Source organism: Phacochoerus africanus, chromosome 4 (assembly GCF_016906955.1).
Source record: "Phacochoerus africanus isolate WHEZ1 chromosome 4, ROS_Pafr_v1, whole genome shotgun sequence".
NCBI classification, from domain to species: Eukaryota; Metazoa; Chordata; class Mammalia; order Artiodactyla; family Suidae; genus Phacochoerus; species Phacochoerus africanus.
The window spans coordinates 32064712-32136800 of NC_062547.1; the positions used below are offsets into that span (position 1 = coordinate 32064712).

At 37.9% G+C, this 72089-nt stretch overlaps 1 protein-coding gene across 1 annotated transcript; it reads left to right on the forward strand.

The window, feature by feature from the left end:
- Nucleotides 1-26635: 26635 nt before the first annotated feature.
- KCNA4 (potassium voltage-gated channel subfamily A member 4) lies at nucleotides 26636-34169 on the forward strand. The gene is made up of 2 exons (XM_047774271.1): nucleotides 26636-27063; nucleotides 30155-34169. The coding sequence occupies exon 2, from the start codon at nucleotides 30939-30941 to the stop codon at nucleotides 32904-32906; it is 1968 nt and encodes a 655-aa protein (XP_047630227.1). The 5' UTR covers nucleotides 26636-27063; nucleotides 30155-30938; the 3' UTR covers nucleotides 32907-34169.
- Nucleotides 34170-72089: the final 37920 nt, after the last annotated feature.

Consider the following 72089-nt stretch of genomic DNA (forward strand, 5'->3'; position numbering starts at 1 on the left):
TGTTGAACATCTTTTCATGTAACTGTTGACCCTCTATAATGTATTCTTTGAAAAAATGTCTATTCATTTCCTCTGCTATTTAAAATCAGGGTTTTTTTGTTTGTTTGTTTTTGTCTTGTTTTTTGTTAATGAGTTGTGTGAGTTCTTTATATATTTTGGATATTAACGTCTTGTCAGTTATATGATTCACAAGTATTTTCTACCATTCTGTATGTTGCCTTTTTATTTTGTTGATAGTTTCCTTTGCTGTGCAGAGCTTTTTAGTTGGATGTAGTTCTACTTTTTTATTTTTGTTTTTGTAACATTTGCTTTTGGTGTCAAATCCAAGGAAAGTATTGCAAGACTAAAGTCAAGGAGTTTACCTTCTATGCCTTCTTCCAGAAATTTCATGGTTTCAGGTCTCATATTCAAATCTTTAGTCCAATTTGAATTGATTTTTCTGTATGGTGTGAGATAAGGGATCCAGTTTTATTCTTTTGTAAATAGCTAACCTGTTTTCCCAACAAAAGTAAGTTTTTAAAAACAAAATTCTTTATTTCTTTCTACTTTTTTTCCCATTTATGGTATGTATTATCTATTTGAGTCAATTCTCTTCCTTTTATTTTGTTTTAAAAGTATTCATATAATTCACAGAATTGTGCAAAATAGTTTTTTTATGCAGCTATTTAAATTTATTTGGTATCTACATTTTTTGTCTTTTACTAGTTCTAACTTTGTGTATTATTTGTTTCTACATTTTAAAATTAGAGGAAGTAGTTATTTAGCTATTTCTTTGTCCTTCTATTCCCCTGACTTTTTCCCCACCACCCTGCCCCCCAGCCCCATCCCCATTTGCCCACTTCTGCCAAAGAAGCTGTTCTTGGAATTGCTTATAAATTAAGATTTTTTTTTCCCCTAATTCATTCTAAATTATATCTGCTTTTATCTTCATTCCCTATTTTGATTTTATTTGAATTTATATTTTCTAAATTCTAAAATTTAATTTTAAAATCATTTTTAATTAAAGAAGTTAGTAATTCTTTTTTGTTTGTTTGTTATGAAGTGTTCACAGAGTATATCCCTGGTTAGAGTTCATGACTCTGAAATGTACAGTTATTGTTATATTTTCTATTTCTTCTGTCTTGCCTTAATTTGTATTTGACAGAATTTAGTTAGTAGGCAATTAAAATTTTCACTTTCTTTCAAATCTTTTATTGTTTGTGATCAGAGAATCTAATTTGTACTGTTGCTTCTTTGGGAAAATATATTTTCTTTATGGCATTTGAGAAAAAAGTGGATATTTTCTTCTAAGTTCTACTGAGTTACTCTTACCGATTTTATTAATAATTCTATCAAGTATTCTATTATGTATCCTTTTACATATTTGCTTATTTTTAATCTACTGAATTGTCTTCTAGACTGAGAAAATGTCTATTGGCATAGCTTGTTAATTTTAGAAATTTTTTAATTTGTTCTTTTTCCACTAAACTATAAGCAAATGATACCTATAGTTTACTGGCATCTGTAGCTCATGGATTGGAACTTTCATCATTATAAATTCTGTGTCTTATTTGAGTTTGTTCTACATCCATCTGTAAGACAAGATGCTATTCAGTTTCAGTTTATGACATGAGCTTTTGGTGTTGTGTCTTTCCTTTTTTTGTTTGTTTTTTTTTGCGGGGGGGTTATTTTGGTTTTATCTGATAAAGGGAATTTCCGCTAAATTTAAACCTATAAGAATCTTTCACAGAAGTTCCTATATTACAATTTTAAATTGAAAAAAAGAAGAACATAAAATCACTTGCTCACATGATATGTAAGAAAATGTGTACATATGGCTAAAACATGGATGAGTATAGGGAAAATTAAAGTGGTGATATTAAGGCATAAAATGTAGAAGGGTTAGGCATATTTCCTTGGATACGGTTAGGATATTATCAATAATAATTTTTTAAAATCCCTGGAGTTGAGGAATTAGAGAAATCTCACAAGATCTATCAGGTTCATTTTGCCATATATAAGTTCATTTGATGCATACATAATGAATCAGTTAATTGACTGAAACAATGTCCATTAATGGTAACGGAACTACATTTGGTGTCAGCTTCTCCTCTTGTCACTCTCCCAATGCACCTGCCCCCAGAAGGGTTTGCATTGCCTAACCTACCTGTCATTCCTCCAGATAACCATTTTTTACTCCCCCTTACCTCTTAATGGGGCATCTTGCAAGAGTCCACGTGAAAGAATCATGGTATTGCATGTCTTAGTGATGCCAAGAAACAGGGGAAGATGGAAAAGTGTGGTATTCATGAACTTACATACTCTCTTTTCTCTATGGATTGAAACTAGTGCCTCACTTCTAAGAAATAAATATGGCAAAAGTGATGGGACGTCATTCCCTATGACTTCCATATTGCTAGTACTCTCATTTGTCCTCTCTTTTGCTCTGATGAAGCCAGCTTCATGTTATGAGCTGCCTAAGGAGAGACCCAGGTAGCAGCAATCCAGGGGGCCTGTGGCCATTAAGTCCTAAAGAATTGAAGCCTTTAGTCCAAACCTGTGTGAGAAAATGAATCCTGCCAACAACTGTTGGAATAAGTTTGGAAACAGATTCATCCCCAGTTGGGCCTTAAGTTGACTGCTGCTTTGTCAAACAAAGCTGCACTACATTCTAGGCCTAGAAAAACTGTGAGATAATAAATGTGTGTCATTATAAGCCACTAACAAATACTTAAGATGTTTCCTTGTAGAAAGATACCACTGCTAGTGATCTACTACTATTCACCATTAAAGGATTAAAGGGGATTTTTTTCTTTGGATTTCAGGCTTCAGACTGTAGTGTAAATTTATGTACACTTTTGTTTAAATCATCCTACTTTTGGAGAAGAAAAAATTGATATTATCCAATTTATACACAGAGAATAAATCCAGTACAGGCTAAAGTTATTCATTCATAACCACATGAAACCACAATTAGTTGCTTGCTTCTATGAATTCTGAGCCTAAAATCCCTGACTCTTTCTCAGCTAGGTTTCCACAAGCAGCTTATTTATTGATTTACCAATTGTGTATTACATGGAAGAACTTGGGCCAGGGATTATAAAGATTAAAATTTAAGTAAGTATACAGATAAATAAGAACAGTCATGTTATGAGGAATTGATAAATATTGTTGGGAGTAGGACAGACAGTCATTGTGACTAAATAGGAATGTGGAGACTTCTTGAAGGAGGCAGCACGTGAGCTGAATCCTGAGTTTCAACTAGGATTTAATGGCTGGTGATTAGGGTAGGAAAATAAGAGAGATAAGTGAATTTCCAGATAGAAAACCTTGAGCCAAATAAAATTTATTCTAGGGGTCAGGGAAGAGTATGAGTTTGCAAAATAGGGTATGAGTCAAAGCTTGTAAGTGTAAGAAATGTTAACTTTAGGGGAAACTAAATCATTTGAATATTACCTCATTGGCCAAGATCTAAAACGGAAATGCTTGTAGGCACTAGGTAAGTCTTGGAGTAAGTAAGGGGTCCATGTATAAGCACACCAGCCCCCACTGGAAGGAGGGAGGGCTGTGAAAAACCAATCCTTGCTAATGGCTATATCCCACTCTAACTGATTATGACCATGCTTGAAAGTAAGCCCAGGAAGAGTTGCCAGTTTTTGTGGTTGTTCAAGAAAAAAATAATCTAGATTTATGTAAAAACTACTGCTTTTTAATTATTAGCTTAAATTTTTAAAAAGTGTTATGCAAATCAAGTAAAATACATTTGTTTTATTTATAGCCCAGGGGCCATCAGTGGTAGAAGAGAAGGCTGTGAATTGAATGGTGTCTTAGGAATATTCAATGTTGTTTACAGACTGGAGAGGGTAAAGGAGTCAAGAAAAATTGCTCCAGATCAGTCAGGTAGGCAAGGGAGACTTTATTCAAGCCTAACGCAGTAGGAAGGACAGACTCTTGCAACAGGGGGAACTCAACTCCACTGAAACAAAAAGCAAGAGAGTTTTAAAGTGTGAATGTGCTAACAGAAAAGTACTGAAGGAAATTAATAAGGGGAGGTCGATCAGTATGATTAAGCCATCTGTATTTGCACAGCAGCTCTTATCAAAGTTAGCCTCCCACCCTTTCATATGGAAGTGCTATATTTTTGATAATTATATTTCAAAGGGATGGCTCATGAGTCTTTAAGAAATACTTTCCTCTATTGTAGAAGATTTCCATCTGAAAAGGCAGAGAAAGAATTTTTAATTGCAAATTTTCTAAAGTAGGCCTCTCTAAGAAAAAGGAAGGTCAGGGACCCATAGTCAAGAAGAAGCTTGTTGGAATTCCCTCATGGCACAATGGGTTGAGGATCCAGAGCTGTCACTGAAACAGCTTGAGTCACTGCTATGACTCAAGGTTCAATCCCTGCCCCAGGAACTTCCACATGCCATGGGTGTGACCAAAAAAAAAAAAAAAAGAAACTTACCTAAAGTTTAGTCAAGCTGAGGGAAATATTAAAGCTGTCTGACAGGATAAATGCCAGGAAATGAGTTAGAAGCTATGATAATTGTGCATATTAAGTTCTAAAATCTTAAGTGAAAGATCAATGCCTGAGTTGGCAAGATTTGTAAAAAAATTTGAAATGGGCAGAAAAGATTATTAGGAACTTTCAGTAGAAAAGCAGGTGTTTTCTATGGTGCACCCAGCCTGGTTATCTGATTCTATGGGGTTTGTGCCTTTCATTGTCTGCGAGATACTTTACAAGATTTTATAATAGAAATTGCAGTTAACTGATAGCAAATCAAAAGCATTTTTTTCATAGACATACAAATGAGATCTGTCTGCTGTGGAGACAATTCATTTTCCTTCCCACCTCCACTCATTTAGTAAGCCACTTTTATATCTGTGTATAAATTATTTACACCTCTTTATAAATTTCTTTCAAGTTTCTTATTGCTTATATGTGTGGAGTTCTTTGAATAATTGGAGCATCTTACTGGTTCCCTAGTAATTAATGAGTTGATACAATATTTGACACATGTTCATTTTATATTTATACAATAATCTTGATTTTACCTTAAAAATTGTTCTTTAATACTTGTAATGGATAAGAAGGTATAAGTATAAGAAGTTAAAAGAATGGAATCCATGACCTGGTGACAATTGTGGGAGTCAAAGGAGAGGAAAAAGATGAAGATGCTGTTCAATTCTAAATCAAGGTGTCTGGATGGCTAATTTATCATAACCAGAAATACAGGAAGCAAGATGAAGAAAAGTTCTGTTGTTATAGGGGAGAGAGGCTTTCTTTTCCTTCTCTCTTTCTTTCTTTCCCTCCCTTCCTTCTTATTTTTTTTAATGGCCACACCACAGCATATGGAAGTTCCCAGGGGCCATGGATTGAATCTGAGCTGCAGCTGTGACTACGCCACAGCTGTGGCAATGCCAGATCCTTTAACCCACTGTGCTGGGCCAGGAATCAGACCTATGCCCCATAGCAACCCTGAGCTTCCGAGGTTGGATTCTTAATCCACAGTGCCACAGTGAAAACTCCCTCTTTCTTTCTTTCAATCTTTCTTCCTTTCTGTCTTTCTTTCAAATATTCAGCTTGAGAGGAAGTTATAATATCCTGGTGACAATGTCCAGGCCTTTGGAAAGGTGTGACTCGGGGCTAGAGGCATTAATCTGACAATTCTCTGTATAGAGGTGGCCTATGGAGTGGATGATTTCCCTGAGAAAGGAAGAAAGGAGCTGAGGGATCACACAGATTTAGGGGCAGGATGAAAAGGTGAGACAGCAGAGCAAGATGGATCAAAAAGGATAACATGCTCACTGTTTTTTTGTTTGTTTGTGTATTTCAGGAGTAGGAACTCTTTTAATCCCTACTCTGTGGGGTTTTTTTTTGTTGTTGTTGTTTGTTTGTTTTGTCCTGAGAATTCTGTTTTAAACCTCATGGCTTTATTTCCATCTGTAGCCTTTTTTTTCTACATTCACACATTCTGACCTCCAGCTCTCCAATATTTGTTTCTCTCCCATGATAGTTCTGAGTCTTTCTGTCAAATCACTTGGAATCTAAGAACTGAAGTATGTCTCAGAGCTGCCATCTTAAGCTGTGCAACTAAGCACAAGTGAATTCACTTCTCTGAGAATTAGTTTTCTCATATGACAAAAGCAGACAATTATGCTTTCTCCATACAGTAATTGTGAGAAATGCAGTGACATGAGACAGCATCTAGCATAGCACTTGGCTTATAGTAAATGTTTTTTGAGTCTGAGGCTCAATTGCTGAATAGGCCTCCCCATGACGGCCTGATTCATCTGTACCTTTTGCCTAGAGCTGAAAGATTTATAATTATATCACATTTATTGGGGAAAAGCTATTTATCAAAATGAAAAATTATGCTTGTTGTATCCCAAGAGAATTAGCTTTCCTCTAAATTTCATTTTTCTTTTTTTTCTTTTCTTGGCTTTAGAGTATCATGGGAAACATTTTTTTCCTTGCTTATGCCTCACCTCATGATAGGCTGTCATGAGCTTATAAACAGAGACTACGACAATAGAAGGAAATTATGGAATTGTAAAACTAGTGTTCAGTTAAATTCAGAACTTTGGTTTTATGTGAACCTTTATATTTTTTTCCCCATGGAAATTCCATATTGTGGGGAGCACATAGGTGGCTTGCTTTAGGAATTCAGGAGTAATTAGGTAATTCATTCTCTGCCTCTACCAGCATCTACTTTTTTTGTTGTTAAATTTTATTCATATGATTTTTTAAACACATATTTATTATTGAAAAGTTTGGGGACCCATTATATCCTTAGCCCCACCCCGGTCTTTTAAGGGCTGCACCTGCAGCATATGGAAGTTCCCAGGCCGGGATCGATTCAGAGCTGTAACAGCCAACCTACACCACAGCTCACAGCAATGCCAGACCCTTAACCCACTGAGTAAGGCCAGGGATCGAACCCACGTCCTTGTGGATACCAGTTGGGTTTGTTACTGCTCAGCCACTATGGGAACTCCATATGCTTTTTTTGACTGTTGAGTTCACATGAAACTTTCTCTAGGTATCAACCTGAAAATAATTCTTTTTTATTTTTATCTTCACGATACCCAACTCTTTTTTTTGGAGGGGAAAAAGAAGAAAGTCTGTAGGATCCTGTTAAATTTCCATCCCTTCTCTTATAATTTCATCCAGATCAAACAGATTCCACATATTGGCACCTACAAAGAGCAGAGACCAAATCAGATGCATATGTGAAGCTGTGATAAAAGAGAGTTTTATAGAAAGGAAATAAAGGCTAAGCAGGCCTGCCTGGCTGTCACCTGAAGAATGTGCTACTGTCATTATTAAAGGAAAGTGAATATACTGCGAAGGCTCAGAAAACATAGAATCAAGTATTACCTATGGACCCAATGCTGAATGACTCATTTATTTGCTCTTTCTGTGAATAGGAGAGCCAAGTGCCTATTTAGAGAGTCTACTGATAACCAAGAATAATGTAAAACACTTTAATAATTGTTGTCAGATCCTTAGTTCATGCAAGAAATGTGCAAAGCAACCTGGCATCCATTTGTCTAATCCTAGCGATATCTCTCTGAAGGAGGAAGTAGCATTAGTCTCATTTTATAGGTGAAAAAACTGAGCCCAGAAAGATTAGGTAAACTTCCCAAAGTTTATACCCAGTAAATACCAAAGCCACAATTTTTTTTTGGGGGGGGGGTTGGGGGGATGCTGCACAAGTGGCATATGAAATTTCCCAGGCTAGGGGTCAAATCAGAGCTACACCTGCCAGCCTACACTACAGCCAAAGCAATGCAAGATCCGAGCCCTGTCTGTGACCACATCACAGCTCACTGCAACACTGGATCTCTGACCAACTGAGCAAGGCCAGGGATTAAACCCACATCCTCATGGATACCAGTCAGATTCGTTTCCCCTTCACCACAATGGGAACTCCCTACCAGAACCACAATTTGAAACTAGGCTTTTTGGCGCCAAAGACTATCCCCAGTCATTCTGCCAAATAGCTCATGCTACTTTTCAAGTATCCAGTTGCTTAAGGACAATTCCATCCAGGGGTGCAGTGTTGGAGGAAGCCAGTGCAACCATTAGAAAGAGTAATGTCATCAGTGAGTTTATTAAATCATATATTTAAAAATTATTTCATGTTTTCCCTGGTTAAGGATCCAGCATTGTCACTGCTATGTCTCAGGTTGCTGCTGTGGCATGGGTTTGATCCCTGGCCTGGGAACTTTCACATGCCGCAGGTGTGGCCAAAAATAATTTTTTTAATGAAAATAAAAATTTTAAAAATTTCATGTGTTTACTTCATTATATTTTTAAGGCAATAATCTAGTTCCATTTTCCTCAGCTAGTGGGTATGGTAAGTCTAAGAATGTGTTCTGATTGCTTACGATAATCAATTAGTAAGTGCAATTAGCACTTCCTACTGTACTTACCAGTCAAGTACAGTAAGAAATACTAACTAGGTACTTTTCTTATTCTTCCCTTTCCTCCCATCTCCCTCCCTCTCTCCCTCCCTTCCCTCCTTCCTTTGTTTTATTTAACAAAGGTTTATAAAACACTTACTAAATTCTGGGGAGTAGAGCAATGAAAAGCTTCCTATATTTACCGAGCTTTAATTCTAGAAAATTAAACAAATAATAAGTATATATGAGCATTTCTGATAATGATTAGGGACATAGAGAACATAAAAAAGGAGTGTGTGATGATGGGTAGGGGGTTCCTTTAAGTTAGGTGGGCAGAAAAGCCCTGTGACATCTGGCTGGTCACCTGAATGATAAGAAATCAACTACCCAAAGAACCTAAGTCAGGCCTTATAGGCAGAAAAAACAGCACTAACTGAAGCCCTGAGAATGGAAAGGTCTTGAGGTATTTAAAGAACCAAAGGTCAATGTGACTGGTCCATGATAAGGGCGACAGGAACCGAGGCCAGTGATGGAGGGGTAGCCTGGTCCCTTAGGACCTTGTGGGTCCTTGTAAGGAGATTGGATATTGTTTTCAATAAATAAGTCATTTAAATTGCACTTGTCATAATCTGATTTAAGTTTTAAAAGGTAATTCTACTATTAGGAGAAAGAACTGAAGAGGGTCAAGTGTTCCCTGGTGACTCAGTGGGTTAAGGATCTCGTATTGTCACTGCTGTGGCTCTGGTTACTGCTGTGGTAAGGATTTGATCCCTGGCCTGGGAACTTCCGCATGCTACGGGTGCAGCAAAAAAAAAGAAAAAAAAAAGAAAACAAAAGTAGAAGCAGGGAAGCACACACTAGGAGACTTTTAGAGTGGTGTAGAATAAGGATGACAGTGGCCAGGTACAAGACCACTCAACCTAGGATGCCGTTTCTAAGAGGGAAAGGGGTAAAGGATGATAGGTGAGCAACTAACAAGGTTTACTTTAAATACAATAATAGAAGTTGAGATGAATAGAAGAATCAAATTTAAGAAGTGAGTTCCCTGGTGGATCAGTGGGTTAAGGATCTTGGTGGTGTCACTGCTGTGGCTCAGATATCTGCTGTGGCTCAGGCTCAGTCCCTGGCCCAGAAACTTCTGCATGCTGATGGAGGGGCCAGGAAAAAAAAAAAAAAAAAAACCTCACTACTATCTCAATAAACATTTTTTAAGTGGAAAAGTAGAGTAGCTGGTTCATCCTATATAATTTATGGAGTTTAGGGTTTCTTATGACAAAAAGGAGATTTTCCCTTCAAGGCCCTCACAGATTCACAGCTGAGGCTAATGACATTGTCCTTCTCCTCCTGCCCTCTCCCTTAGCCCTTTTGTAGGCTCAGCACCACCTCAGGGTCTAGAGCAACTTAGGAGTTACATGGACTCAGTAAGATCTAGATGTGAGACTCAACACAAAACATGCTTTGAATAAGTGAGGCTTGTATTTCCTTTAGACACTGGAAAAGATTGAATGTTTAAAAGTGAACCATCAGGAGTTCCCATCATGGCGCAGTGGTTAACGAATCCGAGGAAACTTGAGGTTGCGGGTTCGGTCCCTGCCCTTGCTCAGTGGGTTAACGATCCAGCGTTGCCGTGAACTGTGGTGTAGGTTGCAGGCACAGCTCGGATCCCGCGTTGCTGTGGCTGTGGCGTAGGCCGGTGGCTACATCTCCGATTTGACCCCTAGTCTGGGAACCTCCATATGCCGTGGGAGCAGCCCAAGAAATAGCAAAAAGACAAAAAAAAAAAAAAGTGAACCATCATCCAGGCAATGGAATATTATTCAGCATTAAAAAGAAATAAGCTATCAAGCCATGAAAAGACTTGGCGGAAATTTAAATGTATATTACTAAGTGAAAGAAGCTAATCTGAAAAGGCTACCTACTTTTTGGTTCCAACTATATGGCATTCTGGAAAACACAAAACTATAGAGATGATAAAAAGACCAGTAATTGCTAGGGATGGAAGGAGGGAAAGAGATCAATAGGCAGAGCACAGAAGATTTTTAGGGTAGCAAAAATCCTCTGTATGATATTATATATGTCGCTATATGTTTGTCCAAACCCATAGAATGTTCAACACCAAGACTGAGCCATAAGGCAAACTATGGACTTTGGCCAATTATGATCTGCCAATGTAGTAAATGTGGTTACAAAAAAAAATAATACTATTCTGGTGAGTAATGTTGATAATGAGGGAGGCTCTGCATGTGTGGGGACATGGGTATATGGGAAATCTCTGTACATTTCTCCCAATTTTATTATAAACCTAACACTATTCTTAAAATGCCTTTAAAAATGAACTGTGACAGTTTTTATATACTGAAATGATAAAAGTACTTCATATTTTTAGTATTTGAGGTTTGATACTGAAATGAAAATACTAAAATGTACTCATTCTACTAAAGAATGGGTATTAGGAAGAATTTTATCTGCTATTAGGTACAAAGTCATGTATAAATTACTGGTGGCAGGAGTTCCCATTGTGGGTCACCGGGTTAAGAACCCGACATAATGTCCACGAGGATGAGGGTTTGATCCCTGGCCTCGCTCAGTGAGTTAAGGATCCAGTGTTGCCGCAAGTTGCAGCATAGGTCAAAGATGCAGCTCAGATCCTGTGTTGCTGAAGGGCTGTGGTGTAGGCCTGCAGCTTCAGGTCGGATTCAACCCCTACCCTGGTAGTGTCTATATGTCATAGGTGTGGCCTTAAAAAGAAAACAAAATTACTTGTGGCAGATAATTTCAAGAACGTTTTTAACTATGTGCCTACATGCATGGTATAATATTTATGTTTCAGGAAGGCACAGAAGTAAAGTGAGATTTTTTTTTTCCTTTTATCGATGTTAACCTTGCTAGCATAGTGCCTTAAAATTGACTAAATTCACTACTTTGGCAAATAGGTTCCACTTGACAGGCCAATCAAACTTTTTTCTACACCTTCCACATATTCTGCTTATACTGAAGCTAATATTACTTCCAGATTTCAGTATTATTGTGCCTGCAGGAGTATGGCTGAGTTTATTTTGCAATCCTTTCCAAATTCAGTTAATTAAATGGAAAAATGTTAGTAAAATCAAACATTTGTTACTACAGTAAAAAGTTTATTTGAACTGAATTTTTCTCTTTTTTGGATGGGTGGTTTTGGCATTGTAAATCTGCCTTCCAAATTCACCCACAAACTTGTTTCTGTGGAAACAGAGCTACAAATAGAAGCAGTGGTTATTGATTTTCTTTTGGTGCTACCACCTGGTTTCTTCAAAACCCTGGAGAGCATATGCCAATTTCCATGTGTATTTTATCTCCTTTTTCTCCCCCTCCCCCTCCCCTCCTCTCACAGTTTAAAATAATCCAGTCCTATCAATTATTTATCAAAAGAGTAGTAAAGTGGCCGATAAAACAAAGAGAATCTGACCTCTGCTTGTTATTAGAGTCTCCTAGGCGTGGCCTGTCCTAAGCCTGCCTCTTGCTGTTTTTAGGGAACCCACCCAGGCCCAGGCAGATCCTCTTCCCTTGGTCAGGCCCTAGCTCTGCATCCAAGATGCTCCTCCTTCTGCTCCCCAGTGCTCCCCAGCCTCTCCAGACTTTGTTTACTTCCTTATCCTTTCATCTATGCCCTCTAGCTACTTAACACCCCCCTCAGCTCTGTCTCAGCTAACTCCTACCCATCCAACTGTTTGCACTTAGATACTTCTTCAAGAAGTCTCTTCTTGGAGTTTCTATCGTGGCTTAGCGGTTAACGTACCTGACTAGCATCCATGAGGACATGGGTTTGATCCCTGGCCTCGCTCAGTGGGTTAAGGATCCGGTGGTGCTGGTGAGCTCTGAGGTAGGTTGCAGATGCAGCTCTGATCTAGCATTGCTGTGGCTCTGGCCTAGGCCGTCAGCTACAGCTCTGATTTGACCCCTAGCCTGGGAACCTCCATATGCCTTGGGTGTGGCCCTAAAAAGACCAAAAAAAAAAAAAAAAAGTCTCTTCTGACCCTCCCTTTAGACTAGGTTTGACCTTCCTGTTAAACATTGCTGTGGCTCATGTAAATGGTGAGCCTAACCTCTATATTGTTAGAAATGATTGTAGAAGATTGTAGAAGGCTTTTAAGTTCAATAAAGAAAACGTTTGGCATAGTTTGTTAGTTTTCTGCAGCAGCTGTAAGAAAATATCACAAATTTGGTGCATAAGCCAATAAACGGAAATATATTCTAGAGGCCAGGAGTTTAAAATCAACACGACAGCTGTGCCTTGCCTCTAGGGGATATTTTGTTCCTTGCCTCTCCCAACTTTTGTGAGAACTGTTGGCTGTTGGGAGTTCTTGGCTTGTGGCTGCCGTCTTTCTGCCTCTGCGACCATGTTTCCATAAACCTCTTTCCTGTGTATCTCTCCGGTGTTTCTTCTCTCTCTCTCTCATTTTTTCTTTCTTTCTGGCTGTGCTAGTGGCCTGTAGAAACTCCTGGGCCAGGGATCAAACCTGTGCCACGGCAGTAACTAGAGCCACAGTAGTGAAAACACCAGATCCTTAATCCACTGAGCCGCCAGGGTACTCTCTCCTGTGTTTGTTTTATAAAGACATTTATCACCAGATTTGGGGCCCACCTGGATAAACCAGGATGATCCCCTCATCTCAAGATCTTAATTATATCTGCAAATAATTAAGACCATTTTTTTTCCAATAAGGTAATATTTATAGATTTTGGGGATTTGAACGTGGAGGACATAACTCTTTGGTGTTCATCATTCAGTTCACTACATATAGTAACTGGCACCAAATACTATAAGGAAGAACAGCTCTTGAAAAGAAAAGTAATGATAATGACTGCTTGATAGAGAAATCAGAGCACCTTCCACTGGTTCTCTTTAGTGTCTTTACCTTGGCGGGCTCTGTCATGCTCATACCCACATCAGTGACTTGACTCCTGCTATTGTCTCCATGTGAGAGATGCTTTGCTATCCTTATCTTACCCATGTTTAAGTTCAGCTCAAGTTTAACCTCCTCTACAAAGCCTCCTACATCAATAGCAGTGGTAATAAAAGCACCTAAGTCCTTACCACTTGCCAGGCATGGTACAAAGAACATTAATTTTCTTTTTGATACCCCCACTGTTCTTCCTTCCTCTGACTTGCTATAACATTTATGTCTGTACCACCAGAAATACTATTTAATTATATACTGTCAGATAAACTAATTGTAGGCTATGCATGTAGCCTACATATAAATTCTTTATAATATACACTACTTATATACTATTTTACTACACTAGCCACTACTACTATGGCTAACATTCATTAGAATACTCATCATGGGCCAAGAACTGAATACTTAAATTTTCTCTTTTAATCCTCAAAGCAATGTGTGTACTTCCTTTAGTTTCACTCTTCAGATAAAGAAAACAAATTTCACAGTTAATTTCCCATGACCAAGTGATGGTCCACAATTGATGGAAGCAGAATTTGAGCCAAAGCTAACTTCAGAGACCACAAAACTTTGTATGTTATCTATTTGCCACTATATCATGTAAGGCTTGGTCTTGACTTTCCAAACATTTAGGTGGATTTGGAGCTTCATGAGGCCATACTTTTGCTTTCTATAACTGGTCTATTCTGATGCTGAGTCCTTGAGATAAAAGTATTTTTTGGGTTTTTTTTTGGGGGGGGTCTCATAATAGCTATAATTTTGGTCCCATCAGCAAACAGGTAATATCTCTAAAATCTTTAGCAGTGCAGATTGTTAACCTGTTGAGAGACTCAGCTCAGTGTAACAAAAACTACTCCTTTTAAGCTTGCCTTCATCATAAGTGGAGAGTCAAGAAAATCAGCATAAATTGTTTTCCTTCTTGCATTTTAAAGTTCATTAAACTAGGTAGCATTAATAGCATCAGTAGGAGGCCAAGAACTGTTAGAGATTGATTCTGAACCCTGTGACCAAGATCTCTACACTCTAGAGGGAGAGACTTACATAGTCGTCCAAGAATTTCTAGGACTGCTTAATTCCCTATTCCTAAACAGCAGAAATTTTTATCCTCCCAGAACCATGTCCACATAAACAGTGATCTGATAAGATCTTTATATGATTAATTTCACTCATTAAAAGGAAAATAAGATGACAAGATTAAAAATATTTTTTTTCTCAAACCATCCTCAATCAGTTTTCTAGTTTACATCAGCTTAGCTGCAAAACAGTAAAATTATGGGTTGTAACACAACACAGACACATGCTGTTTAGTTTTCTCCAACTCTGATTTTGATTTAATTTGTTTATATTCAGTTAATTATTTAAAGACAATTTATTTCCTGTTTCTTTCACAATAGCAGAATTTTTTAAAGAGAAAGACTTTCTATCTCAATGAAATGATAATTTCAAATATTATGTTAAAAAGGCTTAAAAGTTTCTCTTAAAATTGCCAAACTGATCTGGCAAATAAAAAGTGAATCCCTGTGCTCTAGAAATCCTTGGCTTTCCCAGGTAGGTTTTAGAAGTAAAACAATGAACTATTTTCTAGTGGCATTCATTCAGTTTTAACTAGTGAGGATAATAGTTAACCACTGTTTATGAGAGCTTACCAGGTGAGAACCTGATCTCAAAATCTTTCATCTTTAACATATTTGATCTTTACAACAGCTTTATAAAGAAACCACTATTTTTATGCCCATTGAACTGATGAAAAATAAAAATCAGAGAAATTATATAATTTCCCCAAAGTCATAAGCTAGTAAGGGATAGTCAGTACTTAACTCTACACAGCATATAAAATCTACTGCTAAATGCATTGCCCTCTCCAACAATAATTGCCAACACTTTGTCTTTTATGAGTAAACATTTTACAAAACTGACCCATGTGACAATGCTGAACTTTATCTGAGCCTTTTGCTCCTGGAAAGCAATAATGGTGAAGAAATCGTCCCACCCTTTGTGCTGCTGTATTTTGAGCCTCCAAAAAATAAATTCCAGCCTCCCTCCTGTTCTTTGAGACATTCCTTATTTATGAATATTCTTCCTATTGCAATAGTTTGTATGAAATAATCTCCTTTTCTGCATTTGTCTTTCACAGTTAGATACTGTAACTCTGATATGACGACGTCATTTTTGGGACCCTGTTTACTCCACCTGTTAGAGGACTTTCGAGAGCTTGTGCTTTGCTCCCAGCTAGTGATTGTTGACCCAATGGTAAGTCCAACTTCTGGTCCTGTGCTGTGTCTCATGTCCACAGTAAGGAGGTAAGGATTTGATTTTGATTCTTTTTGAACACATGTCTGATTTCTGGTGCCAGCTTCTTTTGGTTTTGTGGTCTGACCATTTGGTGGTGTCTGTAAAGAAATTAATGATTTATAGAGATCTTGTCTCTGTCAAATGAAAGACAACAGAAAATCTGGTTGATTAGTCTTGTCTGTCTATTTGAGTGCAATTCAGTTGAGAACTTGTACCCAAGGGGAAGAGAACAGCTCTTTGATATGAATCAGTGGGTTTTGTATTTCTGAGTTTATGTTTGACCCTTTAAGGAGTTCTATTCTAATTAGCTTAGATGTAAATTCTTGCATACATAATTTAAATATTCCTAAAGTTCTCAGAAATTAAGGAAATTGAACTACTAGGATTTTCAATGTGCCAAATTTTAAAAGTATCCTTACAGAAATCAAATCAGAAATGTTTTATGATTTTGAGATCATATAATTTAGGTAAATCTTTGGCAAATGAGAGTTGTTTAATTTTTTCATTTGTTTAATAAAAACAGCTATGCTTTCTCTAATTTATCAGCATTGAGTATAATATACACATAGATTTTTATTCTATTTGCTTATTTCAGAGTAAGACTTACCTCCACCTTTCCTCATGACTCCTATAGGTCTCTAGAATGAGCCCTTTGCCTCAATAAAACCTCCAGCTCCCTTCCTTTTATTTAAAATTTTCCTCATTAATGTATCATCTCCACTTTGCAATGGCTCAAGTAAAATCATCTCCTCAATTGCCTTGTACATTTTGTCTTTCACATAATTTATCTCCTCCAATTCTCACAGCAGCCTTATAAAGCAGGCATTGTTGTTCCCACTTTGCAGATGAAAACATTACATCTAGAAAACTTAAGAAATCTAATCAAGGTCATAGGTGATGGATATCTGCTGATTTTAGAGCCTGTGTTCTTAACCTATAATCTATATCTCACCATAAACAAGTCAGATTTTTCTTCGCATACATTACATTCAACTTAGGAATGAAATATTCAACTTCTTCTGGGTTAAAGAGGAGAACATAGCATATTTTTGTTTAAGCTTTAAACCAGGGCCAGAGTTCATCCCTTGATGGAGATGCTGTCTTGATCAGGAAAATTAATTGTGTTATTAAACATGCAGCTAGTACAGGGACTCTATTGAGCTAAGTTTGAGGCACATGACTTGACCACTAACTACGGTGGTGGCAGAAGATTATGAACCAGAGCTCTCTTGAAAGATTGCACCAAATACATTGGTCCCGGGTAGACGAAACCATCTCAGATTATCACTTATCAAGCCCAATTTTCTGTAAGTTGATTATAAATTTTGGCCATTATTTAAAATTATTTTAATTATTTATAGAGTTTGGTATGTCATCCCTGCTGAGAATCCCCAATTCTCTTGCATTTTTCTTTTTTTCTTTTTATTTTTTCTTGGTCCTTTTAGGGCCATACCTGTGACATATGGAAGTTCCCAGGCTAAGGGTTGAATTGGAGCTGTAGCTGCTGGCCTATACCACAGCCATAGCAACACAGGATCTGAGCCACAACTGCGACCTATACCACAGCTCATGGCGGCATTACTGGATCATTAACCCACTGAGCAAGGTCAGGATCAAACCCACATCCTCTGGATACCAGTCCTGTTTGTTACCACTGAGCAAGGACAGGATCTCCTCTTGCATTTTTCAGTAAGTCTATTTCTGCAACTCTGCAGCTTTCTCACCTAAATATTTCTGCAACATATTTCTAGGCCATAGTGAATTTGTAAGCTCTAGTTTAGTCTCCTTTTTTATTTTTATTTTTTATTCTGAGTGAAACTGAACAAATAAAACACTAAGCAATCAAGATACTTTGAAAAGTGGTCCTTACATTTTTGACACTGTAGCATTCTAAAATAATTGCTGGAATGCTCTGGTTCTCAGAAGTGACTCTCTTGGTGCTTTTAACTAACATAGAAGAATATGCATGTCTGAAGCTATTCTAAGATAAAAGCAATGGTTCGATATTGTTCTAAAAATAACTTTAATTTGAATCCAGTCAATTTTATCACACTCTTATCCAAATTATCTTCCTTTAAGTATGGAAGGTTTAGTGCGCCTAGTAAATTATCAGGAAAAATTCTATAATGTCTTAAAGAAACCTGCTGTGTTTAGAAAACTGCATAAACAATTCCCATCTGCAAATGGTTATTTATTACTTAGTTATTTTTAGAAAAAAAATTTTTTTTTTTTTGGCTGCATCGTTCACAGTAGCCTCTGGGTGCATTTGCAGAGTTTAGTAATTAGCTTTCCCATTATAGCTTACACACAACATAAAAGACAACATAAACACAGGATGCATTCACGTACGTCAGCACATATTCCCATGCAGATGAGTAAACAGGTGAGTGAGGATACTTTTCATCCAGAGTTTATCAGCCTTAAAAGCCAAGACTCTTAAGTACTTGACAGTAATCAAGGAGCTATTTCTTTGTTCAGAGATTATGAGTTGTTTCTGGGCCAGGTCTATATGCCTATAAGCTTTTCAGGGAAGCTCTGATATGTCTATGATATTTAAATTGAAATTATTAGGTCTGAGATACAGAAAAAAAAACTTAAAATACTGCAAAAACTCAAACTAGTCAGCTGCAACTCAATTGTAAAATAGTTGACATAATGTCTAACTTGGAATGTGTGAGCATTCTTAAGTATGCTAGATACGGTGCTGGATGCTGGGAAGATTTTCTATGATTCCTGAGATCTTAAAACAACCTGGCATGTTGCTGTTAGAATTAGTGAGCTGGTTTGTATTGGTCCCCCTATTCAGAAAAATCTCATGCTACCCACAGACTCAGATGAGTGGATTTCCCTTTGGGACATAGTGGCTTGACCAGTTAAGCTGGTTAATTTTTGACTTGAGTGGCCCACTTAAAAAGATGAGCTAAATCAATCAGATTCCTCCTTTTAGACATTTTAAAGCACCTTTAAAGTGAAAGACTATAACAGTGGAGCTAAATCAGCCATTGCATGGAGATATTATGGGAAAGCAGACTCGTTACTGAGAAAGAAGTATATATATGCATGTGTGTGTGTGTATGTACATAAATATAACTATATATAAAATATAAATAAATATATAAATACATATATATCTGTTTTTCTGCCCACTGTTATATATGAGCTACCTTGAACTGCTTTCCATTTCTGCTATCAAAAGAACCCTTAGTGAAAACAGACGTTACAAGAGACCGCACATCCTGCCTTTTAGAGAATAGGCAGCCAGTGCCAGACAAGGGAGAGAAATCTGGGAACGACATTTACAAATCAGGACACCTGGGGATAGCAATAACGTCTCCTCTTATGTAAATGTGAGCTAGCGGTATTCAGATGTAGGACTGCCCTGGTCTAGGACTATCTCTATAGCTCCTGAGGAGAGCCCCTTCCTATCCATTTTCAGGTACCTAGAAGAGTGACTAAGCCTCTTGGAGACTGAGGGAGGAGGGAGATACTTTTCCAGGATCCAGACTTGGAATAATTAGGTGGTGATACGTAGAATTAAATCATATTAGGCAGGACTCTTGTGCATTAGATGCTATCTGTTCACTAGATTCCTTTTTGGGAAAGCCTTTGCTATCTGGCTGCCATTGTCTGACATTTTCAGCTTTTGGACCACATCTGCCCATACCCTTGGTAATATTTTTCTTTTCTCTGCCCTCAATCTTAACATGGCAGGCTTTCTTGTCATACAGGTCTTAGCTCAAATGTCATGTTCCTAGCAAGGCCTTCTTTAGTCACCCAACTGAAGCCGAAATCCTTTTTCCTGACCCTCTATTACCCTCTATTATTTTCCTCATAACAGTTGTCTAAAATAAAGTTCATTATTTTTTAAGAACGGGGACCTTGTCTTTATCACTACTGCTTAGTGCTTAGAATAATGCTTGAGACAAAATGAGATGCTCAATAAAATTTTGTTGAATTAATGAACAGTTAATACTCTTAACAACATTGGAGGTATTCAACCTAATATCACCTATAACCATTTTATAAGAAAAAACGCCAAAAGTTCCAGATTGGTTTAGAATGAGTTTTAGGTTATAAAGGCCTAATTAAATCTTATTACCATGTTAACAACTGGCAAGTTGATTATAAATCTTTCTATTCCTTGAAAGAGAACCTCTAAAACCATTTCTATCTGATATGTTGCTGAGTTTCAGTACCAGTTTACAATGCCATAGCAAAATTTGCTACTTTGTAAAGACAGTTTAAATATCTGTTACCAAGATTTGATGATGTCTTAATCAGCCAAGGCTAAGCTCAAAGTACTGGCAAAGTGGGTTTCATTTTAAGGCCTCTTCTCTGAGCTTGTAGGAAGCCACTGTCTTGCTCTATGTGTATGTATGTGTGTGTGATAGAGAAACAGAGAAAAAAAAACAACAAAAAAACGAGAGAGAGGGAGAGAATTAGAGAGAGAGGGAGAGACTATCTGGTGTCTCTTTCTTATAAGGGCACCTGTCTCCTCCTGGGGGCCTCATCCTTATGACCTCATCTAACTCTAATTTCCTCCCAAAGGGTCCATCTCCAAATACCATCACATTGGAGTTTAAGGCTTCAATATATGAATGGGGGGGGGCAGTGCGAGTGGTACACATTCAGTCCATAACAGAGGATTATTGCTTTAAAATAATAATGTCCTCTATTCATGTAGTATTTTTATAGTTGTAGAATAGTTTCCACACAGTGTCTTATACAATCCATACTCATGGTATTGTGAAACAGGACTGATGGTTTAGGTCCCCTTTCAATAGATAAGGAAATTGAGGTTCACAAGTGTTAAGTGTCTTGCTGGAAGTTCTGCAGCCAGGAGACTAGAAAGGCAAACCTATAACCCCAGCATCTAATCCCTGCTCCAGCCCTGTAGGCAATCCGAGTAATTGCTTTAGTCAAAAGTTTATTTTTCCCCCCAAGGGCTGCTGTAAATCATTAGAAGTTTGCTATAATTTATTTTCTAGTTCAAATTTATATATGAATTCAGAAAAAAGACTCTTTCCAAAAACCGTCTAAAGAAACTGTCAGTTTTTACACTCCCATGTAACCTTTGGAACCATCAACCTGCGTTCTCTGTGTTTATTTAGAATAAGAGCTGATTTGTGAGGTTGACTGAGAAATAAATTAGAGTGGTTTCTAGTGTATATAAAACCCGATGGCTGATGGATTGTTCTCAGCACCCACTGATGAGAAACCATAAGTTAGCATCCTATGACACTCACACACTCAGCATTACTTGTTACTTTTTGTTCTAAAATACAGTTGATCCTTGAACAACATGGGTTTGATTGGTGCAGGTCCACTTAGACAAGAATTTTTTTCAGATACACTATAGTTGTTTGGTTGGTTGAATCCACACATGCACAACCACAGATAGGGAGGAATGACTATAAATTATACTCAGATTTTTGACTGCACAGAGAGACAGTGCCCCAAATCCCTACATTTTTCAAGGGTCAACTATTTATCAGTTAGCTCATCCCCAGAACTATGTTTCTATCTTCATCCAAGAGCAGAGAAAAGTGAACAAAGGATAGAAATAATTTGTGGTAGATTTCTTAATTGATCTGTACCTAGTAGAAGCTTCTTCCACATGAGAATATCCTTCCTACCATGGCACTTATTTTGGAAAGCATGTGATGGACAATGTCTTTCAAGTACTTAACCAAGACAGCAGTAATACTGGTTAGATGAGGGAGAGGTAGTCATGGCAGTGATGGGTGTTGGCAGCCTGGAGGAGGCGCATAAACCTCCTTATGCTGTCAAGCAAAGGCCTTGTTAAAAACCTTGATGATGTCTATTTTAGGGGGTGAAAAGTATTGATCACAATCAAAATGGGCAAGATACTTAAGGAGCCAACTTTTGAAAGAGCAGCCGGCAGTTCACTGGTCATTGACCATATTTAAAGGGACTTTCAGAGAGTTTGGAACACATTCGTGGCTAGGAACTATACCATGACCTCACATTTAGTTATATGATGAAAGATCCTTGACATAAACTATTAGGAGTTAATATGGAAGGTGTGGTGGTAATGTCTGTAGGAACCGAAAACCATTCCATTCCTGAACCTTCTTCCCCTTAACGTCTGCCCCAAGTTTGCTCCTGATTGATTGGTACTAGTACACAAAGCTGCAGGTGCTTTTTATCTGCACCAAGGTTGATACTTCATTTTAAGTCTCCATAACTGCCCTATTTTCTAACCACATATAAAGAAAGCATAACAAAGAGCTAAAAGGATGAGTCTACCTTATTAAAGTGTACAGTTGGCCCTCAGTTCCCACAGGTTCTTTTTCTGTGCAAGTCAACCAACCAATCTCTGGATACAGAACCCAGAGATACAGAGGGCTAACCGTACTGTGGCATTTTATGTTAAAGGAATTGAGTATCTACAGCTTTAGATATTGGCAGGGGGTGGGGGTGGTCTTGGGACAGAGGAATGACAGTATCCTACAGGGTGGATCTCAACAGCAGTGTCACCCTACATTGCTATATTACTGTTAAAGGTGGGATGCATTGCAAATTCTGAGTTACTCCAATAAAAGGACATTTTTCATTGATTTTCATTCATAAATCTAAATCTGAACTGATTAAGTTTATGCCAACTTAATTTCACTCACTTGGCTTCTCAGATGCAGTCGTAGATGAAGGAGAAATATGCCATTGTAGGCAAAAAGTCTGGAAATGCCTGTAACTCAGTCTATTTTGTGGATGCTGCAACTGCTAATCTGGGTTTGCTGATGGAGTGTGGCATACATATGAACTACACCTGTCCTCTGTGTAGATGTGGAAAGAGGGCTGAGAACCCTTTCATGCCATGTTTTGTCATAGACTCTGGTTTACACTCTTGAGTGTGATCTATCTACATCCACCCTAACTGCTTCTTCTTCCCATTCCTTACGGGATCTTCCGTCTACCTTCTCTTAGCCTTACACTCATTCTTGCCATTCTTATTCAGCAAGCCTTTACCCTGTGGCTCATTCTGTCTTGAGGACCTTTCTCACCAGAGCTAGTGCTGCTTCTCTCTGCTCCTTGTTTATCAGACCCTAACCACATGGGTGTGTTGATGCATCTCTCACCTCTAGACCCCAGGTGTCCACCCAGGGCAGAGAGCAGCTGTCTTACTCCCCACTGTACCTAACACAGTTGGGATCAGAGATTCGGGAAGTGAGTGGTGAGCCTTTCTCTCCAGGGTTGATGTTTCCTCATTTTAATGACAAGTGATTATGCTATATTGATGTCTTAAGACCTAATCAATACTGGTATGCATAAGATGGAATGGGAGGTGGTGTGGTGAAAAGTCACTGAAAAATTCATCTACTAGCTGAGTGACTCCCATTTTATAAGGAATTATGAGCTGCTCAGAATATCTGCATCCATGAATTTGGGAGTGGGAAGCATGGAATCAAGTCCTCTCCCAGGAACTCTTTTACCCTCACATGCCTTCAGAACTTTAAAAGGTATGTAGTTGAGAGGCTGGGGTAAGCAGGTAAAAAAGCAGTCTTCTTTTTGTTTTCTCCCAACACATTCACTGAACTTTCTTGGCAGATGGGAGCCTCTTCCATTATTCATTCATTTTAGTACATTCTTATCGAGTGCCTACTCTGAGTCAGGTATTGAGCTGGTTGCTCAGGATACAGTACAGGTATTCAGGAAGGTGTCCCAGGCTCCTTGGAGAGAGAGAGGAGGGGTCAACAGAGCACTGAAATTCACTGGGGGATGTGGTCCCCAAAGAGAACAAAACTATTTATAATGGACTTAGTTTGTATCCCACAGAGCCTCCTATCTGCTTTGTACAAAGGAAGATCTGCTGCCCTTTGCCCTTTTCTGTATAAACAAAGGCTTCATTTTATGGTCTGGAATATTTGTATCACCACTGAAAGAATTCAAAGCCAAAGAGGCATTATTTGTGGTTGTAGGTATATTTGGGGGGAGGGTATTTGAGGAATTTTACTAGTTGATGACTAAGAAAGGCAAGAAAATAACTGTTTCTTCTCCAGAGAAAACATAGTTTTGAAACTGAGACAACATAGATTTTTGTTGGTCATAACAAAGGATTTTCTGCTACTGTTTATTTGCATGAGTTTCTAGGAATCCTTAAGAGAATTTCAGAAAGAGAAATGCAACATTTCTTGTTTGCTTTATAAAGAAATTATTTTAAAGTTCAAAGAGCTATGGGGTGTGTGTGTGTGTGTGTCTGAGAGAGAGAGAGAGAGAGAGAGAGAGAGAGAGAGAGAGAGAGAGAGAGAGAGGAGTCTGTCGTTCCCAGTTAGACCCCACCTACCTCTCAGGTTCCAGTTCCTTGGTGCACCTCCCTCCCCTGTACATGTGTATTCATTATGGCAGTCACTTCACTTCTGACCATTCTTCAGGCACATTTCCCCTTTCCTTGACAATTCTTGCTTGCTTCCCCAAATTAGATGCTATTTTATCTGTCACATCCCAGGAACACCATTCTCATACTTCCATCAAAGCACACACATCCTTCTTTCCTAAGCTGCCTCTGCCTCTGTAACAGCCACTAGTTGGTGGGGACAAATGGGCATAGACCACACAGTATTATCATCACTGCATGGGGTCTGTCCACATTGCAGAATCAGCCGTTAAATATCCAGTTATGCTACACAATTAACTTTTTAACTTTGGGTGCAAGTTCATTAACTACTGTAAGCCTCAACTTCCTTCTCTACAAAACAGTGATGATAATTGTCCCTACCAAATAAAGTGTTTGGTTATGGAGATAAAATTAAACCACATGCTTGCAAAAAATTTAGCGGAGAGCCAAAGAGCCACGTACTAGGTGGGCACCCAAGAGAGTGTTACCAGCCTTGATCAGGTTCTCAGTAAGAACACCTTATATGACCTGAATGACTGTCTTCAGGGGAGTGGTTTTTCCCTAGCTACATTCTCACTGTGGTGCTTTAGTAATTCTGGTTGCTGTTACCTAAGAAGTGCAAATGTTTATAAAAACCTCGGGCATTTCAAACTTTAAAATGCTCTGAGCTGCGATAGGAACAAACAGTAAATGGCACAAAGAAGCATAATTCATAAAGTTTTAACCTTATCCAGTTCAAATATCCAGGCTTCAATATATATACCTGCCCTCTTTGGTACATCATTCAATTTCGGTTTTCATCTCCCTGGAAAGATTTCCAAGATACTGTGCTCTCAGCTCTGCCTTCTACCATTCCAAGAAACTTCCTTCTGATGAGAAAACAATGAATTCAGCCATCTGATTTTGTCATGTACGAAACTGCACAGTGAGGACCTCATCTTGTGGAGGTACAGAGGGGGTCTGGGGCTGGTACACAGGATGATTTTTTACTTTTGGAGAAATCCATACTCCTTACCTTATGAAGTGGACTGAGGTGGGGCATGAATTAAGAGCCTCTCTAATGCCAGCATGGAGACACCTTTTTCTCAATTCCTCTTCTCGTGGTTGAAGCCAGAATATCACAGATAAATTTATTTAAGACAAAGGTTCTAACGTTTGTCGCTAACTGGAAGAAGTTAGGAGACCTCATGTCAGGTTTTTTTTTCTGTTTTTTTTTAAATAAATTTATTTATTTATTTTTTTCCTTTTCGCTGGTTACAAAGATCAAAAAAAAAAAAAAAAGAAAGAAAGAAAGAAAAGAAAAAAGAAATCAAACAGCAACAAAAAGCAGTCCTCCTGGTGTCCTTTGCTGAGACAGCAGCAGTAGGTGAGTGAGCACAGGGCATATCTATAATTCAGCTCAGCAATATTTCTCTTAATAATTAATCGAGTGCCACAAAAGGAGGAGGCCCAATAGGGCCCTCGAACAATACTGCCAGATGAGGAGGACAGTGGCCCCATGGTGCCAACTCACCTGCCCAAGGTCGGATTTGTTCCAGCAGCCCGGGTGCGCCGTCTCCACTGCCTGCTTGACCCATCAGAGGGAGATGGAAGAGATGCCTGAGCCTCCATTGGCACCTGAGCGTGTGTGTGTGTGTGTGTGTGTGTGTGTATGTGAATTCTCACTTCCCACTGCTAATCTTTCTTTTGACGTATTTGTGAGAATTGCTTATTTACATTCATGTTCAGAGGCATTTCACACTCCAGTCACCTAATAAGCAACCCTGGAGTGCATCAAGAGGAGAACGCTGCTGCAGGCGCACTCTCCTGCCCAGGGCAGGTGGTGAGTTGTCTGTTGTTTAATGGAGGTGGGTGTCATTGGAGATCTGACCACTACAACAGTCACTTCCCAGGAGCCAAATCTCTCAACAACAAAAGGTTCGCCAAGGGCTCCTCCCCTCCTTCCAAAGCCCCTTACCCCAGGGGCGGACTTGCAACCTTCTCATAGCCCTTCGTCCGACTCGCTCCCACTCGGACCTCAACTCCCTTGGGCAGCCCTTAGCCTGGGTCGGATTCCAGTTTCCGCAGTCCTCCCCTCCTCGGGGTCCAACACCTGTTTAAAGTGGGTCTCCTTTGCGCGCTGGAGGTCCGACCTCTGAGTTAGAGGCCGACAAACTCTGCAAGAGAGGCAGAGCCCAAGATGTCTGGGCGCGCTCGCAGGCGACAGGAGAGCTCCGTGTTGGCAGCCTTGCCAGAGAAGCAACCGGGCCCCCGACCCCTTGTGATGCCGGGGGTGGGAGGTGAGGTGCTGGGGGGCCGATGCTGAGAAAGCGGGTCTGGAAGAGGAGAAGACACACAGAAGCACCCCGCACTGGAGACTGGACCTCCCGTCGAAGTCGGCCTCCCTGTGGCGACCCTCTCTGCGGTCGGGACTCATTTCAGCTCCAAGGGGTACACCTTTCCCTCCGGGTTTAGTTTCTTGCCTATGGGGGCGCCAACCAGGGATTCCTGGAATGATTCCCAGTGGCTGGCAGGAGTCTTGGCGTCGGGGGGCCGAGCCGGGAGGCGGGCAGTCGCGGCGTCGTGACTGTGCCCGCCCAGCCGAGCCGGTAGGCGCCCCTGGCGACAGCCGTGAACGCCACACCCTCGGACGGCCCTAGCCCCGCCTCCGGCCGGCGCGCGCTCCCGGCCAGGGGAGGCGTGTGCTGCTTCTGCAGCCAGAGAGAGAGAGGGAGAGGGATGGATGTTGGAGGAGGAATTTGGGCTTAACAAGTGATCGCTGCTGTCTAGGATTTTGTTTCTTTTGGGGGGGAACCTTGACTTCCTTTCCCCGTCGAGCCCTTCTGTGCTGAACTCCAGAGGAACCAGAAGTCTTGGAGGGTCTTCCCTGGGGCAACCCGTGTCCCCACCCCCGGGCTCCAGCACCAAAGACTCTGTGTCCCCTTAGCCAGGCAACAGAACTTGTTCCGTGGATATTCTGGAGCCTCCACCTGCCACACTGGAGTGATTCCTTCTACCCCCAAGATTTTTCTTCCCCTCCTCCAGCTGTTGCAGCTTGAGGGGGGAGAAAACAACCGGAATTTTCTCTATTTTGCATCGCGCCTAGGAATGGTAAGTATGATACCTCTTATCTTTCCTCCACTCTCCTCTTTTGGCTGTTAAAAAACAGTGGACATTTGAGGGATAAATAATGACGGGAATGTGACAGAAGGGCATGAATGGAAGGCGGTTAAAAATAAACCAGGAGGTGGGAGAAGGGAGGTGCAGATGCTGCGCGGCGCTCCGGGGGGCCAACAGTTGTTATTTTCCCAACCCAGGGGATGGGGTGCGTGCGCCCTGCTTAATGTGCCCGAGCGGGAACCTAGGTTTGGAGGCGAGGGCGCGATTAAAGATGTCGTTTCCCAGCGAGGTGGGATTGAGATTTAGCATCGTTTTGCCTCGTCCCAGACTCACTGGTTCCGTTTCTTTGGGAACAGCTGGTGAATGGGTTTGAATTGCTGCTTCTCCCAACGTTTGGGTTTGCATTCATTTCTGAGCATTTGAGCAACCCATAGGGACTGTATAAATGGCGTGCGTTGAAGTGGGTATTTCTCACGGTGTTGGCCCTTGGGATTCCATCTCTCAGTCTCTTTTCTTCCTCCTCTCTCTGATAAGGTTCAGGTACCACCCTAACACAGTGGCAGGAATTAGCACTGAGAAATGAAAACAGCCTTGTTGTGGGGGTGCGATGGGGATGGGAGGAGGAGGGGCGGGATGCTTGCCTGTTGTTTTGGGGGTGCAGGGATGGGGGAATAGGTAGTCAGAAAAATCCTATTAGTTGATGATGTTAAAGACGAAGGGACATTTCCCTGCAAAAAAGTCTCCCCATAAAGTCTCCTAGGAGTCCACTTACATAGATTTTCCTAACATGAATATGTTGAGTTGAGAAGGAAGAGAGATTTTAAACTAGTCTAATTTGCTGGTTGGAAGGATTTTTTTTCCTCTTTTCCTTTCTCTTTTCTTCTCTCCTTCCCGCCCTTCTTTCTTCTGTCATCTTATCCTTATTCTAAGATTGGGGATAGTGAGGTAACTAGTAGCAAATTAAAAGGAAGGTAATTTACTTTTTGTACAATGGGGGAGGGAGTTAGATAAACAAAAATGAACAAACCTAAATAAATAAATAAATCAAAGAAATTATTTGGTGTAAAGAGGGCAAATCTAGATCTCCTACAGAGTTGATTGTGAATTAGAAGACCCTTTAATTCATGACCTTCTGGGAGTCAGTAGAGCAGAAGAGAGTGTGTATGTAGTATACAAATTTACAGGCACTTTGGTTACACCTGAGGCTTTATATAAATAGTGTATTATAACTGCTTTGGGGGGTTGGGGAAGAAAGTGAGCAAACTCTCAGGCTATTTGGCATGTGAAAGTCTTTAAAGGATGTTGGCCTTGACCCTTCACAGTGAAGATAGAGATCTGGAGACCTTGTGAGTGTAAATATTTCAGAGTATGAGACGATGTTAGGAGTCAGGCAAAAGAAGGAGAGAGAATGTTGTTTGAGAAACTTTCAGAGGTGTATTTTGTGGGTTTTGTGTTCCAGTCATGCTTATTTCTTACCCTGGGAGAATGTGTATGATTGGGAAGATCTTGTTTGCCACTTCCCTACTTGTCACTTCATGAAACCCAGTGTGTGGTGTGTTTAGGCTTGTAGGCTGACAGGATTCAGCAAGGAGCAGCAGGTGGTCAAGAGCTATATCCTGTTAGTGGCTCCAGAAAGCCATTTCTCTTATGCTCCCCAAGTACTTCCAGTTATAGAAGCTGGTAGATGCCCTAAATTCTGGATGTCATTATCCTCTCCACTTCTCTGGGCCACTTTCTGCATTCTTGGAAGTCCTTTTGGACGGAGTGAATGGAAGAAGCAAGAGGAAACAGAAGATTGGGGAAGGAGCATTTACAGGTCCTGGCAGAGATGAGTTAGTAGAACCTATGGAGAACAAACTAAGGCAGAAAGGCCAGGAATATTAAGTGACAATGGGGACAAAGCAGGGTTTCTCAGAAGATGTGAACAGAAATCGGGAATTGGAAATAAAGGTGGCCAGGAGGAGAGAGAGAGAAGAGGGTGGAAGTTTGAGGGATGGGAGCTATGGTTAAATTATAGGGAAGAAAGTGTCATAGACTGAAAACAAAGTGCACACAAAAATGGGATTTAAAACATAGAGAGATAGTCCCTTGAGCATAGTGTAGGAGGAAGCATCGAGGTGGATATGGGGGAACTGCAAGGAGAGAAGATGATTATTAGAGAAGTGAAAACTAGGATTAGCTATTAGGCTGTGGGTGGTGGAGAGTATTCTGGAGTCTGCGGAACAGAAAAACAAGGACGTGCTTCAGGGAGTCCGGGAGTTCCAACTTAATACAGGCCATTGGTGAGTCTCAAAATGTCCTGGATGTCCCCATGTTCTGTCCTTTTACGCTTAGACAGTGATATAAGGGTATATGCATTTGGGGGTGGATAGATTGATGATAAAAGTTTAGGTTACTGTCATAGTTATTAATAACTGCCAGCATTATTGATATTCCTTATGTACAAGGCACTTTAATATTCTGTCAACATCCATTCTCTCATTTAATCTTTACAAAAGTGGGGTGAGGGAGGTTGTATGATTATCCACACTTTGTAGATGAGGTGACTGAAGCTTGTTCAAATGGTGGAGCCTGGATTAAAGAAAACTAGTTTTTCCAACTTCTCTAATCCTGAATCAAGACAAAGAGGGTGGAAGGCCACTAAATTCAGAAATATTTTATGAGTGGAAATTTTTAAAAAATGCCTTGAGATCAATGAATGATGGAAGCAGCTGTACAGTGACAGCATTGGTACTGTGGAATGAAGAGAGTGAGAATTAAGACCTGGCATTAATGAAAAGGTGGATTGAAGGAAGAGCCATGTGGGTCCAGACTGGAGAGAGGAAAAATAATTGAGTTGCCATGAAAGTAGATGGTGCTGAAATAATGTTCAAAGAAGAAGGAAAGAAGGATGTTTAGTGAGAAGGAGATTTAACAACCTGCCCCATACACCTTGGAAATTTATGGTCACTTTGGTGCTTTATATAGTTTGCTTGCTTGAGGACAAGAGAAAGAAGTATATGTGAAGGAAACACTCAGTTTGCTCTTTGTTATTTGATTTTTTTTTATTTTTCTCCTATGCTTGTTTCCCTTCCTCTTTCAGGTGAAGTGGCTTCTTCTGCATGATTTTAGCTGAAGGATGCTCCGCATTTCCTTGATTTCTATGGAGACCTCAGAGCTGGGCTTGCCCCTGCTGACACCTCATCTTGCACCCTCTCTACCTCCCAAGGTCTTTGCCTCTAACACTAGCTTGGCATTGCCCCTGGGTCCAGGAATCCTGTGATGAGCTGAAGGGGAAAGCCTAGAGAATCATCCTAATAGGCTGTGAGCAGCAGTGCCCCGACGAACTTCAAGTCACATGTTAACATGGGTCCAGTCGTCACAAGAAGGCAAGTGCTAAGACGTAAAGGCTTATTTGCATTTTATTTAAATCTGATGGACTGAGCTTTGGACAATTTCCATGGCAGAAAAATATATTCCATTTTCTAGGCACAACTCCTGCCTGTTGGATACTTGCTGCCTTTGATTCTTGCAGCAGCGTCACCAACCACATCCTAGACATATTTACAGACTTGAACATCCACCCCAAAACAGGTGTTTGGGAGACCTCATCATTTTCTGACTTAGGTTTGAAAGTGCCAGGCTGTTTCTCTAGACCAGCCAAGCTCTGGAGAGCAACGTTGAATCCCTAGGAAGAGAGAGCATGGGGCGTGCTGATTTAAAAACAGAAAATGCAAAGTTGGACTGAAAATATCCTTAGTCTTCCAAGCAATCTGCTTAAGGGTTCCAAACTTACCTTAATTTGGTGAGAAAAGAAGCTGCCCTATTTTTCTTTCTTCTTCTTCTTCTTCTCCAAGTGGAACCAGCCATTTCCCCAAACCGCCACCATGGAGGTTGCAATGGTGAGTGCGGAGAGCTCAGGGTGCAACAGTCACATGCCTTACGGTTATGCAGCCCAGGCCCGGGCCCGGGAGCGGGAGAGGCTGGCTCACTCAAGGGCAGCGGCAGCTGCCGCTGTCGCGGCGGCCACAGCTGCGGTGGAAGGCAGTGGGGGGTCTGGAGGGGGCACCCACCATCACCACCAATCTCGGGGGGCCTGCACCTCCCATGACCCTCAGAGCAGCCGGGGAAGTCGGAGGAGGAGGCGACAGCGGCCGGAGAAGAAGAAAGTCCACCACCGGCAGAGCAGCTTTCCCCACTGCACCGACCTGATGCCCAGTGGCTCGGAGGAGAAGATCCTGAGGGATCTGAGTGAGGAGGATGAGGACGAGGACGAGGACGAGGAGGAGGAAGAAGAAGGAAGGTTTTACTACAGCGAGGATGACCACGGTGACGAGTGTTCCTACACGGACTTGTTGCCCCAGGATGATGGGGGCGGCGGCGGCGGCTATAGCTCAGTCCGCTACAGCGACTGCTGTGAACGCGTGGTGATCAACGTCTCGGGCCTGCGCTTTGAGACCCAGATGAAAACCCTGGCCCAGTTTCCAGAGACTTTGCTGGGGGACCCTGAGAAGAGGACTCAGTATTTTGATCCTTTGCGAAATGAGTACTTTTTTGACAGGAACAGGCCTAGCTTCGATGCCATCTTGTATTATTACCAGTCTGGAGGCCGCCTGAAGAGGCCAGTCAACGTCCCTTTTGATATCTTCACGGAGGAGGTGAAGTTCTACCAGCTGGGGGAGGAGGCCCTGCTCAAGTTTCGGGAGGATGAGGGTTTTGTGAGGGAGGAGGAGGACAGGGCCTTGCCGGAGAATGAATTTAAAAAGCAGATTTGGCTGCTTTTTGAGTACCCAGAGAGCTCCAGTCCAGCGAGGGGCATAGCCATCGTCTCCGTCCTGGTCATTCTCATCTCCATTGTCATCTTCTGCCTGGAAACCTTGCCAGAGTTTAGGGACGACAGGGATCTCATCATGGCACTGAGCGCTGGTGGGCACAGTGGGTTGTTGAATGACACGTCGGCCCCCCACCCTGAGACCTCAGGGCACACGATCTTCAACGACCCCTTCTTCATCGTGGAGACAGTTTGCATTGTGTGGTTTTCCTTCGAGTTTGTGGTCCGCTGCTTTGCTTGTCCCAGCCAAGCACTTTTCTTCAAAAACATCATGAACATCATTGACATCGTCTCCATTTTGCCTTACTTCATCACGCTGGGCACGGATCTGGCCCAGCAGCAGCAGGGGGGTGGCAACGGGCAGCAGCAGCAGGCCATGTCCTTTGCCATCCTCAGGATCATCCGCCTGGTCCGAGTATTCCGGATCTTCAAACTCTCCAGGCACTCTAAAGGCCTGCAGATCCTGGGCCACACCCTCAGAGCCAGCATGCGGGAGCTGGGCCTTCTCATCTTCTTCCTCTTCATTGGGGTCATCCTCTTTTCCAGCGCTGTGTATTTCGCCGAGGCGGATGAACCTACTACCCATTTCCAAAGCATCCCAGATGCATTTTGGTGGGCTGTGGTGACCATGACAACTGTGGGCTATGGGGACATGAAGCCCATCACTGTGGGGGGCAAGATTGTAGGGTCTCTGTGTGCCATTGCAGGTGTCTTAACCATTGCTTTGCCAGTGCCAGTGATTGTCTCTAACTTTAACTATTTCTACCACAGAGAGACTGAAAATGAGGAACAGACACAGCTGACACAGAATGCAGTCAGTTGCCCATACCTCCCTTCTAATTTGCTGAAGAAATTTCGGAGCTCTACTTCTTCTTCCCTGGGGGACAAGTCAGAGTATCTAGAGATGGAAGAAGGAGTTAAGGAGTCTCTCTGTGCAAAGGAGAAGTGTCAGGGAAAGGGGGATGACAGTGAGACAGACAAAAACAACTGTTCTAATGCGAAGGCTGTGGAGACTGATGTGTGAATCTCGTTCTCCACCCACCACTGCCCCCTTCCCCCAATCCCAGCATCTCCAAATATATTTATGCATAGAGAGTGCAGTTACGAAAATGAAATATGCAAATGAATCCAATGCATATAGTAGTACGCCATTTAATGGTTATACATGGCATAATTGTTACTAAACTTGTATTACATATCAAATAAATGATACATCTTGGAGAAGAGGGAGGCTTACATAGGAGCAAATCTATCTTTATATTTTTTATTAGAATGCAAGAATTTTGCACATTAACTGGAAGAGGTGTTACAAGTAGAGATAGTTTGGTGGAGAGAATGTGTGTGTGTGTGTGTGTGTGTGTGTGTGTACACGTGTAATTAAATTGTCAACGTTGTTAGTAATTGTGCAGTGATGGGAAAAGTTGGCATTTTGAAGTATTTACTATGTAAGAACTAATGAATTTAAGCAGTCACTTATCAGTGCTTTAATAGCATCTCATGTCTTTGGATTCCATAGCTGTTGTTTTTTAAAAATTGTAAGAGTTACTATGTAGAAAAAAAAAAGAAAGTGAATTATTTAATAGAATATAGGTCACAATTTTATCTTGGATTTAATTAAAGTTTATTTTTAACTGGATATTAACTTTTAAAAAGGCTGCAGGGGCCTTTAGAAATTGATTATATTTTATTATTAATTTTGGGAAGATGTGACAGCAAATGCCTAACAATAATGGGAGAAATTAAATTGGAGAAAATGTATTAAGTTTTGTTCACAGATATCAGGACTGGAATTTTCTTTTTCTTCTTTTTTTTCTCCTTTGCACTACTTTATATGCTGGAGATTGAGAGAGACTTCTTACTGTGAATGTTTACTAATGTAACAGTTCAATGACAATCATTGGAAGAATGATTTCTTAATCTTATTTTATTGTTTTCTTTTTTCTTTGTGTGAGACGAATGGCCACACAGATAACAGCACATGCTTCCCTTCTCTTTTTAAATCTAAATAACTGATCTGCAAAGGGACTGTGAAGTCAAATTTAGCAACTGAATCTTTTGAAATTGGTCTGTTACAATGATGCTTCTGAAACCATACTATTTTAAATATTCTTCTGCCTTTAAATCCAGAATAATTTAACCAAAGTTAATGCATGCACTGAAAGAATTTTTGAAGACGTAAGATGCCCAGCAGCTACAGTGATTATGGCTTAAGAGCTTTCTATTAATGTGCAACATAAATGCTAGATTTATTAAATTTATTTGTTTGTGCAGCGATATAAGCACAGAATGTGGGGATTCACATCAGAATTTAATATTCTGTTTCCTAAAATTGATATAAGAAAGAATTGTGTCAAAACATTTGGTTTCTACATTATTATCATTATTATTTTTTATTAAAGGAATTTATGACACATATAACTCATGACAAAGTGTCCTAGAATGTGAAGTAACAGCTAGTGATTGGATTTATACAGTTAAGTCATAATGAGATATAGGTTAGCAAACTCAGAATACGTAGAGGCCTTATTCTTATTCTCCAATATGTCTTCAACTTTCATTCTTTATAAAATAGTTGTTCTGAGGTTCGGGGAACAGTGCTATATAGGGTATCTCAGCACATAATGAACTCTGACAACTGTGAACTTAAAAAAAAAAAAAAAGAGCTAGAATAAAGCTTTTTCGAGCCTTTTAATCCCTAGCCATCATTTGATAATAATACAGATCTTGCCTCTCCTTTGAATATGGTTAAAATTCAAAGTAAAGTCAATGTTACGTTTCAAGCCAAAGCTACTCCTTCTCTTCACCCTTTTCCCCACCACTTTAGAGAAACACCTCTCAGGAACACTTTTTGGAGAATGAAAAACAGGAAGGGGGTGGAGGGAGGTCAATTGAATGTGCAGACCAGAAATTTCAGTAATGAGGACAGAAAAAGAAAATGTCATCTTGCAACAAGACCTCAAAGGTGACATTTTAATATATTTTGGATTTAAATTAAAAAAAATGTAATGAGCATTAGACTAGGGGTAACACTATTTGGGTTGGTCACCATTCATTTGGGAACGTCACTCTGTTAATCTCTGTACCCCAGTTTCCTCATTAGTTAAACAAAAGAGGGCACATAAAGCATTTGTTACATCACAGAGTTGTTAGGAAAGCCAGTGAGAACATGTGAAAAGTCTGAGATGTTGAGTTCCTTATAAATGCCTGTTGTTATGTCTAAATTGCTTAATCTACCTCTGGGGAAAAAAAGGAGATTGAGAACCCATGAGTTACATCAGCTTTATTAGGGTATTGTGAAAATCATGGTAATTTCTTTAATTTTGAGCTCCTTACAAGAAGTTGATTTGCAGACACAAGACAATCTGTCATTAAGTAATTTGTTTCTTCTTTTGGGGGAAGATCCAAGGCATGTCATCGTATAAAAAGTTGGCTCTGTGGACAAGGTACTGTGTATCTTTGGCTGTACCCAACTAGGTCAGATTATATCTTAAAATAGTTTAAATGCTCTCCAGCATTGGATGTTTACTGAACATTCTATAATAGCAGTAGCAATGATTTGGCTATGTTAGGAAGGGAAAAAGTATTGTATTTCATTATTTCTACAATATCTCCTTTTTAAATCTGAAAAGTTACATTAAATTTAATTGCCATGTATTAACATTGGTAATTATGAGAATTCAGAAAATATAGCTGTTTTGGGACCCTGAGGTTTTCCTTTATCTTATGTGGGTTTTCTTATGGGTAAAAGTGTCAAGAAGTGTGACAGTCAAGGGCTTCCAAATTAAACATGATTAGGTTATCGCTAAATGTTTGTTTCTTCCTGCAAGATGCATTTATTTTAGGATGTCTGGATCTTGATTCCACACCAAGAAGGAAGCGTTTAACCCCTCAAGTCTTGTATAGGAGCACTTCTTTATAGAATACTTCTCCTGTAGAGAATGCATTAAGTTATATTCCTCGGTGCAGCTGTGGATTTGTAGCAGTTTTCCAAGTCTTACCTAGGCAAAGTGCTTTAGTATCATTTGTGAATGTTTTACACTGAGAAATATGCTTCCAGGAGCTATTTGTAATTGATTTAGGAAACTGTATCTTCTTCAAGGCCACTGCACACATTTGGTTGTAAGATAAAGGAGAAATGAACCCATTTAGAGATTTGAATTCTTGGGATCTTAGTTGCTTTGCAGATGATAATAAATGTTACCAACTTACAATATTTGAGGGTCATCCTAATCAGAGTCTTTTCAAGGGTAGATGCATTGTTCTCTTTTGCAAAAGCTTGAAAAGGAAACAGTTATGCATATCAGTTATGGGGGAGAGAGAAGGGCTAAATATTCCTTTGAATTTCTGTGAAAAGGGAACTAGTGGATACCAGGGGTGTGACAGCTGTTCTAGGGGTCCAGAGCTGACTTGTTGACTGTAGGCACATCGTTTCCTCTCCTTGATTCTAGGTTTTTGTTTTTAAGCATATAATCAGGTTATTGAGCTATATTGTCACTTGATTCCTTCCAGCACAAACATTCTGGGGAGTTGAAGGAAATACTAGGTTAGTTTGGTATTTTTTCAACTCATATTTTACCCCTCAACTCATACCAGCCTTGATTTTATAGTTAAGTAGTAAGAACAAAATAGCTTTAAAATCTGTTAGGTTAAATGCAGAACCAGGAGTTTGAGATTGAGCTTTTAGATTGTAAACTGAACTGAATGAATAGGATTATTATGAAGCTATTTATTCTTGCAACTCCTAAAGAGAAGGGATTCGCTTAATAAAAAATAACTCCTCAGTCTCCAGTTGAATACACATGGTGAAAGTTGGTAAGTAAACATTTTGATGTCTTGCTTTGTTCTAGTACAGTCTTGTCAGTAAACAGTGTTCTGACCTGTGCTAGGGAACTCATTTTATGCTTAGACACATGTAGAATTTCACAAGTTCTAATGCTTTCCTTGTCAAATTTGCTTTAAGCAGGATTGCTAAAGCTTTGTGAAAATCTTTTCATTAAGCATGTGTTGAAATAGAATCCGGTATATGAATAAGAAATATCTAAGGAAAATATTCTGAGTTAAGATATATATTTTTTCCCATTTTTAAAGAAAGTCAACATTAACCAGTGGAAAGTAGTTTGTTTTTTCTGTTGTTGTTGTTTTGTTTTGTTTTGTTTGCTTTTTATGGCCACACTGAATTTCCCAAGCTAGGGGTCAGATCAGAGCTGCAGCTGCCAGTCTACACCACAGCCACAGCAATGCCAGATCTGAGCCGTGCCTGTGACCTACACCATAGCTCGCGGCAACTCTGGATTCTTAACCCACTGAGTGAGGCCAAGGATGGAACTAGCATCCTCATGGATACTAGTTGGGTCTATTAACATTGAGCCACGACAGGAATTCCCAGGAAAGTTATTTTTAATTGCATTGGAATCATAAACAGTAGTACCCCCCCATGTCCCAAAAGAATTAGGAAGGGCATTCTTCCGTCTTCATTTTCAGGATTGTGATGCATCTTCAGCACTAACATTACAGCTATTCCTAGGTAAAGTGGGAAATAAATACACCTTGGTTCAGTTTACATTTTTAAGTGAACATGAGATGTGTTCATGTGCACGAAGCAGAGTGTAACATCCCTCTTTATATTTGTTTTTTTTTTTTATTGATACAGTTTAGAATGATTACGGGTTGTCATTCTGTGACAAAGGGGCCTGTTCCAGGAAATCTTCCTGACCCAAAAGTCATTCTGAATTCTGCAAGGGACACTTGGTGTGAACAAAAGGTACCTTTTGGTTTTCCTGCCTGCAAAGAAACTTAAAACATAGAGTCTTCCACACCAGTGTAACCAGCACTACAGGTTAGAAGACAATCCTACTTTCTAGTATGGAGATAAGTATTCCTATGTGAAAGAAGGTTGCTGGAGTAGTTTGTGTTCAAGATTGAAGGGAGCAGACCTATTTTTATAGGAAATAAGAATATGTGCTTTCAAAATGTGAATTATGATTAGGAGTGTGATGTGAGTTTTATTTCTGACTTGGTTTTCTGTTTCCATAGCAGTTCAAATTTCTATAGTATTTTCCTCTTAAAAAGTATGCTAATACATATCAGGCCATATGGCTCAATTTGAGGTTCAGGATATATGGTTGTTTTATTTATGGGTAAATAAATTAAACCCAGGGTGTGAGTTGGATGCTTTGAAAAACAGCACAAATTTAATGAGCTGCAGCTCTGAGACCCTAACCTATCCCCTTTCAAGGTCTGTAAGTAATTCTAATTGTGATCAGTGTATAAGACAAGTAATGTGCTAAATAAGGAGTCTTGCTGTCATCTAGAAAATGATAGTTCCATATTCACTGGTCATGGTATTGCTGACCTGCAGTTCAGTTTTTGATCCATTTGCTGTCATTGATGTATCAAAATGAGTATTTGTATTGAGGGTACCAGGAGCTGAATGATTTTGAGAGTTGATCCAAGGATCTTCAACTTGTGCTTCTTGACCTGCAAATTATCTAGAGATTTTTCGTAACTAGTTTCTCATCTGATGCTTGCTTTACTCACTCTCAGAACCATTGTCTCCCGTTAAACAGCCAGTCCAGAAAATGCTAAATAATAAAAAGAAAAAATACAGTACAAAGAATCAACAAATATACTAAAACTAAAAAGCCGAGCTGAACCTAACCAGGAAGCCAAGTCTGTTGTTCAAATGAACATGTCAGGTACCTCAGAACAAACTATGAAGGATTTAGGGGTAGCCTTTGTCGTGGCTCCTCACCACTAGCAGAGATAACGAAGTGGTGACTTTTGTGGGAAATGACATAGAGCAGAGATAAGTCGCTGAAAGAATATACTATGTGAATATTTCCTGTGAAGATGATAAGAATGTCAAATTACTTTAGCAGTGGTCTTAATAGTAATTATTAGGAATAATAAACATGGAAAGTATGCTGTTTTATCCAGTTATTGACATTATGTGGAAATATACTTGGATTGTTTTTTCATAATTCTGTAGACCAAGGATGTATTTTTAAAGCCAGAGAGGATGAAGGCATTTTTATCTATAGCTTCTTAAGCTACTGATTTTTGAGGGGTCATTCACCTCTGAAATCAGTCAAAGCAGTTAAATAGCCCCTGTGGATGTTGACTCAAGTTGTGCCAGTGCTGAACCAAAGAGTTATATTTGTTTTAACATAATTATGTTAATATATATCCATATGTTTACATGTATCATATATTTCAATATTCTGCCTTTATTCTGGCAAAAGGTATGTAAGCAAATGAGTGATCTGAGACACTGAAAGAGACTTCTTGAAGTCTTTTCTTGAAGTGAAGTGAAAGTGTGTAAATAGCAAGTGTTTTGGGAAAATGGTAACACTTAAGGATGGAAACGTCTTTCTTTACACTCTAGGTTGGATTTTTGTGCCATGTAACTTCAGCGGTATCAAGACTAAGCTCTGAGACATTCCATGGGATAAAGAAATACAGGGGTTCTTTCCTAGGAAAGGTTAATTTTTACGTTTTACTGAATATTGCAAAATATTTTATTTTTCATGGACATTATTTCCACTACGTAAATGATGCATATAGCATGGAAAGGGGATTCTGAGGTCCCTTGGATCTACTTTGTGCTCTCTAGAAATAGATTGACTTGAAGCTACTATCTTTCTGTATTTTTATTGTAGTTATTTGATATGACTTGCTTAATTCTCCTAGCGTTAAAAGTCTCAGGTTATTTGCGTTTGTGCGTGTGTGTGTTCCATGCATATGTTCCATTATCTTGCAGCCTCTGAGGGTACTTATATCCGAAACTTAAAACCATTGGAAAATCCTGTATCTCTTAGAGACCAGGGCTGTATTATCTGAACTCTCTCAATGATAGGGGGCACGTTTGTTAGTACGGCCTATGCATGTTATTCAGTTTATAAACTTAATTCATTTATACCTGAATAGATTGATGATTCCCCTGGAAACACACTAATGGTGTTGATAGCACCTGAGTGAGTCTTTTTTTTTTTTTTTTTCTCCTTCAATTGGTGGAGATCATGATCTAAGTGAGGCTTTCATTTGCTATCAGGCAGGGTAGGAAATAATTAATGAAGCTCCCCCTGTACTGAAATCTATCAAGAGGTAAAAGAAACTCTAGGGAATGTGGTAGGATTTATATTTGTTTGCTTATTTGCTGTCCTAGTTGGTGTCTCATTAGCATTACTATGGATTTTAGTTTTAGGATGGTTTACCTAATAGTAACATGACTTTTGATAAGAAAATAGAGACTATAAGTTCCACACTGTCTTATTAGCTTGAAGAGTATCTCTAACTATTTTAGGAAATTAATATGAGATTTGGAGATTGTGGTCTATATTTAGAGCCGTTTATTTGGAGGGAGATTTATCTCATAAATAATGATTCATTTATTCAGGTTTCTTGAGAGGATAATGGAATCTGTTTTTCTTTGCTTTTTCCTGACTTTTCCACATTATATTTAAATTGTGATTAGGTTTAAATTGGTGGATATAATGTTTATCTTCTAGCAGACCAAGTGAAAGTCTTGGTTATGACTGATTAGAGGATGATAAGAATGTTTGATGATCTTTTTTGCATCTTTGGCTATTAATCAGTCTAGAAGCTGATTTCAGTATATGTGAAAAATGACATAGGGAAATACCATATACCATAGTACCATCTAGATGACAGAGAAGGAGTCTTAGGAATAGATTTTCCTTTGGGTTTTTAGAAGTATTCTCAAAGTTCTTCACTTTTTTCCTCCAGAACTGATCCCATCAATGAGAAGCTAGTAAAGTGCTTTTTTTTTTCCCTTGCAGTAGAAACTGGATATAAGGATGATCAGAACTAAATGAGGGGCTAAGTGAGTGGAAGGGAGGGTGGCAAGGGGCAAAGTATTGTATGCTTAAAGGGAGTCATGAATTTGATGGCAAAAGTAGTTAGCTCAGTTTAAAAACTGCTTCATTTGCTAGTGCTAACTACTAATTTGTGTTAACCCAGAAAATCCAGGAAAAGTGAACTGATCACTTAGTATTGGTACCAGACTTGGTAGACATGTGTATGTTTATGTTCCAATGGTAGGCATGTGTATATATGTGTTCCAATGCTCTAATTCCTTTTGCTTTTAGGTTTTGAGAGCACTCACAATCAAAACCATAAAACTGTTGCTGAGAATTAGAGCTATAGTTCTTATTAGGGATAGAACTCACCTTTACCTTCAGAGTAAGGGATTCTTTCACATCCTTAGAAGATTGCCACTTGGGCATTTGTATGTCACAGGGGATAGTTCCCTCCTCCTGTCTCACCCCTCATTCTTTTTTTATTATTAATTTCACTGGAGTATATTTTATTTACAGTGTGTTAATTTCTGCTGTACAGCAAAGTGATTCAGCCATACATAGACACACAGACATTCCCATATAGGTTATCACAGAACATGAAGCAGATTTCCCTGTGCTAGACAGCAAGCTCACCCCCTCATTCTAATACAGAATGTCAATGTAGTAGTGTATTAAAATCAAGACAGAATTAAGCAACCAATTGAAGCCATAGGAGTGAATGTCACTAACACAGAGCTGAATGATGTGTTTATGTTGGTTATTGCTGGCGTGCAATTCTTAGAGGAATGGAAAAATCATAAAATCTGTGCAGCGACATAATTAGAACTCCTTGCTACTGTCATATGCTCCTTGCTGATTTAGCTGCTGCTCATCCACAGAGAAGAGGTGTTATTTCACTACTAGAATCCACATACTTCACAGGCTGCAAGGCAGTGTGAGAAACAGTGAAGAAAGGGTTAGATTAGACAGATAAGGATGAAGCAACATACAGTATTTTAAGGTGTGAATCTTCTTGTGACACCAGGTTATATTTACTCACTCAAGGGACTGAATTGAATCTTTGGATGGGAGAGGCTCTGTTTAGGAATTACTGATATTTTCTTTGTTTGTTTGTCCATGGTATCACTGCTGGAGATCAGTCTAGCATGGGATAAATCCTGCTGTCATTGCTAAAATAAGCTGAAAATGACAAGCTGGGAACTTTTTTTTTTTCCCGTTTCTGTTATGAAAATCTGTAGTTGTGCTGTAAGCTTTGCAAGAGAGATTAGAAAGTCATTCAACTTTCTGAAATTTTACTGTACCCCTGAAAGAATTTGAAAAGGGAAATAGAAGATTCTAATATAAGTTCCAGCCAAATATAAGCCTGTTCAAAATAAAGTGTTCTAAGATTTTGTTTTTAGTTTTTTCTTTCAGCCTTTCCCCTTAGTTATTAAGCCTGTAGCTTTTTTTTTCAACTGCAGAGATAGATATTGTAAAACGCTTGGCACTCCCACTCACCTTTGCTTCAACAAAAACCCAGGTCAGGAAGGCTTCTGCCATCCTAGATTTCTCAGGGAGAGCTTTTTTTGTGTGATCTAGGTAGATGTCTTCCCATTTTATAAATCAGGTCATGTCAGTGCATACCAAGAAAGCTTCTGTGATCACCTGCAATGTGGGTCTATTATGTGCGGTTATTATTCTAGGTTGTTTTCTGCCTATTACTGAACAGCTGGGATTTTAAAAACAGCTGGATGATGAGTTGTGTCTTTTCCATTTTTCACCCAGATGCTTTATTACTGTGTAGAAACAACCCCAGTGTGGAATGAGCTGGGAATATAGTAGCAAAAATCTTGCTCTGATGCAACTGTTGTTGTTAGGAATGTAATGAAGAAAATTAAGGGCAAATGGTTTTGACTATTCACTTTACAAACATGTTTTTAGAGGCAACACACTCATTTCCATTCCTAGGCAAAGCAGTTGATTTACCAACTTTGTAAATGCTTCTTACACTGTTCCTTAGGCTACCAAAGCTATGCTTTGGCTGTTACATTTATTTGCTTAAGGGGAAATGTCTACACATGAGGAGACATCATCTGAGTTTTCCATTCGCTTCTAGCAAGGGGAGCTGACAGAGCAGGCAGGCTCCCATCCTCTCCTCACTCACCAGTCTATTTTTAGGTTGGTCCCTTTGTGACTAACTTCAACCCTGACCAGAAGGGTTGAAATTTTAAGAAGAGTCTATGTTTTATTATGACAGTTTGCAGGTTTATAAAACTGATATTTTGAAAGGGACATATTTAATTCAGGCGCTGTTTGTTGGCTCCTCACCCGGGGCTAAAATTAGAATTTAAAAAGTGCCCTGACTTCTTTTTCTTCACCAATTATTTTTTCAACAGAGGTTTGTTAAGCTCATGCTAGGTGACTGGGCCATGCTCCCACAATCTCTGAATGTACTAACACTTCAGAGAATCATAGTCCCTGTAGAAGGATTTTTGAGTTACAGAAAGATTTATTCTTCTAAATAACAAGATTATTGTTTACGATCACTATTACCTTTTTTTTAGCCCCGAGAATCTACATGCATGGCTGGTTTTGGTTTCTCCTTGGAGAGTGAATTGCCAGGTTATCATGCTTTAATAATACTTTTTATAAATTCTGTCTAGTGTCTATAAAGTGCTTTCATTTCTGTGGTAGCTTCTGTATAAGCTGTAGAGTAAATGGCTCCGAATTCTACATGCAAGTTTTTTTTTTTTTAGGATTCTTACACATGTAATAACAATAGTTGGTGCTTTCAAACGGTAGAGGTGATCACTTCTACACAGTGTATTATTTTATTTCCCAGAATTTATATTTTTTTCTATTTAATAGCACGTGTGATTAAATTGTAAGGCAGAGAGGAGGGAAGCAAAGATTTGATTGAAAAAATAAACATCTGTGAAACACTAAACAGTCATATTTTTTTAATTTCAAAGTAGGTTTTTTCCTAGGACCATGGTTCTTCTGGTTGTCTGTCTCATAAAACACCCCCCCACCCCCCAACACACACCCGTGTCTTTCTTTCTCCTTGGGAATGGTATGAGTGCCACTGATGGTGCATTTTCAAATTTCGACTCGAGTAAAGACCTGAGTTTCCTCTTTGGATAAATGTAAAAAATAGTGTGCTTCTGTGGACATAGCTACTTAGGCAAACCAAATGAAACTGCTTCAAATACATGGCTAAGTCAGGGCAGTTGAGACCAACTTTCGGAATTTTTCTGAGGTGCTTTCTGTCTGCATTGATCAGATCCCCTAAGTGTTTGCTCAGATTTCCATTTGCTTTCAAGATGCTGTCGGATTTCTTTTTCTTAAGAGTTAAGGCTTTCACATTTGAAACTTGATTGTGATAACTAGTTTAGTTTTATCCAGCTTTAACTTCTTCAGAGAAACTCAAACTTCTATGAAATATATCTTAAGGACTATCTTGTTTGTTTCTGAGTGTTTCAGAGCATACATTAGGGACCCTGGCTTTTAGGCTTCATTCAAGCCAAACAACCATTATCTTTAATTGGAGCTGCTTCTAACTTGAAGCCAAAACAATTGGTCGAGCCAGTGAAGGAAAAAAAAAAAAAAAAAAAAGCCAAGTTGATTGTCTCACATTGTGAAGTCATTAATTCAATTCTGCTTCATTAAAGCCCTCAGTATGAAACACATCCTAGATTCTCTTTAAATTTGGGAAGTTTTCTAGTAGTATCTGTTCTGTCAGGAAAATACCTTTAATTGTAAAACCATTATTTTGTGGGATTTTAATTTTTTACTTCAGCTAACTGCACCTGTTCTTATGCTTTAGAAATAGGACATCTGTACACTAAATACAAACAAAATCATTATTTGTGTGATTTCTTAAAACCAAGATGATTTTCCCTTAACTATTTTTCCTGAAATTATTTGCAATTTTGAAAATGTATATTTTACCCTAAACCAGCAGATAGAGAAATAGTTATTATTTGAAGACTTTTAGCCAAATAGTTGAATTGCTCACTTTTAGTGTGAAGGAGGAAATGAGTCTTATAATTATTTTTAATACATTGGATAATGGAAATGGAAAGACATGTATTTATTTATAATTTCTGAAAGAGATTGAAGGTAATGGATAGCAAAGCATTCTGTGTGGTTCATAGACGTTCTCTAGTGGAAGCCAAATGCATTTAAAATATATCAGAATTTTTTTATACCTAAACAGAAAGTATAATTTAGAAATCTGGTCTTAAGCAGATCATATATATTTCTAGTATTTTTAAATAAATTAATATTATATAACATTATCTCTTTAGGGCTTTTTCTTTTCTTTAAAAAAAAAAATACTAAAGAGCCTACCTAAATAGCCTAATAGAGAAAAGGGCTGTCTGAATATTCTCAGAATAGAGTTTGATAATTTAAAAGCCTATTTCCCTGGAAGAACAGTGTGTTTTCAGAAGAAAGATCTCTTTCTGTACACATTTGAATATAAATAATTACTGTAACTATCATTAACTTTTAACTTGATCTTAAATTTGGTTTCACTTTTCCTAGTATCAACTGGATGGTTTTATGGCATTAAATAATCATTGATTATTTGTTTCTATTAGAATAAAACTTTACTTTAAAAATAAGGGGGACTAATAATTTGTATAGATTGATCCCTAGAAAATTAATACACAAAACAGACATTTCTCTTTTCATTGGTCACATAGATAGAGCCATTTTTCAGTAATTATGTTTTTCTGCTATTTAAAAGTTTGAACACACTGTTTCACTAAGTATTTATTGCAGTCTGCTTATACTATTTATCAAAACCTGACAGTTTGCCATGGAGAAAGAAACCTCTTGGCTTCCATAGAATAGTATTGAAAGCATCTTGTAATAAAACTCTCACCAGAAAGATGGTTCCATGGCAGATATTCAAGGACGGTATTATAGGCAGCTCTAGGATATTTAATGGAAAGTACAGACAACCTAAGTGATTCAATTTCATTAAAAAAAAAAAATCCCAGATTCTTAGCAAGTTGAATGTTGTCATAGCTCCAATCTTTTAAATCACATTAGTTGCACAAAGTTAATTGTCAAGGGATGGTCAAATGAAAAATTGGGGATAAGGTATAAAGAGTCTTTCTATTAAATAAAATAACAATAATTTTAATTTTTGACACTGTTCCTACTTCTGAAAACAAATTCTAATTATAGAAAATTCTTGTTTTCTAACTGGCATTATAGCAAGAGCAAGAAGTTCAAAGTCAGATTAGTCATGAATAAGCAGAATTTGCTTTTGTGGTGTGTTTCTGCTTGTGGCTATAACACAAACCTATGGTCTTATAAATTTCTATAATTAGCATGCTGTCATCATCACATTTTTAATAACTTGTTTATTTCCAGGGAAGCCTAGATGGTAAATTTAGGTTATGTATTTTGCAGCCAGCTTCCAGTTAGCAGATGGGCATACGTGGTCATAGAATTTGCCACTGTCCATATCTCTGCTAGTACTATGAACATATTTGTGCAGCAAATTTATTTTTTATTTCTTTCTTAGATTCTCAGAGAAGAGTGTTTTATTTTATTTAAGAAGATCTTTATTTTTTAGGAGAACATATAGAATCCATCCTTGAAATGGAGGTCATGTGGCAAGAGTGTGTGGGAGAAGCAGTTGTATGTTTTTTGTAGTTTTGACTACCTAGGTTGTTTATCCATGTCCAAATCAAAACATACATATGTTTTTCCTTGACTGGGATAAAGTAGTTAACGGGTGCTTCTTATCTATGTGATGTGTTTTAAAAAAGATACGCAGAGCTGAGAAACAAGTTTTCATTTGTATTCATCCTAGTGGAAGATAAGCTTATTCTTAAGCCTGGTTTGTGCTACTTAATGGCAGTGGAAATTCGAGGGGCTGTGATGTCCTTGGGTGCGTTCTAGCAATTTGTAAGGGGCTCTGGAAGCATTTGAATTGTGCCTTTATGTTGATAAGGTTGACCAAAGTATTTACTCATTGCTTTTGTAGATGCTGTGCAGATGCTTTCATATATTTTTAAAAAGTACTGCTGAGGTGTGTTTATCTCATGCTTTTATTTTCAGAGTATAATATAAATAATGATCACGTGTAACTGTGATGGCATGTGACTGGTAACAAAAAAGTGATAATTATATGGTTAAGGCCTAAGGAGTTATTTTAAATATTTTTGAAACTAAAATAATATTATCCTATTATGTTCTCAATATGTAGACTAGAGAAAAGGGGCGGGGGGGGTGGGGGACAGACACATGTTTTTTTTAATTGTAACTATAACTCCTTTTTTCCCTGTGCATCTTTATCCTGCCTAATTATATTTATAACATTTATAATGTGAGTTGTGTTTTTCCCTGAACATATATCACTGCCTTTTCCTTAGTGTCACTATGTAGTTTCTTATTATTTTTTTAATTTTTTTGCCATGAATTTGTGTCTGCACCATAATCTATCAAATCAATGTGCCTAGTTTTCTCGTTCACCTCACTCAGTATGATGGATATTTTCTAGATTGCTTTATTTTTTATTATGAATAAAACTGATATCGTTATGAATATAATATTTACAAATTTTTTTCTATTTTTTTAAAGCTAACATCTCAGAGGAAGTTGTTTGTTTTTAAATACAGGGATTTTAATTTTAAATGATATTGCAGTCTTTTCCAATATAGTGTAATAATAATGAATTAGTGGGGCAAGAAATAAATTTTGAAAATAATTTATTTGCTATTTTCTGCAGTTTAGCAAACATTAATCATTTAAATATTATCAATAATATAATGGCTATACTTTGACCTTAGCTTTGCCTATTCATATAGCAAATTGTTTTAGATGGTAAATATTGCTTGGGCAGCTCATGACGAAGTGGTTCACATTAGTTTTTTGCTCTCCTATTGTGAGCAGACTCCTGTACCTTTTTATCTGGTTCACGGTGATCAGGATAATTATAAATTTGTTCCTCAGTATCCATGGGAGATTGGTTCCAGGACTCCCCTCATATACAAAAATCCAAGGATGCTCAAGTTCCTTATATAAATTGGTGTAGTGTTTGCATATAATCTACACACACCCTTCCATACACTTTAAATCGTCTCTATATTACTTAAAATACCTAATACAATGTAAATGTTTTGTACTTAATTATACATAAATATAAGTGCATTGTAAATAGTTGCCAGTGTGTGGAAAATTCAAGTTTCACTTTTTGGACTTTTTAGAATTTTTTCCCCAAATATTTTTGATCCATGGTTGGTTGAACCCAAGGATGTGGAACCCACAGATAATGTTGGGCCAAAAGTATCTCTATCTCTCTATGTCTTACCTAAAGGGCCTGTCTTCAACTCTTTAATCTCTCATATCTCTACCATCACTCAAACTCTTCATTTGTCCTAAAACAATATTCTGAACTACCTAATCTTTGGATGGCTTGTGAATGATTTCATGTTAATTTCATCATGGGATACTTAATAACAGGATACAGGTTTTATCTTCAGTTCCATGTTTCCTTTCTCTATTTTTTATTTCCTTCTTATCCTTCAAATTTCTTTTCTTATCTTTCCCCCCCTCTCTCTCTTTTGGCTGAATATCTAGCTTTTTACTGACTTGATGTTTCAATATTGAGGGACAGATTATGAATGGGAAGTACTCTTCCTACTTCTTTCTTTTTCACCTACTTGGAGTTGGATGGTCCTTTACATGGATTTGAAACTGTTCAGATTAAAGCTTAGCAGCCTGTCTCCTAGTAAGAGAATTGAGCTGTGTAAACTACTAAGTTTTACAGAGAATAAATGTTATATTTTAATGGTAATTTTCTCCAGAAATAATACAGGTTATTCCTGAGAATACTAATTCCTGCCTCAAAGAATAATCTTTGTTTGCCTAACTTCCTTGATTCAACATTTTAATGAAAAAAGGCTGGAGGTGGGGAAGAGGAATGGATAATCAAATCAATTTTTTTTTTTCCCTTTTCCTTGGCAGCTAAAAGCACCTTTTTAGCTCCTTTTTTCCAGGGTACCTGAAAAGACTTCTGGAATTTTTGAAAAACTATGGTTATTTTAAATTCTGAGCCTGTAACTCTTTATTGCTTTTTAAATATCTGATTATCTTTGGAAATGCTAGAGAATTGATCCAGTTAAATTAGAGCTGTTTTCACTTATTCCTAGAGCTACTTCTTGTTTTAGGAAAAAATGGTAGAAATAAACATTTTTTTAAAAAACGAATTTGAAACAATTTATAATATCTTGAGGACAGTTTGCCTTCTGTGGTTCTTATAATTGTACCTTTCTTTTCAGAGAGAGGTCTTGGTATCGTAAACCATAACTATGGGGTTTCTAAGGGTCAGTCATTCCCCCCAAAAAGGCAATAAAGCCAGGAACCAAATCTCAGTTTCTAAAACAAACAAGCAAACGAAGAAATTAGAACATTTTAACTCGCTGAGATAGTGAATACTACTATTTTTGAAAGCTCATTCGTTGCGTTTGGGAATTATTTTGTACACTGGCATGGCTGTACCAGTCATTTAAGTGTTGAAATATGTCTATATTGACTGGTACCCAGCTGACTTTCTGGAGCCCACCAAGTTCCCCAAGGTCTTGGACCCTCCCCTTATGTCTCTTCAAGCCCATGAATTAAAAGGTGAACTCTTGGCACATCAGGGGAATCTCTAAAACTCAGCTCTGTTGCTAAGGCTGTGAGATATCTTAATTGTTAATGCTTGTAAGTTGTATATATATTTTAAATATCATTCCTGATATGAGACCAGTCTTTGGGTGATCCAGTAGGTATAGCATTTTGAGTTCTAGCATTTCTAGATTCTGTTTCTTGTTCTGATCGACTTTGACTTCAGATATTGTAACTCTCTTTACTTTTCTATGCCTTAGTCTACCCATCTGCACTTGTCTAGGGAAACTAGCTCAAAAAAGGGTGAATAAATACCAGTTGGAATTTGTCCTATGCTTAAAATTTTTAATTATAAAAATTATATATATTTACATATTATATGTGCAATTATATATGTATTTACATGTATTAATATCAATATACTTATAAATATTTATTATATTATTTATATTATACACATAATATTTAAACATTATTAATATTTATATACTATAATATATATTTTTTGGCTGCACCCACAACTTGCAGAAGTTCCTGAGCCAGGTTTTGAACCCATGCCACAGCAGTGATTTGAGCCACAGCAGTGACAACACCAGACCCTTAATCCACTGAGCTGCTAAGGAACTCCTATGTTTATATATTTAATTATATACACATGTTATGTACATCAATTAGCATTTTCAGTGTATAAAGTCACTACACAGCTTAGCGGCTTAAAACAACAGACAGTTATTAGAATCTATCCCAGAACCATATATTTGAGAGATAGCTGTCTGTCCCTGGTGAGAATGTGTCTGGGGAAAGGTAGAATATTTTGATTTATTTCACTTTTTTAAACACTCTTCTGCTTAGTGTATCTTGGGACATTTATGAACTCTGGAGTATATGTACTTGTGAAGGAAGTAGTTTATAAAAAGTGCTTTAAAGTTATTTATATCTCTATTAGGTTTTTATAAAAGTTCCTTCCTGAGAATATCATAAGCTTCAAGAGATAAAGGATTGACTGCTTCTTTTGGTATTCTTTCCCAGTCTATAGGCCTGTGCATAGTGTTACTGGCTAATCTGTGGCCTCCACTGGATATACATAGACAAGAATGTCATATAAAGCATGATTACATCATGATGTTATGTTTCCTTGTGGTTCATTGCTTTTTTAGCAGTTGATTAAAACAATTATTTGAAAAAATAAATCTTTACATTAATGTGAACTATTTATTTGTGCCTTGAATTTTGAGCCAAGAACATTGCTTTCTATTATGAAATTAAGGCTTATTTCCTGTGAAATCTTATTTGAAGGCATGTCCAACTTTGGATCTATCCTTTTACATGCAGCTCATATGAATTTCATCAAGCACTAATCAATTCTGGACAGTTGCCAGTGAAACCTCTGGTACTGAAATGTTTTCAATTTGACATTTGTTGAGTGAAGTATCAATCTTGTAATGAATTTCACGTGATTTCAGAGCATTCTTATTGGCTGATTACTGACATCAGTAATAGTTATGTTAAACTTGGTACTCCTCTTGCCATGTTATGGTAGATGTCTGGCAGTCATATGACAAGAAAGCTAATATTTTTTTCTACTGTACCTATGAGGAAATGACTTAAGAATTACTGTATTGTTTCCCATCCCTGTTGTATAAAGATATGTTTCCAAATGCTTTTTGTACTCTTATCTATTAGCAACTCATTAAATAATGTTATGGAGATTTTGGAAAGTGTATGGTTGAGCAGATAAATCCATATATTTAGATAAGTACTCATCACTACCTATAGTCATATAATAATAGTTGCTTGATTCTCTCCCTTGCTTTGGTGTGACACACATTGTTGCATCTTTTCCCCTTAGGCTCAAAAGTCTAAATTCTTTGTTCCTATTTATAAAAGATTTTGAATGCCTCTTTTGCCACGTTTAAATTTTATAGCTGAAAATTGCCTTTTCATTTCCAGATAGCCATTAGATGGCAAAGTCAGTGCTTTGGGTAACATTAGGATTCTTTAATATTTAAAGGCAGTTCTTTTCTTTGGATACCTCCATCAGTGAAATTTCTTACAACACTCACTTTCCCACATACATAGGGCAGCAGAGCTCTTGTAGTGTTCTCTGGATGCATATAGATTAAATTTTGAATAATAACAATATTAAGTGGAAGGGTTTTCTAAATCCTTTTTTTTTTTTGCCAGAAAATAGGCTTATGTGAGTGCCTTCATTTAATACTCTATTTTTCAGAGATTTCTAGGGGAAGATCATAAAAATATGTATGTGTTTGATACCAAAAATATGTATATGTTTAATACATATTAATAGTAGGAGTTAATTCCTAAATTTACCATCTGTTTTGTTTCATAACATTTATTTAGGTTTTCCTAGAGAAAGACATAGTATGCTTATAGGTTGCTTTTGTGTGATTTTTTGCCCAATGATGTGATTGCTAATATTAAAAAGTTAAAGGAAAAATGTCCAGAAAACAGAGGTGTCAGGGACCAGGATTTAAGAATCTGGAAGAATTTTCAATATGGCATATTTGTCCAAAACAACTAGGTAGACTTTAAACTTCTGTATCCTCTGCCATATTGCTGGTACTTCCAGACATCTCTTTTTATTACTGTAAAATGTGGAAAATCACATTCCAAAAGCAAAAGGGGAGCAAAAAACTGATTTCCTCTACCACATGTTGCTGCAGTGCCCTCATCTACATTAGGCTGTCTTGTTCATGAGGTCTTCTGAGCCTCAGTCTTTTCCCTTCTGATGGTGGAAACCAAAGAATTTTGATACTCTCACTTATCCAATGGTTGTGAAGTAGCTGAACTGATTGCTTACGTGAAGCTCTCAGGAAACAGGCCCCAACATGCAAATCTAACTCATTAATTCTATTATGGTAAATGTAAAGGCTTGCTAATTTATCATGGAAAATATGGCAAGATTAGACCCACGCCGTATTTTTTTCTGTTTATTAGTTTTTGTTTTAAAATAATCTCTATTGAAGTATATATAGCTTTTATACAATAAGCAATATCTACTTAAAGTGTACACGTCAATGAATTTTAGTAAATATATACACCCGTGAATCCACCACTACAATCAAGCTGCAGACATCTGATTCCTGACTTTAGCAACCAAGGAAATCTGCATTTTATCACTAAAGATTAGTTTTGCAATTTCTAGAATAGTGTATAAATGGAATCATACACTGTGAACTCTTGTTTCTGGCTGCTTTCACTTAGCATCATGTATTTGATTCATCATGTTGTTTCATATATCATTCAGCAGTTGGTTTCTTTTTGTTGCTGAGTACAGTTTTATTGCATGAACATACCACATTCTGTTTAATCCATTCACCTTTTGGTGAATATTTAGGTGTTTTGAACACTGTTTTGATTCTTTTTATTTCATCAGATCTTGTTCTTAGTGCCATCTGCTAATAGTTTCATGTCCTTAAATCTAAATTCATTCATCTTTTGTCATTTTCTCTACCACTTGGATATATACATTATGCACTACAAGAAACAAATCTATGATTGAAAGTTTATATAGGATATGTATATTTAAGCAGAATTACTTAGTATTTTTAAAAAATCAATTCTTTTTTTTTTTTTTTGTCTTTTCCAAGGCTGCTTCCCGTGGCATATGGAGGTTCCCAGGATAGGGGTCCAATCAGAGCTGTAGGTGCTGGCCTACGCCAGAGCCACAGCAATGCGGGATCCGAGCTGCATCTGCGAACTATACCACAGCTCACGGCAACGTTGGATCCCCAACCCATTGAGCAAGGCCAGGATCGAACCCGAAACCTCATGGTTCCCAGTCGGATTCGTTAACCACTGAGCCACGACGGGAACTTCAAAAAATCAATTCTTAATGATTTTTTTCTCAAATTAAATTGCTTCAAATTAAGAACATGCGATAATTTTCTCCAGAGGTCACTTTATCTCAGGGTCATTTTTTTGTCACTTTGATGGCAGCAATGATGATAATGTCCATAGAAATACATGCTGAAATCTAGGTAGACCAGTAGGCCACTGACAGAGCACTTCTTGGTTCAAAGAAACACTTCATAACATTTAGAGGGATTTCAGTTAGAAAAGTTGGTAAATGAAATGTAGAGTTTTCTGTGTTCCCCATTTGAAATTGAAGCTCTACGAGACTTTCACTAATTTTTTTTTTTTTTTTTTTTTTAAGTAACAGTCTTCTTCCAGAAGTTACATTCATGGAGCAAATTGCAGCCTCTCCACTGAGGCAAATTTATGAAGACCAATTTTGTCTCCTCCAAAGTTAGTATAGCTACTAAAGTTAGGAGCAACGTGCGATAAGGAGGCCTGTTCTTTTAAATCTTTCTTTGTGATATTTTAAATGTCCAGAATTAGCTTCCTAAACCTAGTGTCTAAGTACATTCATACATACATACATTCTCTGAGGCCCTCTTTGTTCTTATTCTCTCATGTCTTTCTCTCCAGTTTTCTTTCTCTTTCACTTTCCCTCTGTGTTTACATTTCTCTCTTTTTCTTCCTTTTCCCTCTAAGCTACAGATCCTCCAAGGAAAGACTGGGCTCAAGAAGAGCAGTTCTTTTTGCTCTGCTCTGACCATCTTGCCCATGAAATTTTGCTTTCCTAACCCAGAAATCTCAATGATGTTGCTGGAAAGAGTTCTGTATCCTATAACCTGGCAAAGCTCCTAGAAATGGTCCCAGTGGGATTTCTGTTTTAAAAGCCACCTTAAGATCTTTGTAACATCATTCAATTTGCTTTCTTAAAAGAATTTCAGCCAAATGCATATCCTTAAAATGTTTTGCCAAAGTATGTGACCACTTCATCAGTGTAAAGATTATGTATATAAAAATACAAACATATATGTGTATATATATACTTGAATATATATACAAACACACAAATCGGAACATATGTATATTTCTAAACAACTAATTACACCCCTGAAGGCACCTTTCTCTTCTACCCCCAAAACGTTTCCTTCCTCCCACTCATAGTTGCTTTGACTGCACTGACTGTGTAAGGCTCCTGGGATTCTATCTCATTCCATCTCATATTCAACTAATCGTGTACTCTTTAGCTTAGTCATGATGAATAACAATTAGGCAGTTGTACTTGTGCTTCCAACTGCAGACCGGGACCCTGGTGAACCAGTTGACTAAGTGGAGGGGTGAATGGGGCACTGGGAGAGATAGGGAAAAGAGGCTGGGGTGGGTTGTCTTGAGCAAAAGACATTTTGAGAAAATTGCCATTTTTTATTTGATTTATAGCCATACTAGCACTTGCACTTATAGCAGGGCAAAAATACCTCAGACTTGGCTAGTGGACAGTTAAGGGTTTTGCAAAATGGTTAAAATTTGATAAGTGTCACTGATTTTATAATTTAAAACCACAATGAATTGCATATGGTACAATCATTCATTAATTCAATTTTCAACTAATATTCAGTGAGCCTATACCAAAGAAGGATCCTGATCCTGTGCTGGGTTAGTGGTATAGATAAAGAACATTCTTTTTTTTTTTTTCTGTGTTGTGAAAAATAGATGTATTTAGAACTAGCCCCACAACACTTCATTGATATTCTTCAAGAGGTCACATATGACATTCCATTCAAATCTTTGATTTTTTTTTTCTTCATGGTCCTGTGCAAGCCTGTCTGTATTAGACTGTGGCTTCAGTTTCAATGAGGTGTACTCTTGACTTCACTGTGTATTCAGAGCAGAGACTTTGGCATTAATTTATTAATTTATCATTTAAGAAACTCTTAGTGAGCATCTGTAGGCACTCATTTATGAGCCAACAAATATTTTATGTTACAGAGATGCATACAGATCAATAAGACATTCATTCCTACTCTTGAGCTTACAGTCATGTGAGAGAGACGGGTTTGGAAAAAAATAATGATAGATATTGTGAAATAAGTGAATGGGAGTATATACCCAGTGCTATGGAAATCTTAAATTCCTTGTTCACTTGGCATTTCTTTTATTCCACACCTGTATGGAAAACTAATGGGGGGCGGGGGAAAGAAAGCTAATTTTGTCAGCTAAACCCAGTCTATTGCTTTAGGAAGATTTTTGTTTAGAGGAAAGCACACAACTTTGATCTTATGGTTATTTTTATTTTAAACTCTTGCAAATATGTATTTAGAATTATAATTTTAATATTCTTTAAATAGTATTTTTATTTTATAACTTATTTTTGAAATAATGTTCCTACTGGAAAGAAGAATTTTATATTTCCTATTTAGAGAGATGATGGGAGAGATTTACTTCATGGAGTGAAAGCGATGATATTTTCACAAAAGGTCATATATTTTCTTTGCAGATGATTCTAAAATTGGATATTGGCATTTACAATTGGTAGGGGCCTATGTTTGTTAATCTCCGTGATTTCTTCATGTATCACTAACTTGGTATTCATCAGCTGATTATTAAATTGCTCATAGAGATACAGCTTTGGTTGTTTTTTACTATCTATCTCTTATAACAGTGGAATTTCACTTACGGCATTTTGCTCTTCTAGGTAATTGAATTAAATGAGAAAGTACCTAACCTGTTGCTGTGTCTCTCCTCTCTCTCACTCTCTCTCACACACACACATACATGCATGCATACATGCACAACATGTAATATAATGGGCCTCAGTTTAGTAATAATTATGTAATGCTTCTAATAGGAAATTTATAGGTATGCAGCTCAATTAGGCATATTTTTTAAGTTTCTGCTTTTGGCTTCTGGGGGATGACTTTTGGACAAATTATTGTCTGTCTGAGTCTCAAATGGAAGAGAGGTTTCCTGGTACATTATAGACTGTGTCCGACTGGTCTGTTGTAGTGTCTAATGAGAGGGTAGACCTCATATATCATGATTATAGCGTGAGTATTCTTTCTGAATTAAATCAGGAAAAGATGGCCTCGGTCCCTCTTTCTAAAGAACATTACATAATGCTAACTAATCTTACCTCGCCTTCCTACTCCATGGTCTCCCAACTGTGGGTATTGAACGCTGCTTTGTGGAGGAGGTGAGAAGGCAGAAGACAGTCAGTGAAGTCAGAGCATGCCACAACCAAGATAACATGCAAAGTGACTGAAATGGTACCTAGCACGTAATGTATGTTCATCATTTGCTTATTGTTGTGATTATTATTCTCATTACTTCACTTTGCTTTTGCATGGATGTCTTAACGACTGTCAGATTGAAGTTGAAGTATTTCTCCTCCACTCCCCATAATCATTAGCAACAGAAAATTTTCACCTTTCAGTATATTAATTGACAAGTGTAAGAAAGATAACAGTATCTTCCATATTTTTGTGGCATATCTGATCCAAATTGTACTGAAGCATGTTGAGGTCTATATTAGTTTTCCACTGCTTTTAAAAATTACCATAAATTTGTGGCTTGAAACAACACAAATTTATTATCTTACATTTATGGAGATCAGAGTTCCTAAAATCAAGATATCAGCAGAGTTGCATATTTCTACTTCCTTGGCTTTTTCAGCTTTTAGGGATTTCCCACATTCTTAGGCTCTTGGACCTGGTCCATCTTCAAAGCAAGCAGTCACATCACTCCAACCTCCACTTCTCATCTCCTCTTTCTCTGACTCTTTGGACTCTCACTTACAGGGATCCTTGTGATTGCATTGGGCCCATCTGGATAATCTGGGATAATCTCCCATATCAAGATCTTTAACTGAATCATAGCTTCAAAGTCCCTCTCGCAAGTTCTGAGGATCAGGATGTGAATATATTTGGGGTCCACTTTGTGTCTAATAGAAGGTCCATTGAAATCCATTATCATTACCTGTTGGGTAGAATCACAGAACTTTAGATCTAAAAAGGGCATTAGGAGTTTTTGTCATGGCTCAGTGGTTAATGAACCTGACTAGCATCCATGAGGACTTGGGTTTGATTCCTGGCCTTGCTCAGTGGGTTAAGGATCTGGCGTTGCCCCGAGCTGTGGTTTAGGTTGCAGATGTGGCTCGAATCCCACGTTTCAGTGGCTGTGGTGAAGGCTGGTAGCTACAGTTCAGATTCTACCCCTAGCCTGGGAACTTCCATACACTGTGGGTGTGGCCCTAAAAAAAAGAGAAAAGACTAAAAACGGCATTAGATATTAGATTACTCATTTTGGAGCCAAGGAAATTGAAATGTAATAGATAAAGATTATACTACCTGAGACCAAAACCCAGATCTTGGATCTCTAAATCAGATCACTTTTCCAGTTTATATGCAGCATTTCTTAAAACTGTGCCCATTGGCCAAGTAATTAGTTTTTTTTTTTAATTAAGAAGCCATATTATAAAATTCCAAATAGTAGTTTTAGATTGAATTTGAAGCCACTTTGAAATTTGAAAGCAGTTTACCCTCTTGAACTTCATTTTTGACACACTTAACAAAAGAGCTGGATACTTCAAAATTAGTTTGGTGACTTATTTTTTTTTAAGGGAAAAATGCTTAAGGCATTCCCAAGAAGCTTATAAAAATTTATAACTTTGGCTCTAGTCAAAATTGTGAAGCCCAGGATTCTTTCTCTTTAGAGGGGAAAAATATGATCTTTGTGAATATTTCTCATTCGAGCCACAGTTAAGAAACTTCCATACTAAAAAATGTAAACAACTGATTTTTATGAAGAGGGCATGATTAGAGCTGTGCTTATTGCTTGTTTTGATAGACTATTTAATGCACTGTTGAGAAAACTCAGAGTACCATTTAATTTCTTACATTTCATCTGTGTAGTATACCAGAATGCTACAGTCAATTAGAACAATGTGTTCTTATGTACAATATATATACCGTTTTTATGGAGCTCATCCAAGGATAAATTAGAAAATGGCTCACTGCCTTTATTTCATTTTCTTTCTTACTCTTTTTGAAGTTTGAATTTTTTACAGTCTACAGAGGACACATTTAGTCATTTTGATGCTGTTTTATTTTCTGGGCTGCATTTCAGAAGATGACCCAAAAGATAGACAACAAATCTTGTCATTTGTATTCAGTAGATGTGTCCAAATTACCCAACCAAATGAACAAGAATTTATTGAGCATCTCCTATGTTCTTAGAACTGTGTTGGGGATATCAAGGTGAGGTAGACACAACCATTTATAATGGGAGAGTCATCAACTTCAGATTCAACTTTAATTCCCATTTTTTTTTCTAACCCTTAGTAAAAATCAGACTGTGAGCAAATACTTAACTGCTTTGAACATCTAAAAGTGCAAAAATGATATCTATCTCCCAGGGAGTTATAAGGATTAAGTAGAGGTAATGCATGTGAAAATACCAAATACAGTAGGTGATGCAGAGCAGGTGCTTCATAAATGTTAGTTCCTATCTTCAAAGAGCTCACACTCTAGTGGGAAATATGAGCTATCTATAAATAACTGTAATATAAGACAAAGATGATAAGTAGCCTGAGAGAGGTCCAGATAAGAAACTGTTGGAGGTCAGAGATGAACTATGTTATGGGGATTAGAGAGGGGTTCTTGAAGTGTTTTCTGGCATCTTAGCTGGCCCTTCAAAAAGGAAGAGGATTTAGACATGTCAGGATCCAGGCCCTGTGATTCGTGCTTCTATCTCCTGGTTGATCTCCCACTAGCTTGGTTTCTGTGCCATATCTTGTGCATTATTCAGTGCTTGGGTTTTCCAGTTTTGTATCTTTTAATCTGACTTCTGTCTGTGCTTATATATCATCAAGGATTAATAGCCTTTCCTGCAAGGACATTCTGGGCTGATGCTTTTACACTTTTCAAACTTACATGTAATTTAAATAGAATCATTTTATTTTAAAGAGACAAGTCATTTTCCCCCAAATTATCTTCTGATAATAAGATGCGTCCAATTAGAGTAACTTCGTATGGTTGGTTTGCAGAGATCTAAGCTAGTTTTGGGGGCAGCCTTTGAAAGGAATTATTCATGGCCCCTTGGAATCAAGATTTTCTTTCAGAGAAAATAGCAATTGTCAGATTTGTTTTTCTTTTAGATATGTGATGCTGGAAATCCTCGCCACAGTTGCCCACACAGCTGGTTCCATTTGTGTGACTTTGCATCATAGTTCCTCTTAATGGCAGTGCCACCTCCATTGGCCTCTGTACCTCACTGAAGACTTAATTTAGAAAATTAACTCATTTTGCACAGCTACTGAGCAGCTGTTTGGAGGTACTGCCTTCTAGTGACTTACAGCTTGAACTAGATTGAGAGTTCCAAATTGGCTCTTATTTACCTCCAAATTTCCTCTTATTTATCTCCAAAGTCATATAGCCTCTATTAAATTTGATTCAATATACTTCATATACTTTTACTCTTGTTAATGTTCAGATGATCACATTTTCTGAATCAAAGGTTGGAATATACTGTATGATATATGGTCCAATTTGGGGGGCTAATATATCTAGTAGATATGTACATATACACAGTATGTATATATACACACACATCTATGTACTCACACACACATATGTTTTAAGTATGTAGAGTTCATACTTGGTTTGTTGCTATACCTTTTTACTATTAAGTGGATGGATCTCTTCCTCTTTAAGATCTCAATTTAAAAACAAGTTTAGTATCCTTCAAACTGTAGCATTGAACTTTTTTTTTTTGTCTTTTTGTCTTTTTAGGGCCGCACCAATGGCATGTGGAGGTTCCCGGGCTAGAGGTCTAATCGGAGCTGTTGCTGCTGGCCTACACCAGAGCCACCACAGCAATGCCAAATCTGAGCTGAGTCTGTGACCTACACCACAGCTCACGGCAAAACCAGATCCCTAACCCACTGAGCGAGGCCAGGGATTGAACCCTCAACTTCATGGTTCCTAGTCAGATTTGTTTCCACTGAGCCATGATGGGAACTCCCAGCACTGAACTTTTGGCCCCAAAGTGGGTAAATCTGATTAGAATATAAGAGTTTTTAATTATTAATAGGTATTGATAGTAATGATGATATAGGAGGATGTATTTAAATTTGGAGAAATATTCAGATAAGTGGCTCTATGATTGTTTATTCTTGGTTCATAATAAAACATATCCAAGGGCTCTGTTAATTTTGGTTTGGGATCAAACAGTTGTTTACTAATGTGGCTTGGTCCTCCATTCTTGGCAGGGAATCCTCTGCCCTTAAAAAGAATCACAGTCTCTGAGATCTTGGTGATGGAGGGGCATCATCTGCCTTCCCAGGAAGAAGCCTGTGCCTTATTTGTTCCTCTCTTTGTACTTGGGATCCAACAAGTAGGGATTTGTGGGGAGAGAAGTGTCTCCGCCTTTAGTCCTGTGATCAGGTGTTGCTCATCTGAGTGGGTAGATTAGTGATGCGTGAGTTACAAAAGTAGGTTTCCTTGGAAGCCCTGGCTTCTCTCAACAACTGGTTGAAGTTTTGCCTTAAGACTGTCCAGAAGATGAAAGTAAAACTTAGTGAAAGATTGGGGCTATGTGAAATTTTAGCACCCATTTGATATGTCTTTTAGAAGAGATGGAAATTTTGAGAACTTGACAAGAATATGCATGAGTCCACATATGCAGGTTGTGACATGTGCGAGGTTGGAAGACTTGGGTAAGTATAGGGACTGAAAGTTGTTTTCTTGGTCCTGTTATCTCCCCACTTCCTCATTCAGGTGTTGCACCCTGTTTTAAGCTCTATCTTCTTTCTTTAAATATATAGATTTGGGTGGTTCAGAATGTTAGTCCATTTGAGTGTTGCATAGTACCTTACATTTCATTAATTTGTTGAGTATTGTTTTCAAGGAGCAATGATGTTCTGAGAATCTTTAAAGATATTCATAGTTAAGGACAGAATTCTTAGTATTTGTGAATTGTCTTGAGCAGTAAGATCATTCTAAGAACTAACTCTAAAGCATGGGGCTGAAAGCATCGAAACTTTTTACTATGTTTTTAGGATGTGCTGCTTCTTTGTCATGGGGCAGTTTCAAACTCTAGACTCCAGGCAAAGATACAAAAGCTTGTGGATATAGTCTCATATAGCAAACATTCACTTCGATACAGGTTATTCTGGGGCCCTAGCCAAGATTTTCATTTTTCTCTTACTTTGTCAATTTTCAGATATACCGAAAGGATTTCACTATACCTTCATCTTTGAAGAATATAAATCCTAAAGATGAGTTAGTTGAGGCTTTCATGTGCTGCATATTTTTGTGGGCTGCAGGGAATTAGTCTCTAGCAGTTTTCCCAATGGGTCTCATAAACAGTTAATAGTTATTAGTTGAAAAAAGCGGTCATTTTGAAAGATTGAGTTAAACAAAGTTAAACTAATTTCTTTGCAATGGTACTACTTAGAGGCAACAAAATGCTAATGTGTACAGTGAATTTCCAAAAGGTTGATATGTGGACTTTCATTTTAAACATAACGCCCCATCCTCTACTCATTTTATTTCTTTGCACAGAATCTCATTGGATTTTTGTTATGCAGAACAAAATTTGGTCAATACTGTTTATAGAATCTACAAAGGATTAACTTTTGAAAATTTATGTTAAAATTCTGTAATAACTCTCTTGAGTCTGGGCTTTTAGGTCTGGATAAGTGCTTCTAAAACTTTAATATGCATGCAGATTTGTTGGCTAGCCTGTTAATATTAAGAATTTGATTCAATTGGTCTCAGTGGGGGCAGTGATTTCGCATTACTAACAAGCTCCCAGGTGATATTGATGCTACTGACCTCAGGAACACACTTTGAGTGCTTAAGGGCTTTCCCAGGTGAAAAATGTTAAAGCAGTCTCTGCTACCTGGAGCCTGGAGGTGAGCCGATTAGAAAGTTGTGTCCTCTCGGATTGGAAGTTTGAGCTGAGTAAGTAGTTTTTAGCCAGATGATCCACTTATATGCTCTTTATTTTTTCTTAAAATTTTTTCCTGGCTCTGAGGGGTACACATACACATACACACACTCATAAATTTAGAATAAAATAGCAAATACCTTTGTGTTTTGACACTTACTGTGTGTATCTTAAGTATTCTATGGCTTTTTGAGAAGTCCGAGGTAGGAGAGTGAAAGAGTTTGGGTCTCTCTTGTGTAAACTATGACTTTGAATGGTAAAAACACATCTAGGATGCCTAGTTAGTCCTATTCACTTAATCCCTTACCTATTTCTTCACTTATGCACCGAGACTTGAGCAAGAGTCAACTGAGTCTATATGAAACTTATTAGCCATTCAGAGGGGGTTATCATTGTTTAATCTAAGGCTGAGGTTCATCTCTTGGACTAAATCCATTTGTTTCTTTTTCCATATTGAAACAGATGTTTATAGAAAGATTCCAAGTCTGTGGTCTGAGCTTGATGGAAAATAGCAGAGCAACACAATTGATGAGTGATGTGTGTGCTGGTCATGGCGTGGGGGCGGGGGAATATCCTCACAGTAGTAGAACTGCTTATTTGACATCCCTGATAAGGCATGTGGTTATGCTGAAACCACGTTGTCAACAGATTACCTTTGCATCCTATGATTTGGTTATCATCCATTGTCAGATACTTAAATATTGGTTAAAGCTATTGTAAAAATGATTTGCGTCAAATGCCATTTTATTATTTTTTTTAGTACTAAAATTGCTCTTTAGGCTGTGTACCCAGAGTAACTGGGCCACAATTCCAGCGAAATATCTGGACTGTGCTAAAAATAAATGCAATGTTATGCCTTTAAGTCTCTTCTCAGTGCTTAGATTGATTACTCCTCAAATTCCTTAGTAACAAATTCTTTGAAATGCAGGGGCTGTTATAATGTATTAAGATTTATTTGTAATTAGAAACTCCTATTTACAAGCAATTGATGGAGTCATTAAAAGTCTTTTCAGTAAGTTAAACATATATTTTGCAGTTTTGATTACAAGCACTTTCTTCATCATTGTGATGAAGTTAAACTTTTTTTTTGTCTTTTTGCCTTTTCTAGGGCCGTTTCTGTGGCATATGGAGATTCCCAGGCTAGGGGTCTAATTGGAGCCATAGCCACCGGCCTACACCAGAGCCACAGCAACACAGGATCCAAGCCACGTCTGCAACCTACACCACAGCTCCGGCAATGCTGGATCCTTAACCCATTGAGCAAGGCCAGGGATTGAACCTGCAACCTCATGGTTCCTAGTCAGATTCGTTAACCACTGTGCCACTATGGGAACTCCAAGTGATGAAGTTAAACTTTTAGTCTAACCCTTGGAAGTGTCAAAAATTTTAAATTAATTGAGTCTGAATCATGATTTTGTTATATTCCTAGAACTGTATAATAAAGCAGTACTAATAATAACAATCAAGATTCCTCTTTCATGCATTACACTCAGTTTGTTGGAACAGAAGAGATTCAACACAATATAAACGCCCACTGGAGGGGAAAACCATATCCAAAATTATCCAGTGGTTTACTCAACCATAAACTACAATTTTTAGAGTGACATAAAATATTCTGGGCACTTGTGCATATTCTGATGTATATGTTCTTCTGATGGTGGCGGTTGTATATTGTTTTGCTTTGTTTTGTTTTGTTCCCCATACAAATCCAAATAAGAGCTTTTCTGACTTGGTAGTAGAAAGTGAGGATAAAGAGCTGGATGAGCTATCCCCCACTTCTGAGTTGTATATAATGTGTTTGGCTACTCTGTGTTCACCTCTTCGTAAATTTAGATGGCTGGCTCTGGCTGCTATAAGAAGGCATGTATCATAGCTGTACAACATAAGAATGCAAAATCTATCACAGTTGTACTACTGTAAATTCAGCGCCTATTGCTATATAATTACAATGCTGCATTTGAAGAAAATAAAAAAGCTAATTCAAATGTGTGTACAGAATATTGTTTTCTTATTTATGTATTACAGAAGATGCAAATGTAGATTACAGGCAGAAAAAATAGAGAAGTTTGTGTCAGAGCCACTTGTAAGCGTATGCTTACATTCTTATGTTTGTGTATTTGCTTTCTTGTAGCTGTATACAAATCATGTTATCTAATGCATGGGGGAAAACAGATCGTAGCATGAGGAATAATCTTCTTTGAGAGCAGGGACTGTGTCTTTTATTTTTCCCCCTGCACACCCTGCACTGGGCTCTTTGCAGCGGAAGGATATTGGTTGTGGAATCCCCAAATCATGTGTCTTTGTCTTTGTGCTGTAAGTAGGTATAAGTAGGGTCTATAACATGAAATAATTCAAGAGAAAATGTCAATCAGAAGTATTTATGGTGGGAGAGGGGGAGAAAAAAGAATCCCAAGCATCAATTCAGTCCAAATCAGTGCTAAATCAGTTATCGAAATAAAAGTGTTGGTTATATGAGTTTGCTTAGATTTTTAATCTTACGTTTATAATGTAAATACAATTCCATTCTTCTTTAGTTTGTCCAATACCGATACATACATTCCTTGAGTATGTTTCTTAGCCCTGAGAATGAGGGTTAAGACAGACTATCCACTTGTGGAAGCAGTTCCTCAGTTATTCAGAAGACATTACCACTTGCAAACAAAATAGAAGTTTTTTACCTTAAAGAAAAATAAAAGAGAGGTTTTGAGTTTTATGTATCACTACGTAATACTTTATAAAAACAGGAAGATAGTTTCACAATACAACGTCATGCACATGTAATTGGTGCCTGTGGTCAACCCATTAATTGGTTGTCTTCTGTTTCCTCCAAGGGAATGATGGGAAAGTAGCATTAGAGTGTGGAACTTTAGTCACGAATCTTAATTGAGTTTGTTAAGTGGTACCTTTTTTTTTTTTTTTTTGCAGTAGATTTGAATCAGTGCCACTGCATTAACTGAAACACAAAACTTAGTCATTTAAACGTCTTTTTCCAAGGTCAGAGAAAAGCTTTAATGAGTTAAAGTGTGCTATTATTCCCCAATGACAGTAATGTATTTTACTCTATGCACAAAATAAAGATAATGGATATTGTGATTAACTGCTGTAAGATAGAGTCCTGGACATTTATGATGGACCTAAATTCATCTAGTGTAGATCTTTCTTCTTGGTTAGCCACCAAACCCCATTTTTCCTGGTGTGAAATTAGTGTACTAGGAGACTTCATTAATTTGCTCCAAGTCAGTGAGTGGATCCATGTTAACAGAAATTAGATTCTGAATCCTATGCTTGGATCAAGCTGCTCCTTAAGGCAACAATGTGTGGTTATAAACGTCTTAAAAATAGTTCACGTATATCAGTGCTTGTTATATTCCAGACACTGTAAAATATTTTATGTGCATTATGTCATTTTGTTCTCAGAACAATATAGTGAGGAATATGTTATTATCTGCTTTTTAAAACATCATAAACCGAGGTTCAAAATTTGTTCAAGGTCATGTGGGTGGGAAATGGAGAAGATGGGATATGACCCCAATTATTTGGCCTCCACGATCCTCTCTTTTAACCAATATATTATACCTCTTCCAATATATTAATCTGAAGCCAGCCAAAGAGTAGATGTTCTTAACAGAACCAAAATCTTCATTTCAACTGTGATGGCATTCAGTTCTTTCATAAGATGATACATGTAGTGTAAAATACAAAATATTGTATCTATTAATATATTATGTTAGACAATTTTTCAATTGCATTTAGTCCTGAAAGTCTATGAATTAGTTAAAAAATAGTTTAGTTGAAATGATTTCCTTTCAGAGCATATTTCAAAACAATTTTCAAATAAAAAAGCAAATCAGCTCCAAATTCAATTCATATCCAAATTTATCTTTTAAAAACAATACCTAATTTTCTCTCCAAATGAGCTTATGATATGGAATATATATTCGAAAGGAATAGACATTGTCTTTTGAAATTTCCATAAATTCTCTTTCAGTCCTAAAAATGACTATCTTAATGAAATTTGTGGGGTTTTTTCCTTCCCCTTTCATTTTCTTGTATAGACAGAAGGCTTTAGTGGGAAAAGGGGGCCTAATTAATTTGGGAAAACATGCTATAGCACATTTACTGAGATGCTATCATAGGTAATTAAAACAAAATTGCTCTTGTCAAAATAAATGGATAGATTTGATGAGGCATTTTCCTTTATTTTAAAGATTTGTTCCACTTTATCACTAATTCATAAAATCCACACAGGGTCTTTAGTCATCAGTGTGATTAGTTAAATTCTGCTGTTGTTTTGATGTTATGAAAGGGAAATAAAATCAGAAGTGTATGCCAGGCCAAATGAATAGGCTGGGAGCATATTTCTGAAAGTACTCTAAGTGAGAACGTATAAGCCCATGACCATCAGAGGCCAAGCAAGGGTCATCATTAATGTTTAACATTTGAATACAAATACTGTAGCGTGATTTTTCAATGTAAGAGACATTCAGGAAGTACTGAAAAACAATATGTTCATAATTGAGAAATAAAACTAAGGTATTGTGTCATAATACAAGATATTGAAAGCAAAACTTGACCACATCTTTTGTTCTCGGGTATTGATAGGCATTGGAATGTTAGGGTGAGTGTTGGGTAAAGGATCATTATGTTGTGCGTGACATAGCAGATATGCATGTATCAAAAGAGGGCTTAAGTTAAGAATAATTGTGAAACGCAGAAGTGATTCGTCCAAAATGATGTTAAGGTCCCTGAATCAGGAAAGGAAAGAAGGGAATATCGGGCGAGGTCATATGGTGACTAGTATTCCTAATTTAAGCCTATTAAAAAATTGAAGTGCTCTGTTTGTTGAGTGCCCACTATTTTCAGGGTTCAGTTTTAGATAGAATGGGAGTAAAAAATAAAACATTCATAGGCCTGCCTTATAGGATCCTATATTCTCATATATGAGAAAAACGTATTTAAACAGTTATAATAGGGTGAAAGCAATTTTTCTTGAAAAGATTCAGGTAAATTTTCTGGGAGGTTAGAATTAGAAGAGTTTACCACTGGCTTTGGGGATCAGGGTGGCATCTAGGCTAGATCAAGAGTGATGGACAATTTTGGATGTATGGACATGGAAGAACAATTTCAGGCTGGAGGAATTATAATAAAGACCTAGAGGTGCAGAGCTGTACTTAAATTTGTGGGACATTATATTCTTTCTTTTGTCTGGAGAGTAGTTATAGGAAAGGGTATAGACTGGAACGTGCGTTTAGAACCTGGACTTGGAGGATCTTAGATGCCAAGTTAGGAAATCTAATCTTTTTTTGTGAGACAGCTGGCATGGGTGAGGGGGAAGGCTGTTATTGAACAGGAGAGGGACATTATAACTTTTATGCTTCAAAAAGAAGAGATGGACAGAGAAATAAAATGCAGTGGGAAAGGAATTTAGAGTCAGGGAGAATGGGAAAAAGCTATTGCAATAGTGCAGACAAAAAGCTTTGAGGTTCTGAAATAAAATAGTGAGATAGGAATGGAGAGGTGGTGGGGTAGATGAGAAAGATCTGAGGTAACAGAACTGACAAGATTTTGCATATGACTTATTGGGACTGACAGGTTAGGGGTCAATAATAAATTCAGATTCAAGTCTGGATTATTAACACATTTATGCCATTGGCTGGAAGAGAAATCAAGGGGAAGATAATGTTTGAGAAGAAAGATGGTGAATATCTTTTGGTCATACTGAGTTTGCAGTGCAAGGGGATATGTAGGTGGGGATCTTCATTTAGCAGTTACAAGGGCAATTTTTAGAGTACAATAACACACATGCCAAAGATTTTGTGAATATTACGCATCACTTTAGAGTCTTGAAATTTAAAAAAAAATAGTGTTTAGTTTCCCTAACCTAGAATCTCCTTGTTGAAAAGTTGGGACATGATTCTTAAATATAGAGGAGATATCTGTTGAATTAAAGAGATCCATATTACAATGCAGTCCAGAAAAGAAGGTTTTACTAAACAGGTAGAGTATCTCCAAATGTTTAAAGGCTTAAAAGCATTTGGGCCCATTAGAGTATAATAATAACAAAGATAGCTACTCTATATCAGTAGCTATATTAATAATATTGAAAGCTATTAATAACACTTGTTGAGTTGGCACGTGATGTGTCACTGTACCGTATGAGCATCATGGCCTCTCTCCTCTACTTCTCACAAACCCTGTGAGATGGGCTGTTATTCTCATCATTTAACAAATGAAGAGACTGAGAAGAAGTAACAGATGACTCTTGCCCAAGTCATATAGCCAGTATGTGATGGGGCTGGAATTTGACATTTTGAGACATGGATTCACTCAACTGCACAGACAGAAACAGGCAGCAAAAGTAGATTTTTATCCTCCATAAAAACTACTTCTGCCCAGAGCAATGGTGCCATTTTAAGGCTGCCAGTGAAAGGAAGGAAGAAGGAAAGGAAGGGAGGGAGGAAGGAAGGAAGGGGAGGAAAGGAGGGAGGAAGGAAAGAAGGGGAGGAAGGGAAGGAGGGGAGAAAGGGAGGAAGGAGAGGGAGGAAGGAAGAGGAGGAAGGGAGGGAGGGCGGGAGGAAGGAAGGAGAGAAGGGAGAGAGAAAGGGAAGGAAAGGGAGGGAGGAAAGATAGAAGGAAAGAAGGACAGAAGGAAAAAGGGAAGGAGGAAGAGAAGGAGAGAAGGAGGGGGAGTTGGAGGAAGGGAAGAATGTCTTAGCTGCCCACAGAAAATCAGCTTAATCATTTTTTTGGAGTTATTCATTTGAAAAGGCTATTATTTTCTCTGAAAGTAGAACTTTTTTGGGTGGGGCAGAGTTGTTGGAATGTTTATTCCATTGTCTTTAGAACTGAAAGTAGGCAAAACAGACAGTGCTATTGCTATGGATTGGGTATTTGACTAGAAGGCGATGGTTTTCCCTCAGTTGGCTTGTGTGCCTGGCTACTGTAGGCTCCCTTGATAGTTGGGATCCTACGGCAACTGTTACTAAGCAAGATCCTGCTATTTTGACTACATAGACCACCTCTGCGAGGGCTGGATTACCTTGTAGGTTTATAGAAGTAGATTCAGAACCACCGCTTCAAGCAGGCTATGGGAGATTTCTGACAGAAACTTGGGACATTGGGCAAACATCACTCTTCCTAGGTTTCTACTCATCCATAAAAGAGAGCTGGTAGTGCTTGCCTTACCTTCCCTGCAGGGTGGTTGAAAGGTTGAAGTCAGATGATAGATGGCAGTTTGCGGTATAAACTGTGAAGCAAAGATAAAAAGGGATTGCTTTTATGCTTTCTAAAACTTTTAATTACAAAAACAATTTGTGTAAGGCATACAAATCCCCAAACACAAAAATATGTATTAAAAAGTATATAGTTTTTTTCTTATCTACTCCAATTTAATTCTGATTCAGTTTCCCAGAGATAGCTCCCATTAACATTTTGATAGGTGTTCTTTTAGATTGTGCTGTGTGCATGCATGTGTATGTATATCATATTAAGCATTTGTTCTACAACTTTTTTCTCACTAATATTATTTTCTTCATTTTATGTTAGCATCATGTACCTGGTTCATTCTTTATAAACAACTCCATAATATTTCCGTAATATGAATGCACCATGGTGTCTTTCACCAGTCTTTCCCTGATGAGTGTTTGAGGTGTTTCTGTATCCTCATTATTATAAATAGTGGTCCAACAAACATCCTTGAAAGTAAGCCTTTGGGAATGTGTGCAAACATTTCTGTAGAAAGATTCTAAAGACTGGAATGGGTTAGTCAAAAGATTCTACTCATTTAAAGTTTAATGAATACTGTCAAATCATCATCCAAAAAATGTTGGAACAATTTATTCACTCTAAAAAGTGTAAGAATATATTTCCTTTATAACTTTTCTAACACTAGATATCAATCTTTTAAATTTTAGCCTATGTGAAAACCCAAAATCCTATTTACAGATGGTTTTAATTTGCTTGAGACTCTTTTCACATTTGTTAGTATTCTATAGTTTGGGGCATTAGGAAAGCGGCTTTGTCCTCATTTTTTCCGGGATTATTATGTTTCATTATTTGTTAATTGGGTACATGGGAGCCCAATCAGCAAAGAAACAAACCTTTGAATCTGGTGATAATAACAATGATGTTATCTATCAATAATAATTCCCTAGATAATAGTAATGAATTCTGGCTGTAATTTCTTATGATGTTGGGTTCAAGTTTAGGTTTGACCATTTTATGGTTGAAAACCTTGGACAAAAACAGCCTTACTTATTGAATATCAATTTCTTCATCTTAAAATAGAGATGATGCTATAAGCCTCTAACAGAATTGTGAATAATAAAATTCAACAATATACTGGATGATGGTAGGTTTTCATTAAATGTGTCAAGCCACCAAGAATGACTGTCAAGCTGAAGGATGCTTTATGTTGAAATTATTTGAAGTGGAACTTGAAACCTTGTAGGAAGGCTTCTTGTGGCTTGCCTCATACTGTCACCAGCCTTCACAAGTACAGTCTCAGTACAGTGATATCTCATGAGTTCAGAGGCAATATTCTAGAACCATTTATCTCTACTCATCACAATGTTAACCCACCCTGGGATGATATGGCCAAAAATACAGAAAAAGCAAGCAATTCACCAACCAATAAATTTCTAGAAGAATAGATTCTTTTAAGTAATATTTCGGTTTGAGATTTATGTTTCAAGGGACACTATCCTTCCAAGCTAAACATATTTTTTTTTTCAAATATGGAAACTCATATATCAACTCTCAGGGTTACTTGTTTTGGGTTATTAGTCACAAGAAATCTGTCATTTTGATCTGGGTTCCTCATAGTCACTACATATTTTACAAGCCCCACCAAGTGATGTCTTTAAACTGTTATGTTTAAGCTTATAATACGAACATTAGGAAACATGAACAAAACAAATGTGGTGAAAACCCTATGCCATATACTCTGAAGTTCGACTCGAAGCACTTATTTATTCAATCAGATCGATCATACTCTTGAACACCCTGCTGGGGTGGGCACACTGTTGAATATCGGTAGTGTGAAGATGAAGATCGCTTTAGACCTGAGGAACAAGAAGACAAGCGAATAAACATTGCTGATAAGTGCTAAAATAGAGGTATCATGGAAGCAGCAAGAAATGACTGTTGAATAAATCTGCCTGGAAGATGTGCTAGTGATTTAGATCTGATGGGCAGGCCATTGACCGTGGAGTGAAGAGGGCAAAGGGAGGTTCATATGAAGGGAATAGCCCATATAAAAGCATGAGGAAGCAAGACATGTTCAGGGAAAATTTTGAAGTACCTGGATTATAGGACACATGAGAATGAATAATAGAGATGCAGTAAGTACTTTGGAGATAGCTCTGTATTCAGTCTCATCTTGGCTTCCCTTTCGAGGCTTACCACTATCAGCTTAGCTTAGATATTATTGACTCCAAAAGACAACATTATATAGAAGAGTATAAAGATTCTTTACTCTAAAAGCTGACCCTATCTCAGTGAATATAAACTGTTCTTTCCTTCTAACTTTCCTAAACTCAGTATTAATTTGGGTCTGTCTTCTACTCCATGAGTGCCTAGCATAGAGTCTGGCTTGATAACCTGTTCAGATCAAATGGTTGAAGAGATGTGGAAGAGTAAATAAAAAGAACAAAGTACTGGATGAAGATTCAAATTTCACATTTAACTCGGTGATATTGGCAATGGCTTCTTGAAATATTGTGTTGAGTTGGTGTTTTAGAGTCATGCAGAATCAATGGGACAGAGTCCATGGTTATGCCATGGGCAAGGAAGGAGGGAAGGGCATTATGTGCTGTTCTTCTCTTTGACACTTTCTGTTCCAACCCCCACTCCCCACCAACATCCAACAGATTTGTGAGTCTATGATTTTATGCCATTCCTATGCCAGAAATGATGACAGTGGTGCTCCTCTGCCCATAAATTAAAGCCTAAAATGTTTACTGTAGGAATCAATACTTTCCACCTCCTGGCCCTTGTAAACCTTTTCTGTCTCTTGT

Excerpts from the sequence above, each read along its gene's own strand:
- KCNA4 (XM_047774271.1), top strand. The coding sequence starts at position 30,939 with ATGGAGGTTGCAATGGTGAGTGCGGAGAGCTCAGGGTGCAACAGTCAC.